This window comes from Mus musculus, chromosome 18 (genome assembly GCF_000001635.26).
Source record: "Mus musculus strain C57BL/6J chromosome 18, GRCm38.p6 C57BL/6J".
NCBI lineage: Eukaryota > Metazoa > Chordata > Mammalia > Rodentia > Muridae > Mus > Mus musculus.
Genome location: NC_000084.6, coordinates 52,580,062 through 52,650,000, shown reverse-complemented (window position 1 = coordinate 52,650,000; position 69,939 = coordinate 52,580,062). Strand labels below are relative to the sequence as shown.

Below are 69,939 nucleotides of genomic sequence, written 5' to 3'. Positions count from 1 at the left end.
GTATCCTTTAGATGTCAGATTGCAAGTAGATGGACCATAGTCCTTTCAGCTAGTAGTATGCTGTAGTTCAGCAGTTCTTGACATGGGGATCAAGTAACCCTTTTACAGGAGCATAAGACCATCAGAAAACACAGATATTTACATATGATTCATAACTGTAGCAAAATTACAGTTATGAAGTAGCAACAAACATAATTTTATGGTTGAAGGTTACCATAACATGGGTAACTATATTAATGGGTCACAGCATTAGGAAGGTTGGGAACCAATTCTTTAGTTGGTCAATCTGTTGTTCCCGAAAGTTCAAAAATTATTATTTTAAGGTCTTACTCTCTAGGATACAACAGACATTTACTTTTAGTGTTCACTGTACAGCCTGATCTATCCCCGAAAGCAGTTGAAGTGTGACTTTAAGCAGCTTATTCTTCTAATCCTTTAACCATCACAGTAAAAAGGAATTTGCCTCATATTTAATTTCTACAACATGATTTATTGCATTAACACATCAGTGGCTAAGAAAGCTTTGTTATTTGACCAGGGAACTGGCTTTTTAACTGCCATCTCCTAAAAGTAGCAATCCAAAAGGATGAATCTCTGGTGGTGAAATTAGAAAACCAAAACAGAAACAAAGAAGAGGCCCCTAAAATTACCTATAAATACAACAGTGACATGGATGTTGTGGGGATGGTCACATGCTTCCTTACTGAATTTATTGCCTGCTCTACAGGAAGAAACTTGTGCCTGGTTGAGTACATCTGCCAAGAATTCATGGCTGAGGAACTCAAGGGTCCCAGAGGTAAATTCATTATTATTATTTTGCTAAATAGATTTACTATCAAACTGCGCTCTAAATACATATCTCTTTGTACATAAATTTTATGTAACAATATAATCAGTAGGCTGCCTATAGTGAATGCTACATAAAACTTGATCTCAATGGCAACAGCGTCATTTCCGTTTGTTGACATTATTATTCATAACAGTAGCAAAATTAGATTTATGATGTAGCAACAAAATAATGTTATGCTTGGGGTCATCACAACACGGGAAATTATATTAAAGAGTCAGCACATTAGGAAGTTTGAGAACCCGTGCTTTAGTTTGAAGCACAGGGAGGTTTGAAGCTATCCTCAGGAATAAGACGCTACTACATGAAGGGGTGAATTCAGTGACAAAAAACCATGACTTTGTTGTGCATCTGGGATCCGAAACCAAATCCACCATCTGTGGTCAACGAGGAACCATGTGCTGCCTCTGAGACAGGCATTGGCTTTGAGAGAAACCAGCAAAGCCCCCATTTATGCTTCTGCTCTGTTCTCAGGACTGCCTTAAAAGTCACAGTGCTTACAACACTGTGAGTTCTTATCCCCTTGGGCTGTGAGCTGTGGGCTGTGAGCTGTGGGCTGTGAGCTGTGGGCTGTGAGCTGTGGGCTGTGAGCTGTGGGCTGTGAGCTGTGGGCTGTGGGGTGTGTGTGTGGGGTGTGTGTGTGTGTGGGGTGTGTGTGTGGGGTGTGTGTGTGTGTGGGGGGGGTGTGTGTGTGCCCCAGGGAAGCACTTTCCTAGCCAGTTGCTTTTTAAGGAACAGCGGCTGTCTTGATATTAGACTTTCCCTTTAAATGAATTTGCTTCTTTACAAAATGCAGCCTTGTCTGAGGCATGAGGTTTCGCCCTTAAGATATTTTCTTCCTTCTCTTATTGTGGTGCAGGAAACTTTGCCCCCTGTTACTGAAAGCTCGCAGGCCAATGAATCTCAGGGATTCACCTATTTGAATCTCCCCCACATTGGGATTATAAACCCTCCCTACCACAGATGGTGTGGGTTGTTGTTTTTTGTTTGTTTGTTTGTTTGTTTGTTTTAATGCATTTTGGAGATGGAAAGGTCCTCAAGTTTGCAAGGCAAGTGCTTTGCCACCTGAGCCATTTCCCAGGCAAAGAACAGTCTCTTGCTTAAACAATTTTTCCATTTGATCTTATTTGAGGTTAAAAATAAAACTGACCTTACCATTGATACCTTGGAGGATATTGATTTTTTGGATTAATTCTTGCCCTAAAGATGACTTTCTTAGAATAATATTGATACAGGATATCTTGGTGTTTTGTTTCGGAGCTCATCAGTTGGATGGCAGGCCTCACTCTCATGGTTAGGTGGCTTCTAGGTGACAGAGTAAAACCAAACAAGGAGGAAGCACTGAGGGGAACCCACAGGCAAGATGGCAACTATCCAGTGACCATAGAGAGGGCAAGCAAGGAATAGATAGTGTGGCACCTGGATTTAGGGCAGAAAGTTGTTTTCCATGACTCATTTTTCTATGGTTTAGATGCAAAAGACCCCAGCTCAGGGAGTGTGCTTAGAAGTAAATTTCCATGTAAACAAACCAAACAAACCAAAGCCCACCATGTCAGATAGGCCAGAAATAATTCTAATTTTAAGAGGCAAGGTATTTTTTTTTTTTGCTTGTTTTTTGTTTTATAAATTTTCCCATCATGGTGGTGACTTGCCCTTGTTGCCTATAGTGCCCCTATCTTCCTTCATCTTGAAGTTGGGAACAATGCCTTTATGCTTTGTTCTCTGATTAAAGCTAGCCTGGGATGTGAATGTTCCTCCAAGACTTTAAGGATGGGGTCATGGTATTAGAGGCAGGTAACTGGACAAAAATATGAGAAACTTATTGAATTCCTATATTGGGCATTTGTCGAGTTATATTTCGTATGTAAGACAATATGGTTCTGGGGAATGCCATAAAAAGACACTGGAAGTGAGGAGGAGAAGAGCTATGTAGATAAATAGCAATTGAGAGAAGAGAGCTTAGGTAAGATTCTCTTGATGCTCTCTGCCCAATCACACGGCAGAATTTGTGCCTCATGTGGCTCAGGGACATGCTTGCTTATCCAGACTCTGCCAGCATATGTTCAACTACATTTGATGTGGTTCCAAAACTCATGGAGAAAAATTTAGTGCTGATGCTGGAATTTGGATTGGTAGCAATCATGTTCCAAACCATAAGCATTAGTGTATATTACTAGGAAATATAGATGCATGCATTTGGGGCTGGAAGCAAGTATTGAAAAGTGTTATGAAGACATGTTAAGATAGGTTAACATTTTTGTCAGATTTTATTTATTGGGTGTGTGTGCATGTACAGAAGTTAACTGGTAGGGCTTGGTTCCCTCTTTTTACCATGCGGGTCTCAGAGATAGAAGTCACTGTCAGGCTTGGCAGCAAGCAACTTTACCCAGTGATCCATATTGACAGCCCAAGATAGACCAACTTTTAAATAATGTAGCTATAGTTTTATTGAGTTTATGACTGAATAATATTTGGTGTATAAGCATCTGGTCCTATGCTCTCACAGGAGTAACACATAATTAACATTTATCTGTCTAAAGAAGCAGCAAGCAAAATACAGGTATCCTGGTGCAAATCCTTGAAGGAATAACAGCTTGTATCAGAGTCTTGCTACTTCTGATGCAATCTGAGGCAGACCTCTTACGTTTAAGTTGCATGTGACTACTATTTGTATAGGTGTTATCCTTTAAATTTTTTTATAAAGAACATATATAGTAAATTTTCCGTTAAAACTCTAAAGCTCTTCCCAGTACACACACTTCACACATTCCATATCTGTCCACAGGTCCACCTGGCTTGGCTTTTAGAGCCAATACTGTTAAAAAACAAAAGAGCCAGGATTGTTACCTTATTGTTGTTCTTTTTACACCTGAGAGCCACAGGATCCTAGGATGCTGCCCTGATATTCGGGCATGGCTGGCCCCAAGGAAAGATGATCAAGTGTCATGTGGAGTTGGTCATTAAGTAGCCCAGCTGGCAGCATCATCAAAAGGCACTTTATGAGGTAAGGTTGGCTTTCATGACATCAGCACTGAGGAGCAGGTGAGCTAGGGCCACTGAAGATGACTAAGTGCGAGAACCACAGGCCACTTAATGTGTGACCTATCATCTCCAAAAGGAGTCCCATGTCACTCTTGGATTTATAGAGAATAGAGGCAAGCAGTTCTAAGAGCCTTAGTCTTGATTTCAGGAACTCAGTTTAACAGAGGGCACAAAGGGAACAAACACTAAGAACACTCTCAGAGTTAGCCTTTCTCCTCATTCTCATGAGCTGAATGCATGGTAGACTTGCCTGATAGTGAATTTAGAAAATATAAACAGATTGCAGCCCCTCCATCTTCCCACTGCTAGTGGATACACTTGTTTTGTTTTGTTTTTTGTTTGTTTTTTGTTTTTTTCTGCATTCAGCATCCTCCCAGAATAAAGACACACACATCCTACAATTAGCCCTTTCTGTGCACCGGCGATCCTAAGTCCTGGTGCCTGCTTCTCTTGCGGGGTCTTACCTCTTCTGGTCACCTCAATTCGCTCCTCCTCTCCACTGAATTATTTTAGTCATTCAATGTAATTTCAATGCTTCTATTGTTTAAAGAGACCCCTACTTCTAAGTTATTCACTTATTTTCTTTTACACTGGAGAGCTAAATTTCTCAAAACATACCCACATGCTACAGCTCCAACCAAATGCATGTGTTCCTTCCAACATTCATAGGTAAATCTACATGTCCAAAAGAAAAGTTATTTTCAGTTCTGGCTCTACTTCCTCTCTGAGCATTCCTCCTGCTGTTCTTCTTGCTCTGACAATTTCACAGCTACCACCTTCCAGAGCAGTCTCCTCTCTCTCTCTCTCTCTCTCTCTCTCTCTCTCTCTCTCTCTCTCTCTCTCTCTCCAGGCTCTTCCAGTCAATCATATTTTTGGATATTCACTCTTCAACCCCTTCAGGGGTCAGCTTCAGTCTTCCTTTTTCATTTTTAAGATTTATTTTATTTGCATTGTAGTTTTGTTTGTACCTATATCTGTGTGTACTTGGTGCCCAAGAGGTCAACAGAGGGGCATCAGATCCCCTGGAATTGGAGTTAGAGATGGTTGTAAGCTACCATGTGAATCTTAGACTCTGAATTCTGTTCCTGCAAAAGAATAGTAAGTACTCAACTGCTGAGCCAGTCTAGCCCCTAGTCTGGTTTTGTAATCCTACACTCGTTCAGATTTCGGTAATTACTAATAACCAACAAATGGACATCCCAGCCGTGTCCTCTCTTCTTAGTCCCAAACTCATACATCTCAGCTCAGATTACTTAAATATCCTGGTAACATTTTAATTTCTGGAATGAAACTACTCCCTATGGCATCCATTTCCCTCTTAGAAACCTGGTGTTCCCACTAAAATATGGGAGTCCTCGTTGGTCTCCTTGCTTACCCTTCCACATCTCCATGCTGACAAAGTATGCCCCTCCCCCCCCCCCCCCACACACACACTTCATCTCCAAGTCTGCTACCGATCACTAGATTCATGGTACAGCTAAGCAACTAGTGTACTGCTCTGTGGAGGGCACCTTGAGAGATCACCACTGGCCCAGTGCCACCCCTACAGCTGCTTCTTGTGCAACATCATCCCCCATGAGGTGCCAGACACATGTGGGCGCTTTAGTTCCACTGTAAGGTCAGACCACAGTCTCCCCCTACAGCCACACCTTCATTCCAACCTGCTCCTTAGAGGCTTTCACGGGCCATGGGTCTTAGATGAAGAATCTCCCTTGAGGTTTTCTCTAACGAAGGTTCTGAATGTTGCCTCCCATCACAACACACCGTGCTATCAAAATTTAATACTATCTGATAATTTTTTTTGACTTTTGCTATCATTTCCTCCTAAGACTAAGAGCCGGGTCTATAGTTTTTGTTTGTGTGTTTGTTTGTTCATTTGTTTGTTGTTTTGTTATAAGTGTATATTTGTGTTTAGGCCAACTCCCAATGATGAGTTCTTGTAAGTCTGCTAACTTGTTTCCTCTTTGTATTGCCTAATGACTAGGCTTCCCACGGTAACAATAATCCCCCCTTTCCATGCTGGGAATTGCAAACACAGGTACATTAATAACTCCTGAGGTTCTAACATGCCTCGGACCCTTGATATGCTCATTTAGATGTAGAGCTAGCCCTAGCACCGACTTTAGAACCTGCTACCTAACTCTAGGCAACTCTTTCTTAACCTCAAACTTCCTACCAGACAATCAGAGAAAATTTAGAGCAGATTACACGCACAAAGTGCTGATGGGCAAAAACAATGCTGAGTGATGTTGTTCCTTCTAAAGCCGTGCTGAATCTTAATCCTCAGTGGAGCACATATGGAGGCTCAGGATGTGGGCGGTGACCTTTGTGAATGAAATTAACACCTTTATCAATGGGATCAAGCTTGAAGCTAATGCTTCTCCCGTTGTGAAAACAAGCATCAGCTAGAACAGCATCTAGCTCCCATCTTGGATGTAGAACATTCCTCCCAGACAGCAGTGCTGCTGGTAATTTGATCTTGTGCTGCCATAAAGTTTTGTGAGACTCAAAACTTTATTCTTCACAAATTACCCTGTCTCAGGCATTTTTCATAGTAGAATGGATGAATACATAAAGATATTCAATAAAAAGTTCATAATTTCCTCTCATGTCCCTAGACTCCATGTTCTTTCTATTTAACAGAAATCCATGCACAAATATGAAAGTGGGGTCCATATCTGCTCTACCTTTCTTGTTGAGACAGTCCCATTAGATATTTTGCCTTCAAGAAATGAGATTCACCCCCCAGAAACAGCACCTCTAGCTTCAAATCTAATATAACTATAGCCCCGAATAACTGGAGTTCATGGCTGTACTGTACAGGAATCGTCTTAGATTTTGGATGTTAAAATAAAGGGGTGGAGCTGGAGGAGCTGGAGAGATGGCTCAGTGGTTAAGAGCATTTGTTGTTCTTGCAGAGGACCCAGGTTCAATTCCCAGCATCTGCATGGTGGCTCACAACCATCCATCACTCCAGTTCGCAGGAATTTGGTATTCCTCTGAGGACACCGGACATGCATGCACTACACACACATACATTAGAGAAAACCATTCACACATAAAAAAAGAAAAGAAAAGAGGTGTAGGGGCTGCAGAAGTTTCTCAGCAGTTAACAGCACTCAAGGACCTAAGTTCAGTTCCCGGCACCCAGATAAGATAGCTGGCAACCACCTGGAAATTCAGCTGCAGGGCGTTTGGAAACTTTTGCTCTCCTAGGGCACCTTCAATCAGGTACACATGCCTACACATAGCCACACACCTTTCCACATACACATAATTAAAAATAAAGAATAAAACAAATCTTTTTTTTTTTTTTTTTTTTTTTTTTGAGAAAGGCAGTTCCATGTTTGACAATGGAGAAGGCATTAAAAAGAAACAGCAGCAGATGGCAGCAGCAGATGCTAGTGATGTGCTCAGCCGCAACCTGAGCCCCGGAGATGCCAAAAGTACTCAGATTCAAGTCCAGAGAGACAGTCTTCTGTACAAAAGATAGCGTCCTTTAATAATAAATAATTTCGGCTTCGCAACGTAAGGCAGGATTTTTACAAACACTTCATATGTTACCAGCAGAATCCTAAGACAGCCGATCCCTAGCCTTACTTAGAGAAGGTCATTAGGCAAAGAGTGAATTTGGGTTTATAATTACGTGCTCAACTATCATCCTGTGCTTCAAGGAACTGGAAGAGGTCTCACGCTAAAGACCGTAACAATCAGCTTCCAAAAAAAAAAAAAGAGCCAACTTGTTAACATTTATTCCTTTTGTTTTAAAATAAGGAATAATAATGGCTTCTATCATATTCTTCAGCCATGAGAATATATATATACCATGGAGAAATACTTGCAAAACGAGTGTTCTATTAACCTAACACAATAGTAAGGTTGAAAACAATAATCTGTATTTTTCCACACCGTCCATCAAAATGTCATATGACATTTTTAACTAGGTGTAGCTCACCCAAGCCTTTCTTCTTTCAGAGGAAGAGAATGTCACAATCCTGATCACAAGGACAGAGGACCAGACAATGGTGGTGGCCCCAGGACAACAGACTTTTGCATAATTCTACACTAAGGTTTTTATTCCCCTTAAACACTGCTAGAGCACTTCACAAAAGATCACAAAGAGTGGATCTGGCTCTGTATTTCAGATTATACATAGCAGCAGAGTTTGAGTTCATATAAGGATAAAGTGAGGTGCCCACTTAGATCTCACAGGCATTTATTTTTGTTCTCTTTGATTGACTGCAGCATAAGAGAACCTTCAATTGTAGGACCATCCTCAGCAGCACTGTAGCTGGCCATCAAACCTCATTGTCACCCAGTGAGAGAGAGCACACTGTTTCCCCAATCGTCCCCGTTATTGTGGACATATTTTTTTTTCCTCTCTGGAATTTGGGTTGAGCCCCTTGAGAATATCAGGCAAGATAGCTGATGTTAATCCAAGATCAGATCAAGAATTCCAAAGTAAAACTGCTCTAATTGACAGGAGAAAGAGATGAAGCCGGCATCCAAATTGTAAAAAGCAATGCACTTCAGTCAGCCAAAAGTCAGCTGTCACAGGCAGATTCAACTCCAGAATCTAATGATGTATAGGTCAGCGCTCTTTATGAAAAACAGATGACTCATTGTATGAAATGGCAAGTGGTGTGAGGGAGCTAAAATTTCAACAGACGGGATCCAGAAAGCAAAGTGTACTCGCCAGAAAAGGCGTTCTGAATGCACCTTAAAAGCAATGTCTGAGGGTACAGATAAGATCCATCACTTCCAAAATATCTTATGCTTTAGGGAAACCTAAAACTCGCTCCATTTTAATTAACCCAAGCTTGATTTAAATTTGAATATGACCTTGTGCTTAGATGACCTGTCAGTGTATTCACTGGGACCGGTATGGTTCCCATATATGTCAGGAAACAGGTAACAATGAGGGGGGGTGTCACTTTGCTACTGACACATGGCAGGCAATGCCTTTGAGGGTTCGGGTGCACACTGGCAACATCCAGTCTTCTAGGGGCCTCCCTAGAGGCTCACAGACACGCAGGCATCATGGAGATACCACCCCTGCTGACACCTTCTCTCCAAACAACTGGGTGGGTGGAGGAGGGAGGTGGCTTTTTCGTGACACCACAGGCCAAGTCAGTCGGTCGGTCTCTTTCAGCAGTTGTGACTGAGAGAACATGCCGTGCCTACCTGGTTGGCTTCAGTCTTGGAGCACAAAGTATGTGTTCCAACAATAAGCACAAGAGTCCTGACTGTACTCCTCGCTAGTTTTAGATCTGTAATGAGAATGTTTAAAGTAAAGGCATGCAACCAAGAACCGGGGCTGTGCGTTCGAATGCTGGGATGGTAGCTGACTGGTGGCCCTAAGACACAAATCCTTTTACTCTCTGTTTCCAGACCCCAAATTTCATGGAAGAAAAGCAACAAGCAGAGGATGGGAAAAACCAGATCAGGCTTCTGAGACCATCTCAGAGCCCATGCCACACTTAAGCATTTGGATTTCCATAGGGCAAAGAATCTAGCCATTTTGATTTTTTTTTGTGTGTTTTGTCTTCAATATTCACTGGAAAAACTGTTCCACATGTTGGTCTGTCTTGTCTGCTCTAGGATGGCTGTCGTGGGATCTTCAAAACTAATAAGTCAATAATTTTTAGTCATGGAAACTAGGAACTCAGACTAGACAGTTCTCAGAGTAATAAAAAGTAAAAGCAAGAGAAATTAGATCATAATAAAAGATGTGCCCTTATCGCTCCAGTTTAATAAGGGTCAAAATTATCTTTGTTTCCTTAAACTCCTCAATTTGTAAGCAGTATCTGGCTAAAGACTGTTGTCAGGAGGCCATGAGTAGGGGTTTTGAGAATTCAAACAGCCATGAGGAAAGACCACCTCCTGATTAAAATGTCCTGATTTTAGGGCAGGATATTCATTGGCCACCTTGATAACTATCCCCACCCAGTCCTCCTAATGGTGAGACTCCGAAGTAAAAGGCTAATAGCTTTAACTTTATAGGCTGGTGATACCTGGGCTTATTGTTTAGAATAACTGAGGTTGGGGGACAACATCTTGTGAATGGTCTCCATAGTGGGTACAGAACAACACAGGGCTGAGGACTTCCCAGAACCATGCATACATGTGTAGTTGCTTCAGTATCCATGAAAGGGTTACCCCCCCCCCCCACACACACACACACACTCTCTCTCTCTCTCTCTCTCTCTCACACACACACACACTTATAATCATGTATGCCTTCAACAAAATTGCACTGCATCTGCAGAGCACACAAACTTAGCAAGTATTCCAGTGTTTAATTACTGCTAAAGTCATTCCGGGTTTTTGACACAGATTCTATTTTAGTAAGATAAACTCAGCATAACCCAACATTGCCAAAACCGAATTCCTAAGGTAGATGACTAAAATAAACCAGCAATAAACATTGGCTGTTGGGTTGGGAATCATATCTCTGTAATGTAGACACAGCATTAATGACTCATTTTAAGTAACAGTCTCTCCCAGGGATTACTGGGACGAGGGATCAGAGAAAACAGTCCATTTCTTTTAGGCTGTAGGACTGAAGAGGATTATGAACAAGCCAGACAAGGATTCTGTTAGGTCTACTTTGCAAAAATAGACACACACTCAGCCCCTGGAGTCCAAAAGGAGAGCCACTTGGACAGGCTGCTTTGAGACACAAGTAAGGCTTTGGTAGAAACCATCGTTGGGGCTGAGGTGGCTGACTCTAGGAATAGTTCTCTCATCCTTTTGAAGATGTAGTGTGTCCCCAGTCCACCTACTTCATCTTAAATGACACCAGTTACCTTGTCCCCATTGGGTGCTTCCATGTTCCTCTGTTGCTTGGAATTAGTGGGTGGATTTGGACCGCCTTTCCTTTCTATGTTCGAATTTGAAGTTTTTGGTCCACTAGGTTGAGATTTACAACTTCTCTGGTGTACAGGTAGGCGGTCCACAGCAAAAGTCCGGCCACAATTTGGGCAAGGCACAAGTGCGGCTTGACTCGCCCCCTCTTGGCTGGACTGTCCAGCTGGAAGGGGTTGAGGCTTCTGGGGCTGTGGCCGACGCAGCTCTCTAGGGAGTTGGTCATTCTCAATTTTCCACTTTTCCAAGCATTTGGGCTCATGGATAGGAAGGGACAGCGTGCCAAATTCCCTACCACAAATGTAACAGATGAGAGTCCTTGGTCGGGCTGGGATGCCGCTAGAAGCTTTCTTGAGACCAGTAGGAACATTAGAACTACCCATGCTTGGTGGTCCAGGGTTCTCACCCTTTGGCTTGCAGCTTCTCTGGTGAACCAGGAGACGGTCTGGCAAGAACGTGCGGCCGCAGTTTTCACAGGGCAGCAGCTGAGCCTGAGCACTCTGAAATGCTTCCTCATTGGCTGCCTGAAGGCTGTGGGAGTCAGTGCCACCGATGGGCTGCGGTTTGGAGGGTTCTGGCCTCCTCAGGTGCTTGGGTAGTTTGCTGTTCTCAGTGCGCCACTTCTCCAAGCACTGGGGCTCATGAATGGCAAGTGACTGGGACCCGAATTCTCGGCCACAAATATAGCATATCCGGAACCCTGGCCTGCGGGATGGGATCACAGGGGGTCTAGGCTGGGTTTCTGACATAATTCGACTTGAGCGTTTTGATAGAATCACTGTTCCCGGACGCCTTTTCTGAGTGTTGGCCTTTATGTTTTTGGTTAGACCGCCACACTGTGTTTCCTGCAGAAGGGTTGAATGGAGGTCACTCGGCAGGGTAGCCTGCTGGATAAGGAAGGTGGGCTCTTTGGAGAGGTGGATAGTTCCTTGTGATTGGCTGGAAATCCTTTCATTTCCGCTTTCCATGAACAGAGGAGGCTTTGTCTAGTACTTGCTGGAGTTTCAGACCACACTGGTTCTCGGCTGTTGCTTAGACTGGAGGCTAGTGACGCTGACCTGTCCTGGGCTTCCACATGTTGCCAGTACTTGGATCAATGACTCAGAGCGTCATTGGAGGGCAGCAGTCCGGAATGTGGGAAAGCCCCCATTAAACCTTAGATGTCTCCAAGATCTGTAAGGAACAGGAGATATAAATCAAGACGTTACTACACACAGACACACACACACACACACACACACACACACACACACACACACACACATCCCTTAGATCATAAACTGATAAAAGACAGCATTTTTGTTTTAAATGGCTATGTGGTCTGTTTGGCTAGCTTAGTAACCACCCATGCATTAGAGGTACTCAAGAAACATCAACACAAATGTGAATAGTTCATTTACAAATTGCAGTGTACTGAAATTAACAGAGCAGAATTATTCAAAAGGAAGGCTGAAGATGATATCCCATTGACACGGATGACACAAACTAACAGTCTGAGTTCAGGAAGTGGACTGTCCACAGAAGAGAAAGACGAAGAGAAACACAAAACTACAAACAAAAATTAAAGAGATCAACAGAGCTGGTCGAAAACCTTCATGATCCCACAAACGCCTCCTTCAGGGATTCTTAACTCTTCAGTGACATAGACTCCTTTGGTAATTGTGAAAACATCGGGTTTCTCGGGATGTTCAAAAGTAGGTTTTTTAACATTATTTAAAGGTGAAACACATTTTGTTGAAGTGTGTTAAGTATTTGAGGTGATGCTGTGTATTAAGGAATGGAGTGTCATAGACTTGTTGAGTACACTGAAGAGCCTGGATGAGATAACTGTGCATCTTTCTTGTGACTGCGCTGCTCATGCTTTTTTTTTTTCTTTCCATTTTTTATTAGGTATTTAGCTCATTTACTTTTTGGTTTTTCGAGACAGGGTTTCTCTGTATAGCCCTGGCTGTCCTGGAACTCACTTTGTAGACCAGGCTGGCCTCGAACTCAGAAATCCGCCTGCCTCTGCCTCCTGAGTGCTGGGACTAAAGGCGTGCGCCACCACGCCCGGCTTCAGGCATTGCTTGATGTATATTTTGCCAACCAGTTTTGGTAAAGAAAGAAAGAAAAAAAATATGGTCCCTGGTTTTCTGAAACAAACTAGAAGAAAAAGCTAATAGGATAATGAGACCTCACTACGGGTGGAAGCATAGGTGTTTTCATCTTGGGAGAAATCATGAGTGAATTTTATTGTGGGTTGACAAGCTAATTCTATCAGAAATCTTGGATCCTTGTTCATTTTCTGGGTCACTGGGTCAGGGCTGGAGCCCGAAAGCATCCATTTAGGTTGCGGGGTCTGCACCAGACCTGAGGTTCAGCATACATCAGCAAACATATGAGCTTAGAGTGCTAATATGAAAACCCCAGGTATAAGGTTTATAAGGGACAAAAAGAACTGTGAGATCTGAGCCCAGTGTCTGTATTTCTGGTGCCAAGAAAAGCCTGAACCTTTGTCGTTTGGAGATCAACTCAGGTCTGGCACAGAGAAGAAAGTGATTCTTCATCCTGACAGCTCCTAAGGCAGTGATGCTAACACGTGGCAACCAAAGAATGCGTTGGCCCAAACCCAGTGGCCTGCAGACAAAATGAAACTCAGAGAAACAGATCGCTTTCTCAGTATCCTTAGGAAAGATAGTGGACTCGGGAGCACGCAGAGCACAGGATAAGGGGGTTAGGGAATACACAAAGCACACTTATCAGTGTTGAGTAAAAGATACTCAGAGCCAATGTTATTCTGACCTAGTTATCCTTTTTCCCTGAAACCCGGAAGTTACAGATACTGAAAGTAGTGAAAGAGATTAGAAAACTCAATATAGTAAAACAGGCTCCCGTGCCTTAACCTGCTTCTCCATCTGTCTCTGTCTTTGTTTTTCTATCCCTCTTCCTCTCTATATATATGTATGCGTGCGTGTGTGCGCGCACACACACACGTACACACCCGTACACGTGCACACACACAAGCACACATGCACCCACACACACATGCACACACACATACACACAAGCACACATGCACACACACACACACAGAGCCAGTCCTCAGTGTGAGACTGAGAAAGCCCTATGACCTTCACCAACACCTCCTCTATCCCCGACCTTCTCATGACATAAGAGACTAATATTTAGTGAATGGCAACCATGGGCCCAACTGTGCTCTAGTTTTCATGTCTATGATTCAGTTAATTCAGAGACAGTGATGAGGCAGATATCATTACTCAATTTTATACACCAACCTCGACTCAGAAAAGGCAAGTTGGTTGGCCCAAGACAATTTCTAAATGACAGAACAGGGGGTTCAATTCCAGTTCCTGCTGGCTGGCGCCAGGGTACAGCTCTTTCCATTATCCATTCCACCTGAATTCCACGGAGCTCCTCTCCTTTAGTTTCCATCCCCATTTTAATGTACTATTCATATGCCTCCTGGGCAGGCGCCTAAGTTCTCTCCAATCTCTATGCTCGAAGAGGGAGATGGGAGGAGGATCGCAGATGGAAAAAACAGAACCGGGAGAGGAGCTCTCCCGAAGACAAGGATGTTCTGTATGAGACAGGGTCATTTTATTTTGCAGTAAATATGGTTTGCTAGACGTTTCTTCTAGTTGGAGTGTGGCGCATCCTTTCTCTGAACCTACCATCCTCTTCAGGATCACCTATCCAGCCATCGAAACATGGGCAGGGTGTGGGGTAGAGGTGTGTGAGAAAGTGACCGATTTAGTTGTCTTTTTTTAATTAGTTATTTTCTTCATTTACATTTCAAATGCTATCCCCAAAGCCCCCTATATCCTCTCCCCACCCTGCTCCCCAACCCACCCACTCCCACTTCCTGGCCCTGGCATTCCTCTGTACTGGGGCATATGATCTTCACAAGGCTAAGGGCCTCTCCTCCCATTGATGGCCGACTAGGCCAGACACAAGATGATCATGACACTATTCAATGAGGCCAACTGGTGTTTCACTGGCAGCTGTTCTCCACTGTCTTAACTGCACGAGAATACACCTTCACTCTGAAGACTGCCTCTGTAGCAAGCACAATGAAGCCTCTTAAGGTTCCCACTCCAATCATCAACTCTGTCCCTCTCCTGCAGGCATTTCTCATAGCAAGTGAAAAGCAAATGAGGAGGTACCTAGAAGCTGATCTATGGGGAAGGCGAGGAGCAGTGTATAATGTCTCTGCTGCTGACAGAGAAACCCTGTCTTGAAAAACAAACAAACAAACAAAAAAGCGATGCCTGAGCAGCGCAGTCACAAGAAAGATGCACAGTTATCTCATGCAGGCTCTTCAGTGCACGATACTCAAGAAGTCTATGACACTCCATTCCCTAATACAGAGCATCACCTCAAATACTGACCACAGCAAGGCAATGTGCCAGGGTAAGGATTATTGGTTGTTTACACTGTAAGTTGCTTATGAAAGCAAAAGTACTAGAAACACTCAATACATATATTTAATTCATGTAAAGAAATTGGCCTGTCACCCAGACACATCGTAAAACAACATTGCTCGTACATAAAGAGAAGCGATTTGAGAAGCCAGCCAGCCAGCTTTAGCCCAGGCATTTTAACCATATTTGCACATTGAACATTTCAGGAATGCCTTGGAGGGCTCATGTTTTATCAGGATCATGCCCCTTTCCATTCCCTTTAGGGTTCATGAGAAGGGAGAAGGAAACACAAATTTGAACATAAGAGTTGTGAGATTCCAGAGCCCATTTTTTTGCTTTACTCGGTGTTCTTTAAAAGGAAGGCCATCGAATGCAATCAAATGTGTGACCAAGTCTTTTAAAACTATTTTAATCCTTTAAAATAAATATAATAAACACACAAGATGGCCACTTTCTATAAGTACAGAACCCAAATTCTCCAAATGGGACAAAAATATAAGAAGTAGTTGAGGCTCATCCTGAATGGGCCCATTCAAAGGCCAAGAAGGTTTGATTGATTGTTCTGTCTTTTATGCTGTTTGGCAGCCTCCATTCTCTCTAGGCATCTTGTGTGAGTACAGCTTCCTAATGTATGCTCTGGTCTTCCTTACCTGAGAAACAAATATAGTCACTTATAGGGAGGCTTGTAGCAGGTATTATCCCTCCCAGAGTCTGGTGGGGGTTACTTACCAAAAGCCATTCTGCTCAACTCCCCTGGTTAATGCTGTCCTAACTTTTAGCTAGGCAGGTTTTTCAGCTAAAAGTCTATGAGTTCCTTTGTAGTTAGTGAACATATTGATGGGACTTGAGAAAGTTTCTTTTTTCTTTTGAGACAAGGTCTTAGCATGTGTCCCAGACTTGCTCCCACTTGACAAGTGCTACATTTATTGACACTGATGCTTAGAACATACATATAACGTCTGAAACCGTAGGAGTCATCTTGGAATAGTTTATATCCAAGTAACACTTGATGTGAGCCAGCATAGGCGTGAGTGAACTTGAGGCTCAGTTAAGTGTAAACCCCATTACATGAACCCGAGTACCGTTCTTAGACTTTATTCACACGAGACAAATGTCTATCTATATATTTTAGAGTTTTATTCATGAAAAATCTAAAAGTAATTAAGGGTTTTTAAAATGATTTAATAATGGTCATCGCTACAGCACAAAATAAATTCTTACTGCATAAATGACTGTTTTGTTGTATAAAACACTGGGAAAGACCACAGCTCTCCCCATGGACAGCATCTGCCATCAGTAGGAACTTCCTCCTGGAAGATCTGAGTCTTATCTCTCCAGGTCCCTCTTTTTTTTTTTGGTGTTGTTGTATTTTTGTTTTCTGAGACAGGGTTTCTCTATATAGATCTAGCTGTCCTGGAACTCACTTTGTAGACCAGGCTGGCCTCGAACTCAGAATTCCATCTGCCTCTGCCTCCCGAGTGCTGGGATTAAAGGCTAGTGCCAACACGCCCTCACCTTCCAGTCTTGGAAGTGGAGCTGTAACATCTCTTACGCTGGCCATTTTTTACTGCTAGTTTCATAAGTATCAGCTTTGTTCCTAATCAACAGCACCTTAAATTCCTTTTGTTCAAATAACATATATAGTTTATTTCCTGAGGGATGCAGACAGATTCAGAATAAGTAATTTTAAAAAATCTGTTCGATTTGAGGGACACATTATTTTTACGGCTGCAAAGTACAAATTCGAAGGAACTCTTTCCTAACATGACAGAGATTCAGGTGCTTGCCTCAACCATAAAACTTCCACTGAAAATGTGGTTGTGTGGCTTTAACAAAATGGTATTATGAGCTATAAAATGTCACTACTGTACTTGTTAATAATTGAATTAAATCATGAGGAGATACTTGTCATCTTAAGCTAGGTTATAGTTTGTTGAGTTTTGTATGCCTCTCTTTCTCTACTGATAACCCAGTCTCTCTCTCTCATACTATGGAGAGATATCAGCCCATCCCACTCAGAGACCAATGAATACCAGAAGAGCTGATGGAAGCTGGGTGGCTCACACTCTTCTAGAAAGAACTAGGGAAATGAGTGTTTGTGGTCCTCAGTAAATCTGAGGTAAACTGACAGAAGGTTCTATGAGAACAGCTGGGACCTGGAGGCTGTATGGCTTTAAAAACTCCAAGAATGGTATTGGAGACATAAAGATAGAGATGCTATTAAAACAAACAAGAAGAAGAAGAAGAAGAAGAAGAAGAAGAAACCATGTAGCTAGAGGTGTGGCTTTGAGGGACTGTGAGCATTTCTGATCTGGATCTTAATTGCTAATTTAAAAAAAATCCCCTTCCTCATTTTTTCTTCACTAAGAAAGATACTGAACCCCAAAGTTCTTTTACTTTCATGCATTCTAACTGCCTTCTGTGGACACAACAGTCTGTGGTGTTAAGAAAGCACTGGGAAAGGAGAGCAATGGACATTCTATGCTTCTAAGTAGAGCCTTCTGCATGGGCATTTATGTTGTTAAGACTCATAATATCATCCTATGTAAGCTAGGATTAGATCCAACCTGTACTTTTCACTCTATATTGAGTATCCAAATCACAGGATGTAAAATCACAAATGCCACACAGGTATGGCCACAGAACTGTCACACTGATACGTGGTGAGGTAGAGAAGTAACTAAGCAAACCACCAGTATGATTATGCAAGAGCCCTGTAATGTGCAGAAGAAACAACGTGTGATGAAAGAGAGAGAAAAAAGAAGAAAAGAATGGAGTGGGAGGATTCAGGAGAACAAGGACTGTTCACAGGAGAATCACTGTCCCCATTTAATTTATCTTGTAATAAAACACTGACCCAAAGCCCTTGGAGAGGAAAGTTGTTACTTGGCTTACAAGTTACAGTCTATCATCATCAAGGGAAGTAAAGGCAGGAACTCAAGGCAGGAAGCTGGATGCAGGAAGCTGGAGGCAAGAACTGAAACAGACCTTTGGAGAAAAAGCTGCTTTGGGCTTCCTCCCCATGGCTTGCTCAGCTTGTTTTCTTATACAACCCAAGACCTCCATGTCCAGGGATGGTGCCTCTCACCCTGAGCTGGACCCTTCCACTTCAATTTGTCAACCAAGAAAATGTTTCACAGGACAGTCTGATAGAGGAATTTTTCAAATTGAGGTTTCCTTTTCCCAGATAACTGTAGCTTGTGTCAAATTAACAATAGCAATAATAGCCAAAAACTAACCAGCGGTTCACATACTGTGTTTTTTCATATTCCAGATGATTTTATTCCAAGTACTGGGGCCAGAGGCCAATTGTGCCCCATATGTATACATTCATTGTAGTCGTCAAAGTGCTAAAAATGAATTGCCACTACATTTAAAATTTGAGATATCACATGAATGGTTGCTTGTATTTACTTGACATGTAAGATCTAGCCTTAAGAACCTACATTCCTGTCCCATAACCAATATGAGTCAAAGCACAGTGAAAGCCATAGGTCAGATGGGCAATATGGATTCTTCCAAAGTTTCTCAACCAGTTCACATCACTGATTTATAGGTCAGGCTTACCCCTAGGGCTATTTGGAGTCTGTAAGATTGCTTGTGAACCTCATTTGAAACTGACCCTTTTCCACAGTTTTCTTCTTAACTGGATATTTGAAAAATGCTTCAAAGATTTATAAATCCCAACTCTTCAGAAACTGAGGACCCAGTTGAAGATATATTATCTTTCCTGGAAGATATGACTGCTAAAGCCACAGCATACTCATGGGTGAAAACTTAATAGAAAATCTTGCAAATGAAAGTAGGCTAAAGAGGAAATTAATGGTTTAAGGAGTGAGGGAAGTGCCAAGGAGAAAGGAGTGGCAGTGATGTAAGGAGGAATAAGTTATTGGAGGATCAGTGGTGCCACATGAAATCTCAATCAGAAAGGACAAAGGACCCTGGATTTAGAAAACCCATAAGGATAACAGAAGGGGGGACAATGGCAAGAAAAAAAAAGTGTTTCTTGGGATAATCTGAATATTTTGAAGTCATTTGCATATGTATTATCAATCCATATCATTCGAGCTATTTTATATAAGCCAATGGATATTGCTTTACCACTTAATGTCTTTCCATATGTGGGATGTTAGATGTTTGCTTGCTTGTTTTTTCTAAAGAACTAGACAGTGAAAGACTCAAATAATCTACTAACAATAAAAGCAGTCGTTGGGTTTTCAGGACTTGATCTGGAAATCTCTCATTGGAGAAGATGGAAGAATTTGGTCTACTTTTTCCTCTGTTTCCAGCTTGCCAAGCTGTTTTGTCAAGAAGTAAGTATAAATTAGATTGAAATGAAAATGTGGGAGAACAGAGCTGTAACTCCTTCTCAACCTAGAATGAGATCTCTTTACTCTATCAAGAAGATAAAGTTGATTACTACCAAAAATGAGGAAACCGGATACTCAGCTTTTAGTATTCAAACTTTAAAAGAATTTCAAATCAATGCATGGTTTACCAGTCCCATCCTATGAGATGCCCAACAGAGTTTGACTGTTGTAATTCTCTTGACTCATTATCAATGTTCCTATTTTAGCATAGACTGCCAAGCCAAGGATGACAGCATTCGAAGTGTTGTCACTGCTGTAGTGTGTCCAGGTGGGAACAAACACAATCCATAGGACTAACCTTGGCTGGCATCAGTTGGCAAGAGACAGATGGCTGTCACTGTGTCCTTGAGGCACCTTTCTAGCCATACCCTCCACTGACCTAATAACAGACTCAGCACTGTGCCTTAGCTCTATTCTACCCCCCAGGAGGTCAGAGTCTCCCAGAGCCTGGCTAACTCTTAAACTTATCATTAAGACCATTCATTTTAAACATCAACACTGTTAATAATGCTCTCTTTACCCAAAGCTGTATCTGAAGCAAGTCCTTGGCCAGAAAGTCAAAAGCAGACCAGGACCCACGGACACGCTGGATTTCTACTGTGCCGGTCAATGAATGAGGCTTTATTTCCTGATTTCCTCACTGACAAGCAGTGAGTCTGGAGACTTCATAGTTTACTTATGCTCACACGATAAAATGCTGTTTCTCACTGTGGGCTTTTATTGCTGTGGACCTATGACCATCCTATGCAGATATGTTACCCAAAAGCTATTGTCATTTTGCTTGATGTCACCAAATGATGGAAACTCTTTCCCAGCCGATATGGTTAGAACTCATTGATGATTCAGAATTCTCTGTAATACATCCTTTCCCTTCTCAGGAAAACTTAAAGATACCCTTTGCTGGTGAAAACCACTAGACTTCATCTCCTGCGTTCTGTGAGAAACTTACTCCTTTCTCTGTGTCCCATGAGCCCAAGCAAAGCATGAAATGTGGTGAGAGCTCTTTATTTTAAAACCTCATCACTTATAGCTTAGATATCTTGTCGTTTACAGCATACTGAAAGCTTCCTGCCACTCCAAGTCAAATTCCTATCAAATGCCATGGATGTCAGAGTATCTGCTTGTTTACTTGTAGTGGAGAAAAAAGAAGATCTATGTATACATTTTCAGGTACACAGAAGATGGCAAAGGCCAAGTATTTGCCCCATTTTATTTGTGTTTTCAACTGCCCCACCTCCCATCACCTTTTGTATCCTATGTCACCCACATCATTTTCAGTACCATTTCTCTTTACATCTAGGACAAGCCAATGCAATAAGGGCAGATTCAGGAAATGAATATAGAATGGGGCATGCCATGGTCGACTCTATAGATGTCCTAATTTGGCTGGAATGGCAACAATGTTAACAAGTTCCCATGTAGAATATGCCATTTAAATATTAACTCTATTATAGTTTACAGAAAGCAGATCATTGTATATTACAATGTTATGGGCTCTTTCTGGTCACAAACATGAAGTCTTGCCTGTTCCTAAGCATCAGAGAAAGAAGGAATTTGAAACACGCAAAGAGCTAAACAAATACTTGCTGACTTCAAGGACAGAGGGAGAACTGAACAAGCCAAGATACGTGGGTTGCCCTGGAATCTGGAGAGAGTTGGAAAAAGATTCTCTCTAAGGGGTTTTGAAAGGAATGTGATCTTTTTAACATCTCAGCTTAGTGACCTCTGACATAGAACTCTCCCATAATGAAGTTGTGATTTCTTTTTTTAAGCCATTAATTTTATGGCAACTTACAACACATAATAAGAAATGAAATCATCTTGAGAAGAGGAACTCAGCTTTGTGAATGAAGCAGCCTTTTGCAAAGGGGTTCTTCTGCCAGCTCTGTCCATGCTTTGCTCTGGAATTTTAAGTCATGGCACAGTAACAACTCAGTGCCTTGGTGAGATGCCCCAGTAGATTGTCTTGAAATGAGCTGTAATGAAATTCACTCTATGAGGTAACCCAATCACAAAAGAACACACATGATATGCACTCACTGATAAGTGGATATTAGCCCAGAAACTTAGAATACCCAATATACAATTTGCAAAACACATGAAACTCAAGAGAAGGAAGACCAAGGTGTGGACACTTTGTTTCTTCTTAGAATGGAGAACAAAATACCCATGGAAGGAGTTACAGAGACAAAGTTCAGAGCTGAGACAGAAGGAAGGATGATTCAGAGACTGCCCCACCCAGGGAATCCATTTCATACTCAGTCACCAAACCCAGACACTATTGCATATGCCAGAAAGATTTTGCTGACAGGACCCTGATATAGCTAGCTGTCTCTTGTGAGGCTATGCCAGTGCCTGGCAAATACAGAAGTGGATGCTCACCTATTGGATGGAACACAGGGCCCCGAATGAAGGAGCTAGAGAAAGTACCCAAGGAGCTAAAGGGGTCTGCCACCCTCTAGGAGGAACAACAATATGAACTAACCAGTACCCACCAGAGCTCATGTCTCTAGCTGCATATGTAGCAGAAGATGGCCTAGTTGGCCATCAATGGGAGGAGAGGCCCTTGGTCTTGCAGAAATTCTATGCCCCAGTATAGAGGAATTCCAGGACCAGGAAGTAGGAGTGGTTAGGTTGGGGAGCAGGGTGGGGGGAGGGTATAGGAGACTTTCAGGGTAGCATTTGAAATGTAAATGAAGAAAATATCTAATAAAAATTAAAAATTTTAAAAATTAAAAAAAAAAAAGAAATTCACTCTATAATGGCAGAGGAACACACACACAACAGTGCCCAGTGAGTCCTAGTGTCACTCACTAAGTGGGTGAGAACGCCCAACCACAGTGCCTGGCAACGTTTAATTTTGTTTTATGCCACCTGTGGTCGGAACGAATTTCCTGGCTCGTCCACATTATCCTCTTCCTTCTTTGACTATGCTAATTGTTTCGTGTTGCTAATTTACATCAGAGAGAATCATCATTAAGTATCACCTTCAGAAACTTGACTTAAACGCACATTGCTTTTGCCCAGTCCCTGGCATTTCTTATTAATGCAGGTGTGTCATGTGCCATGCTTCATGGAGATCCTTTCTTCCTGCAACCATGCTGTCCATGCTGCAAGCAGCTTTCTCTAGTGACTGGAAGGAGGTGAGTGGACCTTGTGGAGAAAGAGGAGTCTCTATAAGACTTGATTCTGCTAATGCATTCCTGTTTTGTCAAATCACTCATTCTGTGTGTGGAGTTCTGGCATAATGGAGACCTCCCGATTTTCTGTCCCCCTGTGTATGCTTCCTGTTTAACTTCTTACATGACCCCCAGCCCCGGCATCAGCCATTCTTGGCCATCACTGTTACCAAACTCGATGAGTGCACTGCATAAATGTGAGGAAACCACAGATGAAACTGTAGTGTGCTGTACAAAATGTATAGGAACATTGGAGACTGCTGCTTGTGATACCCGGAGAAAAATGTTCTCCGTTTTACTATGTGAGAGATTATTTTGTTCTTAAGTGGATCATATTTGAGGCTTCTCCCAAGCTAGAAAAGGCTCACACAGAGGAGGAGGATTGCTGTTAACGTGATGTGCCCGCCCTAAGGGTGGGAGGATCTTGCTGTTTTCCTGCTGTGTACCGTCCCCCCCAGGAACAACGATACGGACAGTTACTCAGTGGCAGAGCTTGGTGCTTAAAGCCTGGGTGAATGATGGTTTGTCTCTGTTTCTCATCATGCCTGCAGATCCCAGTTGTGGCCATATGGTTTGCTGGGTGCCAAGTTTCCCCTCTGTGTGGGACAGAAGTGACTGCTCTCATACACTGAGGGAGTTCCCATTGGCCACGGTTCATGTTATCCTTTTCTCATAGTGTAGTCCTTCAAAATGCATCTTCTTGTCCAGATACTAAAAACTGCATTAATTTTTAGGTATTATGATGGCATTATAGTTATGTTTTAATTTTAATTTTTATTAAGGTAATAATAGATTCAATATAGTCAACAGAAATAACTGGGAGATCCCTTGTGTATTTGTTCTCTTTCCTCCTGTTTGTAAAACTAAAGTATAATGTGTGACTAGAGTGACAGTTATGAATAAAATCCAGGATACTCATTTCAGTTGTTTGTGTGAATTTAGCTTTATATAACTTTGCTGCATGTATAAGTATCCACAGACAAGGTACCAAATGGCTCCAATACTATAAAGATCCTGTTTTCCTATTTTTAGCATTTTCTACCTTCTTTCCATTATTTCTCTCACATCCTCATCCCTACCCTCACTAACCACAAATCTGCCTTTCATTCTGAAAATGTTATAATTTTGAAATATTATGTAAATGAATGTAGACAGTATATAGACTTTTTCACTGAGCATAACTTCATGACGTTGTATAGTTCAACAATCTACTGCTTTTCATTGTTCCGTAATGTAGGATTTTATGTACATGTCATACTTTGCTTCACTGCTGAAGTACAGTTTAGACAGTTACAGTTTTGTTACTATGATCTTTCTTATGACAAAACACGTTGAATAGCTTTCTGAAGGATGCAGAGAAGTCAGGTAGGCGTGGAAGGAAAGATAATTTTAGTCAGTGGAGCAGCAGCATTTATAAAGATACAAGTACCCAAAGCATGACACTCTTACAAAATGACAGGGCCTGGCTTACAGGGAGGATCCGGTTTCTGTATGATATGTATAAGGTTTTGTCAGAGAGGAGCTTAAGTGTGTGTATGCACGTGGGAAGATAGGGTCATTCGTACATGAATGTTTGAGTATAGAATTAAGTGTGAGTGGGTGAGTGTGTGGGTGGATACAATTTATGGGACTACATACATGAAAGTATGACAGTGAGCATGCATATGCACAGATGAGTGAGTGTGTGTGTGTGTGTGTGTGTGTGTGTGTGTGTGTGTGTGTGTGTGTGTGTGAAGGTACAAAAGTGTAGAGAGAAGTGAGCATTTAGGTGCTGGGAATTGTTTGATGGGATGTGTGCATGGATGTAGGTGGAAACACATATCTATATCCATAAAGGAATGTGAGTGAGTATGTTGATGGGTATGTGTGGATGAGTTCCAGTGGGAGAGACATACAGATAGACAGACAGACAGATGGGGCTCAGGGAGGGGGAAGGCTGCTGGGAGGCTGAGAACTGTAGATGAAATGAAAAGGAAAGTGATGAAAAATTAAGTGAACAAACTAGGATATATTGAAACAAATGATGAGCTGCCTTACAGTTAGTATCAGGAATTTTAATTCCGCTGTAGGAAACAGGAACATTCCACAGATTTGCTTATAATAATTCTTGCCACACTTAATTGGCAAAAGAACATGGATTATGAAATCTAAACACCTTTAGCTTCTAACTCTTAGAAACAAGGTAAAGCAAGTTTTCAGTTTCTTAAAATGATGTATTGTAGCAGGAACAGTGAAATGCTGGGGGCCACGCAGCAGCAAAAGCAGCTCCTGCAGGAGGAACTAACTGAAGACTGCTTGAGAGACCAAGGACAGACTTGCAGACAATGTCAGCCAATCAGAAACTGCTGTTTAGAAGAGATGCTTTCTTGGGACGAATGGGGCGAAGGGTGGAGGGTATTAAAGGAGCTTGCAGCCCCTTTTCTCACCTGCTCATGGAGTCTGTGTCATTGACTCTGTGCCATCTCACCTCCAACGCCCAAGGACAGGTAGGGTCAGGTGGCAAGTACTCCAGGGCACAGGCAGCAATATAGTACAGCTTCCTTTAAAAGAAAACTTTTAGCAGGAAACGAGATTGGTGTAATTTACAAAAATACAACTTATACCCAACTAGTAAGACTTCTATGCTCCTTCCAACACAGAGATCATGAGTAATACTCATTTCAGTTGCTCCACCAATGCCCCACCTTACGTCACTGATAGCTGACATATGCCTAAATATTTTTGCTCAAAAACGTTGACAAACACCTCTGAACTAGTCTGTGTAGTTTTTTTACTTAATCACACTGAGCTTAAGTCACGAGAGAAATTCATCTTCAACAATATATTTTGTTAGGGAAACAAGATGGTTTCCTATTCGCTTTTCTGTTGTGTATCTTTCTGTATCACTCTCCACTTTAGTTTTTGAGCCAAGGCCCCTCATTGAGCCTGGAGCTTTCTGTGTCTGATAAACCACTGACCTGTCAGTCTGTCTCTTCTCCAACCCAAATGCTGGATTTAGAGGCAAGAACCTCCACAGATTTCTCAATGGATCCTGGAGGTTCACTCTGGCCCCGTGCTTGTACAGCACACATTTTGCCCACTGACTCATCTCTCCAGGATCTTGGTTCTTAATTGAATTATCACCATTAGTAGGGGGAAAGCCATAGAGTGAAGCAAATTGCTTAAATATATTGGTACGGTCTAATTTTCTAAGGAAAAGCAGAAAAAGTCATTAGCCAAAGTGCTGGGACTGCTTCTCTAGTGTCCAAAGATTCTAGTGTTGTCTCTTTATTTGTTTTGCTTTATTACCTCTGCATAAACTTGGACTTTGGTTCATAGCATAGTTCTCAAAGTCCTATCAGCTGGAATTTTGAGTGAAGTTCTTAACATCTCTGGACCTGTTTCTTCCTGTTTTGTGGATATAAAAGTCACCTGGCAGGGTTGTTATGAAGAGTAAACATAAGATGTTTAGTGCTGGCAGATACCAGGTATGAGATATATAATATATATATATATATAAAATGATTGTTATTATAGTGCTTTCAAATGCCATCTTCAGACATGATCATATCTTTGTACATAATGCAGCAGACCAGAAAATATAATTAGTGACATTTCTGAAATTATTCTCCTTTTTATTAAAATACCCCAACAAGTTCCCAAGTTTTCATTTCCCAGCTAACTCAAACCACATTTTATTTAGATTCAATTGAAAGACATTTCAGCCACAGTCCTGGAAATACTGAGAACTCTAGGGAAACATAAGTGTGTTTTCTAACCTCATCCAAACTGTATGGAACATTGTAATCCTGCTTGACAGCACTGCTCCCTTTACTAAGGATACTTGCTCCATCTCCCAGTTAGCTGCCCCTAGCTAACCATGTTCCCTGGCACTGCCGCTGACTCGCACAGTGCTGGCTCGTAGCACTCGGCTGTGCAATGGCCTTTTCCAAACCCTTCTTACAAGATGGCTCAGAGTGGTCTTCAGGATTCTTAAGTGGTTCAAGCAAGTGACTTTAACAAATATGGAGTGGAAAACCCAATGTGGGCAAAGCATGATTAAAAGTTTGCCTGGCAACAATGAGACTTGCTTTTTAGCCTTCTGAAAGCGATGAGCAATGGCTACGGAATTATTTTGGATTCTAGACCCAAGAACAGAGTCTCCTATGCTCAAGCTAAGAATTCACCATCAACAAGGCCACCCTCATTAAGTGACAAGCATGGAAAAATCTATTCTCGGCTGCAATACACATGAAGCACAGCATACTCCATTGTACATACGTCCTTTGGACATATAGCATATAGTTGTATATATAGGACATATAGCAGAAGTTTGTGTGTGTGTATGTGTGTATCTCCATCCTTTGGACATATAGAGAAGTGCTGGGTCATATGGTAGTTTTATTTTTATTTCCACGGGAATATCCATACATTTTTCCATAATAGTGATGTGAATTTATATTCTCACTAACAGTGTGCCCCTGAAAGTCCACCTTTGACCCGACCTTTTCCAGTTCCTCTTTTTAAAAAATAATTCTAATTCATATGAGGTGGCTTTGACTTGCACTTCCTTGATGATTAGTGATGTTTAACATTTTTTTTTTAATTTATTTACTTAAACTTATCAGCCATTTGAGTAGAATGGTGGTTACCAGCAGCTGGAGCCTGGGTGTAAAGGGAAGATAATGGTTAAAAGATCCAGGTTGGGTTGTGAACAATAAAGGCAGACACTTGATGTCTAGACTGCACACAGTTCACCAGGCCCTTGTGTGCTCTGTGGGCTTTATAGACTCAAGGTATATTCAATCACTGTCTCTCCCATTGTCTACTTTAGCTTTCTTTTAAAGGTTGTACACTGCTTCTGATTTCCTTGTTCACAGCTCTATGGTCCTTGTTTCTAATTCTGTGTATGGTTGGAGTGCATACGTGTATGTGGGTTTGTATGTGTGTGGGTACACACATGTACATGCATGGGGGGGGTGTTAGATAATATTGGGTGTCTTCCTTGACCACTCTCCATTTTATTTCCTGAGCCTGGAACTTGCTGATTCAGCTAGTCTAGGCTAGCCAACTTACCTCAGGGTGCCGTGTCCTTACCTTTGGAGAGCAAGGACTGCCAGGGCTACCACCGTCTCCTACTGTTTTTGCTTTCATACATGGTTTCTGGGGATCTGAACTCTAGTCCTCTACTAGTGTGGCAAGTACTTTCTCCACTGAGGCATCTTTCTTGCCCCAAACTCTGGAAGCTTTAAAGTTCATATCATATGGGGGAAATTGCAGAGTCTGGGAAAATGTCTCAAGCCATTATGGAGTCAGTATTTGAGAAGGGACTCAAATTTGGAGGTTTACCCTGCAAATGCCCTGTGAAAGATGGCACAATTTTAGGCTGCAAATCTTGATTCTTTTTTACTTAACTGTGAAGTTCTGGATCCAAAATTAATAATAAAATTAATTTGGTCTAACTAGAGGTAATGAATTTTGAGTGTATCACAATAACACCTATGTTATTTAGGCAAAGGATGGATAGCATCCTCTTAAGTCACTTTAATTGAAAACAGCACTTGCTGTTTACCATAAGTTTCTCCCAGAAGACTCTGTAGAAAACTTTATTTGGGAATTTCTTATCACCCATTCATGCCCCAATAGTTAGGATAATTGAATTCCACTTGAGGTTGTGTTTTACATAGGAAAGGCTGACTGATGAGGGGAATGTGGTTTTAATCTTGGTTTGTTCCATGTCATGTGTTTCATATATAAGATGGCTAGCTTGGAAATAAACAGATAATGCAATTCCAAGATTTATCTGATTTTAACATTGCACAATCACCTAGTATTTTTTGAGAGGGAAAAATGCCATGAACCAAGTCAAATATTATATTAACTTTTTATTACATGTTTATGAGTGCACTTTGACTATATTGTATTTATATGCTTTAATGAATATATATGGCCAGTAATGAGCTAGCTAGAGGATTATTACTCATATTTATCATCATTTCATTTTGTTCTCTGCTTTTAATTGCCCCTCTCTGAGTACAGACCTCCTCAGCTGCTAACATACAACACACACACACATGTACCGCCCCCCATTTCCATATGCTTGTTGGCAATGTATTAATAATAACCCTAATGTTTGCCAAGCAATTATTTAATCCAGGATGGCTTCTTATCAAACCTGGGTTGTAACTTGGGTCACGTGGTACTGACAAGGCTGGCAATGGCTGAAACCTGAAGTACGGTTTTTCCAAATTGTTTACCTCTTCGGTCTCCAGATTGTTGTCTCTCTTGTTTGTTTGACTGATTGCTTCTTTTGTTGTTGCTGTTCATATCATAAGCTGCTCTTTTGACAAGTATTTAAACTTGGGATAAGATGCTCTCCGTTGCCCTAACTGCCCATCTAGAGCCCCAATCTGACCACAGTTTGCATGTGGGATCCATGCCAATGCAACCGGCACAAGAAGAAGGGCAAAAAGCAACAACACATTAAAACCAGCAGCAGTTTTTCTTCCCCGTGGAGCCCTCTGCTAAATTCACAGAAAAGAGAGTAACTCTTTTTGTGTGGTCCATTTTTTTTTTTCCTGCTTATGAGTTTGGGTGTGTCTCCTTTTTCAGAGGACTTCACTTCTGTGCTCCTTTGACCCACCTGATGTTGGATACCTTGTGATACCGCATTAACACACACAGGGTGTGTCTACATCTAACTCTTGGATGTCCAGCTATTCCTTTTGAATGCTTGCCTGTGCTCAGAACACCACGGCCAGGCGGGTTGCCTAATCATTCACATCCCATGTCCACCGTGGCATAGAAGGACCACATTCGACCTTGACTCTCCAAGTCATTTATTTTCCCAGCAACTACATTTATCTCTGCAAATTACAACCAGAAGCCAGTGCCAGGACCCAGACCAGATGCTTACAGACGCCCCACCATCCTCAAAACAGAGCTCAAACTCTTGACCATTGAGGTCCTCTGTAATCTAGGATTACTCTCTCCCGGGTCCCTATCTTGCTTCCCTTTTCCCTTCCTCTGTAAGTGTTACACTCATTCCACCTCAAGTTTCTTAAACAATCCAGAGTCTTGTTTTTTTCCCTCAGTAGACAGGGTGGAGGCTTCTCGTGTGTCCTTCCTCTTGCCTAAAACCTTCCTCTAGTTCTTTGACTGGCTTTCTGACTTCTCTCTTCCTGTCTCTCTGCAAACGTTATCAACCCAGAGAGGCCTTTCCTGGTTGATCCTCTTTTTGTAACTGCTGTCACTTTCATTGAAACACACAACCATGTGTGCACATACCCACATGCACATACGCACGTACATACGTGTTCTGCAGTCACGGCCAACAGTTCTGTTCAGTGACATCACAGCTTGTTTTCTGAACTGCATTTACAACATGTGGTTTTGTTTTGGTTTTTGCTTTGCACGTGTGGTATCCATTTCCTTCATATGGACACGAATTCCTAGGCACTGGGGACTTATTTGCTCTCTACAGTTGGACTGACAGCCCATGGCCAATTGCCAGACCTATGGTAGGTGCTAACAAAACACAGCTTATGTTGAAAGAAATTAGCTTTGTTTTGCATTACATTTTCAACAGAACTCAAGATTATTATTTAAATTAAAAAAAGAGAATGGAAAAGGACTTTTAGTGAAGATTTTGGTTTTTTTTTTTTTTTTAAGTCTTAGGAATACTTCAATATACAAATCTTGTTAATTCCTCTTCATAAAGGGATTACTATTCTATTTAGCCTGAGATATGTAACTATAATTACTGCAGGACAAATAAGACCCCAGGCAAAGACTATGCATTGAACCAGTGTACCTAAGAAAGTAATGATACTGATATTTGCAAAAATGTCATAGACAAAACAAAAAAGGATGGAAACATAAAAGTATAATAAACTGTACTTCTGCATTAGAAGCCATTGATTTTCAAAATTAAGATAATTAAAAGACCCCATTGGACTTGCAAACTTTATATGCCCCAGTACAGGGGAATGCCAGGACCAAAAAGGGGGAGTGGGTGGGTAGGGGAGTAGGGGGGGGTATGGGGGACTTTTGGTATAGCATTGGAAATGTAAATGAGCTAAATACCTAATAAAAAATGGAAAAAACCGTAAAAAAGTTATTTTTAAAAGAAAAAAAAAGATAATTAAAAGACAAGTGACAGGGTGGGAAATGTACTTAAGATTTATAGCTATAAAGAATTTGTTGTGTATATCTGTATGTGTGCGCATAAAACAAGACAATCCAAATTTTAATATTACTAATGACAAAAGTTATCTACTCATAGAACTTGGGAAATAATATACAATGTTACTGGTTGTTTGGCATCAGAAAAAAAGGCTAACATTTTTCTGTAGCTGGAGAGATGGCTCAGTGGTTAAGAGCACTGGCTACTCTTGCAGAGGGTTTAGGTTCAATTCCTAGTACCCACACAATGGCTAACAACTGCTTGTAGCACTAGTCTCAGAATCGAACAACCTCTTCTGGCCTCTTTGGTCACAAGGTACGCAGACATACATGCAGACAAGACCTCTATGACCATAAAAAAATCTTTTAAATGAAAAATATGTAAACAAAACCCACAGAGATTGTAGACATGCATACTGCAATGCCTGAAGCTAAAAGGATTGTCAATCCAATTGTTAATAAGGATGTGGGAAATCTTCCCGGTAGGAATGTGAAGTGCTACAACCACACTGAAGAACTGTTTGGCACTTAGCAATATGCATAGGCTACACATTGTATAAAATATAAAATTATATATCTACAGAAGCTCACATATAGATAAATGCCCATGGGAGCCTTACTCATACTAATGAAAACTGAAAACACATTTCCACCTCAGCAGGTAAAATATAAAAATTATGGTGTCTTCTTACATAGAGGGTTGACTCGTAATACAAAAAGCCTACCAAGATACAATATGAATCCTCTCAAAACACACGATGCTGAAAATGTCAGATACAAAAGAATATGTGCTTAATTACTGCACATATGTGACAAGTGACATGCTAGAGTAGGCAGTGCTATTCTGTGGTAACAGCACTCATTGGTCCTTCTGTGATGTGAAGATGAGCATAGTTTGATGCAACCACAAAGATGCTGGCCACGCTGACATCTTTGGTGACATTATCTGTCCAGCTTATCAGTGTGGCTACTCAAAAGGAGGGTGTCTAGTGTGTGACTTATGGCTCATTAAAGGTAAGGAAAAACTTCTAAGTAGGTCATAGTGTGAATAAATTAAAAACAGACTTGTGAGGAAGTGCCTGCCCCACTTCATTAGTCAATAACAAATTCAAGTTATTACTCTGCTAAGATAGCATTATTATACTCAAGAAAAGTTAAATATTCTCCTTACCGTGCTTATCAGTTTCACTCCTAAGTGTGAACCAAAGATAAATAAAGACATAGGCACCAGAAGGCTTGGGCACATTTTGAGAGTCCACATGGAAGGGATCAGGGCAGCAGTTGTCTCCCTGCACCTGGCATATTCCTCTAAGCTCAGTGACCTCCATGTTCAACTTGTTGCAACACACGGGGATTTCTTTCTTTTCAAAACTGAACAATGTTCTATTCCACTCATCTGTTGATGGACTTTTAGATGTCCTATCTTGGTGCTTGAATGATGCTGCACTACAAATGGGGTAGAGCATACTGATTTCATTTCCTTTGGACATACATATAGAAGAAATGAGATTTCTGGCTCATATGGTAGATTTATTTTTATTTCCACAGGAATATCCATACGCTCGTCCATAATAGTGGTATGAATTTACATTCTCACTAACAGTGTATCCCTGAGAGTCCTCCTTTCACACCACCTTTGCCAGTTCCTCTTTAAAAAAATTTTTTTTTGGTAAATGCCATTCTAATTCATGTGAGGTGGCTTTTGACTAGAGATGAATTTGACCTGCATTTCCTTGATGAATAGTGATATGTAATATTTTATTTCTTTAAACTTATCAGTCATTTGAGTAGAACGGAGGTTGGCATCAGCTTGAGCCTGGGTGTGAAGGGAAGATAATGGTTAAAGGGTCCAAGTTGTTGAGTTTAATTACTGGGGACCAAACACAAACCCCAGTGATGGAAGACATGAGGATGCAGTATATTTCTGCAATTTATCAAGCTAGAGAATCACAAGCATTCATTCCACCGACAAAGAACAAAGCAAATAAGGCCACCGTGGGAAGTAATGGGCACTTCAGTTTAGCTCACTCTGACAATCAGTTCCTGCCACTTACTTCACGAGAACCCCTCACGACAGTCCCTAAATGCATGGATATTTTGTCAGATGTATCTCAATACAGCTGGAAGACTTAAAGAATGAAATTGGTGGAAAGAAGGGACTTGTGTAGGAGTGTTTACAGCTGCTTGGTTACAGCAGGTCCAAACTGGAAAGAAATCAAATACCAATGAATGGATCAGCTAAACAAATGTGGAACAATCAGAGTTATGCTCATCCATCAAAGAACTGAGCAGAGGCACCCAGAGGAGCACGGAACAGCCAAGAAACGTGTCTCCACATCCACAGGAGGTAGAAACAGGGACACACTTTGCATGACTGGAGTCATCCTGAGTTCATGAGGGGGGGGGGGGCATATCAGTCTCTGGTGACCGAAGCCAGCACAGTGGAGAGAAGGCAAACCGGAAGTCAAAAGAACAGTTTCTGGGGTGACGCAAATGCCCCTGCCTCGGTTGAGAGGATTTCTATGTGGCTATCGTCTGTTAAATTATTTAAGAATTTGAAACTTAGTGCTAAAGTTTGGTTGTATTTCACTCAGGTGACTTTTTTAAACCTTTAATTCAACTGAGTAACTGGAGCCTTTAACACCGCTTCTTTTGTGGATAAACTGGCCAATACATTTAATACAGTGGTAGGGTTAAAACAGACTTCCCTTGGAAGGAAATTCTTTAGGTTGTGTCTTTCAGTGAAATTTGATTCTCTTTTTAGCCATTACAGCATTTAAGTAACAGTTCATGCCTTGTTGTCGACACTATCCAAGGAAGGAAGTAAAATGTTATTTTGGAAAATATCGTTACAATCATTAAGACTAACTTCTAATTGAATTTCTTTTCTCTCACAGAGACATCATTGCCGCCCCCAGGAATGGAGGGTGTGGAGGAGATCTAGGTAACAACTGACGGCTGACTGAAAGTCAAGCTTCAGAGTGAGGCGCTGTGACACAAGAGAGAACACAGTCCCCCAGACATACCTTAGATTTGTCCTCTTCTGGATGCTTGGCCTTTGCTGTGGCGTTCCAGCTCCCTGTGAGGAGCCACAGAGGATGGCGCAGGAGCTGGGAACTCTAAGGTTCACATTTCTCCTGCGGGGACTTGGAGTTAGCAGGTATAGCTGCCGTGTAAAAGGAACCCCAGCTTCTGTTGCCTGGATATATCTTGGCAACCCGTCAACAGAAGGGACAAGGACTGGCTCTCTAGCAACTGCACAGTAACCTTCAAAACAAGGGGCAAAGGAAGCAGAAGTAGACTGGAAGGTGGATGGGACCTGAGCTTTCTCTGGGAACCAGACCAAAGTTCTGAACACCCAGGAAGCAGAGGCAGACGAGATTATCTCGTTCTGCAGGTGGAAACACAACTTACTCTTTTTGGAAGCAAAGGCCTCCCAGCATTTAATTGTTAGATTCCCGATCCTTTTATCTAGGGACAGAGGGAGAGGGTTTCCTATATAAAATAGTCCCCACTCCCAAACGCAATATTCTGCCTGTTTCTCTGTTTTAATCTCAAGTACAAGGAACTGCAGGATGTTGAAGTGATGCCTAACTAATTTTTCTAGCACTTCCTAGAGAATATTTTTAAAGCACTTTAAAAACTGAGTTCAACATTTAAAAACATATATGAGCTAATGATCTAAATTTGTTTCATATATGAAAGTGCTTATATATATTAAGGTGACTGTGGCACCATTCTGTAGTGGAATGCTCTGCCTACATGAAAGCTTGAGCGTCAAAACAGCTTGTAATCATGAGGCATGTATACCTCCACTGCCAAGGACAGTCCTCTAACATGATGGCAAGATCTCAATAAGCGCTACACATGCCTGTTGTATGTGTGCACAAGCAGGTGCATGCATGTGTGTATTTAAGACATATCAAGGTGATAGATAATTCCTGTTGCCCTTTATGGCAAGATTGGGGATATACTATTAGTGTTTCTTAGGGTTACGGTTGAGGAAATAAACATTATATTATGCTGTTTACTACCGCCTAGATAACTGGGGTATGCATGTGCCTTAATTTACTTTTAGTTACTAGAATAAAATTCTGACCAAAACTAATTTGGGAAGAAAGGGACTGAAGTCCACAATGAAGGGAGGCCTGGACATAATCTTGAGGCAGGAACCTGGCGGCGGCAGCTGAAGCAGGGACATTTGGAGGAATGCTGCTTATGTAAACAGCCTCTTCTATAACCCAGGTCCACCGGCCTAACAATGGGATCACTCACAGTGGGCTGGGCCCTCTCCATCAGTTAGCAATTAGGAAAATGCCTAACAGAAATGGCCAGGGCTGGTCTGGTGGAGGCACTTCTACTGAGGATCCTTCTTCCTAGGTGTGTTAAGTTAGCAAGAACTAACTTCCCAGCAGACCAAGTAATCCACAGGACTGTTAATTCTTTTGGGGGGGGGGGGTTACATGTAAAGATCACTTCGGAGCATGAAGTCCTTCATATGAATGGTGTGAAAATGAGTGGCAATATCTTCCACAGATATTTAAAAATTATGTCACCACTATAGTATTTCTAGTTTGGATACTTTCCTTCTAATTGCTAAGTGTTTGCTTAGGCCTTAAAGACATAAGAGCAGCTAAGGTGGCAGTGACTCGCTGTTGAAGCAAGAACACATAGCCTTTACATTTGGCTTTTGGCCAATTTGCCGGTCTCTAGCTAACATGTTCCTCACATTACAATGCACTATGTATGTTGCCCTATTGTGAGCTAAAAGCTATCTCTAAAGAAATTGCATAATAAATAAGTGCTCACGTTTCTAAATACACACAAGTACTCAGTTCAATAGCTGGCTGTTTGGCCCAGATGACAGGATGACAGGAAAGGGGAAGTTAAGGCACCAGAACTGAAATAGGTCAATTCTGTATCTGGGTTGGATTGGACAGACAACTCACTCTCAGGGAATCAGGAACGACAGTCTGCAGCAGCTGTTAGCTGGGTGCTAAGGGTATAGGCTTACGCGTTCCCTCTCTTCAGAGTGTGGTTATCAAGTTTCCAGTGTGTGTGTGTGTGTGTGTGTGTGTGTGTGTGTGTGTGTAAGCTGCTTTTAACTTGCTTGGAGAGGTGCCTTGAAATTCTTGGGCTTGCCAACTCTGCCTAAATTGAACGCTGTGGTACTGAAGATTATTTCATCTTGGCAAAACAGGCCTCCCTACATTATTCCTGCTGCCCGCCTCTTTCCCTCTCTTTTTTTCTCTTTGGCTTTTTTTTTTTTTTTTAAGGGACTAAACTGCTTGTGGGGGTGGGGGAGGGTTAGTGAGCTCAGACACAGCTTGGACAGCAAGCAGCTCTTACAACACAGGACGGTTTGATTATTTAAGTGTAAATGAAGCAGAAACATATGGATTCTATTTCACATAAATCACAGACAGTTCTGAGGAAAAAAAAAGCGAGGGAGAATGTGCTCGCACGATGTGTTCTGTTTGGGTGAACCCAAGACATCTGAAGAATACTTGGAGGCTGATGAATCCAAAATATTTACGTATCCCTATTTATAACACTAGGGGGGTGGGGCTGTGATTTACAGCGATGGATAAACTGCTCACACGTGTTGATTGGGCAACCAGCTAGAGCTTCAACATAAAGCTGCTATGTCTGCCCCAGCCCCAAACATTTGACCCAAGTGCTGCTCAATGCCAATGGAGAAAGCTGAACTGCCTTGCTGTTACTTGACAATATCACCCAAAAGCCTAGCTGCTCACCACAGTCTATGTGATGCCTGAGCACGCTTATGTCCATGTGGGTGATGCCAGCCTCCACTCATAATCCAGATCTGACCCCTTATGGCAATGACCCTGCCTGCCCCCAAGGAATTCTGGCTCACTTCCCCCTCATAAACCACAGCTGGTGTGCTTTCCCAAGGTTTTTTCATTAAAAGAATAAATCATGATGATTTTTATAGAGCTGGAGAGATGCTTTCTTCTCCTTGTAGGTATTTTTGACAATCTTCAAGTCTTCTCACTGATGAAAGCCTGGATTTTACCCCCAAAGCTACTGATACATTTATTTAAATTTGGCAGGAGCTTTATTCTGTGTGCAAGGATCCTCCCCACCCCATGGATGCATCAATATGTAGACAGGATGTTTCTGAGGTCTGTTGAAGTAAGTTCTGCTGGGTGTCTCTCTCTAGGCCACCCAATTATGTTCTCCACCTTCCTCCCTTTCCCCCTCCTCCTTTCCCTCCACTTCTTCCTCTCTTCCTTCTCTTCCTCCTCCTCCTCCTTTTCTTCCTCCTCCACTTCCTCCTTTCCCATTCCCCCTCTCTCCATTCTCTTTCCCCTCTCCTCCTCTTCCTTTTCCTTCGCTCCCTTCTTTCTCTTCTTCTGAACTATGGCCTTGCTATGCAACCCAGGCTGGCCTTGCATTCAGTTTGTAGCTTAGGCTGGCCTCCAACTCATGGCAATTCTTCAATTTTAGCATAGCATTTGCTTCATTTTTTATTATCTAACTCATAAATAGTGAGTGCCAGTCACCAACAACTCTCACAGCCTGACTGTAGCATACTTCTTTAATAGATAAAGACACTGGGGCTCCAGGGCATTAAGGAGCTTGACGATGAATGCAAGTTTAATTGAAAGGAAATCCAGTGGTATATTTTACTCCCACCTAATGATTTGATTTCCACTCTGCCTTTTGGAAGATCTTGTTGTCAGATTGCCATTTGAAAAGTCTGACCTAAAAAGAAGAAGAAGAAGAAGAAAAAAGATGTTTCAAAACAAAGAAAAAATTTTACAAACTATATTGAATTTGAAATATCTAAATTTAAAGTGTTGGAAATAAATGTCCTATGATAGATTTGAAAGGGGAAGAGGTCCACTTTAAATATAAGCCTCTAGAAGAAGGAGGATGGGGAGGAGAAGGAGGAGGAGGAGGAGGAGGAGGAGGAGGAGGAGGAGGAGGAGAAAGAAGAAAAAGCATTTATTCAGTCTTATCCAGTAGCTCAGGCCTCCAGGAGCAGTCCTTACCCTGGAGCAGAGCCTTGTAATTGTGCTTTCCACAGCACCCCACCCTTGTCAAGAATTCTCCTAATCATATTTCAGCATTACAGATATACCTCATGCCTGCTTACGAACTGTGGCTCTTTCCTGGACCACCAGCTGATGAGAGAGCCTTCCCCCATCCCAAGACAGTATCTGCTGCTTCTACAGAACATCCATGCCAGATGACATACAGGCAATGCACAGATGGCGGTGACCTCAACCTCAGGAGCAAGGTGATGTATGGAAGAGTGATCAAGAGACAGCAGAAACTAAGACAGTACAGAATGTTTTCCCTTATGTTCAATAGAAGAAGTAGATCTATTTGAAAAGGAGAAACAAATGTACTGTTTTCTATACTTTTGTCTGGTTTTATAGAGAGATAGAACTCAAGCTATAAAGGCCACCCGAGTAGTCCCTAGTCTGTACAGCATGCTGTCTTTGGTCAAAAAGAAATCATTGATCTGGCTTTTTTTTTTTTTAAATCTATGAGACATATAAAGAGAGGACTTCAAGTTACTTGTTTAGGTAACTGAGACCTAAGTTCATAGTCTAGCAACAATGGAAAAAGCTATCAAAGGATTCTCTTGCTTTATGTTTGGCACAATAATGACACTGCTAAGGCAGAGAGAAAGATTTTGTTTATGCTTTTCTTTTAAAGATCCAGCACGTTACTAAGAGTATGTGATTATTCTTTAAATGCTGCTTTCTGGGCACTGGTGGCTCATCGCTTTAATTCCAGCACTTGGAAGGCAGAGGCAGATGGATGTCTATGAGTTGGAGGCCAGCTTGGTTTACAGAGTGAATTCCCAGGACATCCAAGGCTACACAGAGAAACTGTGTCTCAAAAAAATGAATGAATGAATGAACAAATGAATAAATAAAAGTGTGCTTTTCATTGATTTAGTTATTTCACACCTCTTTATATACCACCACATGTACAGATGTAACTTTCATTATTGTCTCCCATTACTGTAGGCTTAGCTATTTTTTAAAAAATATCTAACCCACTTTTAATAAGGGTTTTTAAATGCTTGGACCCTCCTTTTAGCCCACCATCCAATGGTAGGAGAGAAAAGATGGTAAATAGGACAAGAAGATGTTGACCTGTTTAGAAGTATTTCCTTGAGGCAATTCTAACCTCTGTTTGTCAGGATACCAGCAGTCCAGTTTAGTAGTGTCAGGATACCAAACACCAATCAGCAGCAGTGGCACAGTCCAGCAGAAACCACCAGGCCTCTGCAGAATCGGCATGAGTCAGCTGGAGCAACCAGGACCAGCCTTGATGACAAGAGAAGTTCTCTGCCATGTCTCTCTCATTGAAGCGAAAGATGTGAGACCAATGAAGCGTTACAAAGCTAGCTGTGCAAGTTGTCTTAGTTAGGGTTTCTATTTCTGCACAAATATCATAACCAAGAAGCAAGTTGGGGAGGAAAGGGTTTATTCAGCTTACACTTCCATACTGCTGTTCATCACCAAAGGAAGTCAGGACTGGAACTCAAGCAGGTCAGGAAGCAGGAGCTGATGCAGAGGCCATGGAGGGATGTTACTTACTGGTTTGCTTCCCCTGGCTTGCTCAGGTTGCTTTCTTATAGAACCCAAGACTACCAGTCCAGAGATGGTCCCACCCACAAGGGGTCTCTCCCCCTTGATCACTAATTGAGAAAATGCCCCACAGCTGGATCTCATGGAGGCATTTCCCCAACTTAAGCTCCTTATTCTGTAATAACTCTGGCTTGTGTCAAGTTGACACAAAACTAGCCAGTACAATTGACCCCTTGTCAACTGGACACACAAACACATCACTAGTAAGCCTCAATCCTTAGTTTCTTATTCATCTCCAAGATCTAAACAACTTTAAAAGTCCCACAGTCTTTACATATTAAAAGTTCAATCCTTTTAAAACATCTAATATCTTTTAAAATCCAAAGTCATTTTACAATTAAAAGTCTCTTAACTGTGGGATCCACTAAAATATTTTCTTCCTTCAAGAGGGAAAAATATCAGGGCACAGTCACAGTCAAAAACAAAAATTAAACTCCAATGTCTGGGACCCAACTCACAATCTTCTGGGCTCCTCTAAGGCTTGGGTCACTTCTCCATCCTTGTCTTTTGTAGCACACAGCTTTTCCTCTAGGCTCCAGATGACTGTACTCCACTGCTGCTGCTGTTCTTGGTGATCATTCATGGTTCAGGCATCTCCAAAATACTGCATGACCCCTTCAGTCCTGGGCCATCAATTGCAACTGAGGATGCACCCTCACCAATGACCTTCCATGGTCTCTCACAGTGTCGAACCTCAGCTGCTCTGCATGACCCCTTCATGCCTTCAAAACCAGTACCACCTGGGTGACTCTTATACATTACCAAGTCCTGCTGCTGCACGAAGTACAACTTTGGCTATCTCTGGAACACAGCTTCTTTGTGCTCTCAGAAAACACTTTCCAGAAGATGTCACCTCAATGATGCTGGTCTCTTCTTAATCACAGCTAATTTCCTAGCTCCAGCTAACCAGCATCAATAGTCCCAGTTTTCACTTTAGTAGTTCTAATATCTTGTTAATCACAGCTGATTCTTCAGCCCCAGCTAACCAAAACCACAGAATCTTCACAATCAAAATAGCAACAGCTCTGATAAGAGTCTTTAATCTTCCCTCTGAAATTTCACAAGCCAGGCCTCCATCTTCTGCACTGTTCTCAACATTATCTTCCAAGCTCCTACACAACATCCCACAGAGCTCTTAACACCGAATGGATCTTCTAGCCCAAAGTCCAAAGTCCTTCCACAGCCCTCCCCAAAACATGGTCAGGTTGTCACAGGAATACCCCACTATGCTGGTACCAATTTGTCTTAGTCAGGGTTTCTATTCCTGCACAAACATCATGACCACGAAGCAAGTTGGGGAGGAAAGGGTTTATTCAGCTTACACTTCCATACTGCTATTCATCACCAAAGGAAGTCAGGAAACCTGAAACTCAAGCAGGTTAGGAAGCAGGAGCTGATGCAGAGGCCATGGAGGAATGTTACTTACTGGTTTGCTTCCCCTGGCTTGCTCAGGTTGCTTTCTTCTAGAACCCAAGACTACCAGCCCAGAGATGGTCCCACCCACAAGGGGCCTCTCCCCCTTGATCACTAATTGAGAAAATGCCCCACAGCTGGATCTCATGGAGGCATTTCACCAATTGAAGCTCCTTATTCTGTAATGACTCCAGCCTGTGTCAAGTTGACACAAAACTAGGCAGTACATAAGCGTACCATCACTGTCCACTGAGTCCTATTTTTTTCCATATTTTTAATTGGGTATTTATTTCAATTACATTTCCAATGCTATCCCAAAAGTCCCCTACATGCTCCCCCACCCACTCCCCTACCCACCCACTCCCACTTCTTGGCCCAGGCATTCCCCTATACTGAGGCATATAAAGTTTGCATGACCAATGGGCCTCTCTTTCCACTGATGGCCGACTAGGCCATCTTCTGATTCATATGCAACTAGAGACACAAGCTCCATGGGGGAGTATTGGTTAGTTTATATTGTTGTTCCACCTATAGAATTGCAGATCCCTTCAGCTCCTTGAGTACTTTCCCTAGCTCCTCCATTGGAGGCCCTGTGATCCATCCAATAGCTGACTGTGAGCATCCACTTCTGTGTTTGCCAGGTCCCGGCATAGTCTCACAAGAGACAGCCATATCCGGGTCCTTTTAGCAAAATCTTGCTAGTGTATGCAATGGTGTCAGCATTTGGAAGCTGATTATGGGATGGATCCCCGGATATGGCAGTTTCTAGATGGTCCATCTTTTCATCTCAGCTCCAAACTTTGTAACTCCTTCCATGGGTGTTTTGTTCCCAATTCTAAGAAGGGGCAAAGTGTCCACACTTTGGTCTTCATTCTTCTTGAGTTTCATGCATTTAGCAAATTGTATCTTATATCTTGGGTATTCTAAATTTCTGGGCTAATATCTACTTATCAGTGAGTACATATTGTGTGAGTTCCTTTGTGATTGGGTTACCTCACTCAGGATGATGCCCTCCAGGTCCAACCATTTGCCTAGGAATTTCATAAATTCATTCTTTTTAATAGCTGAGTACTCCATTGTGTAAATGTACCACATTTTCTGTATCCATTCCTCTGTTGAGGGGCATATGGGTTCTTTCCAGCTTCTGGCTATTATAAATAAGGCTGCTATGAACATAGTGGAGCATGTATCCTTCTTACTAGTTTGGACATCTTCTGGATATATGCCCAGGAGAGGTATTGCGGGATCCTCCGGTAGTACTATGTCCAGTTTTCTGAGGAACCACCAGCCTGATTTCCAGAGTGGTTGTACAAGCTTGCAATCCCACCAACAATGGAGGAGTGTTCCTCTTTCTCCACATCCTCGCCAGCATCTGCTGTCACCTGAATTTTTGATCTTAGCCATTCTGACTGGTGTGAGGTGGAATCTCAGGGTTGTTTTGATTTGCATTTCCCTGATGATTAAGGATGTTGAACATTTTTTCAGGTGCTTCTCAGCCATTCAGTATTCCTCAGGTATTCTTTTTTTAGCTCTGAGCCCCATTTTTTAATGGGGTTATTTGATTTTCTGGAGTCCACCTTCTTGAGTTCTTTATATATATTGGATATTAGTCCCCTATCTGATTTAGGGTAGGTAAAAATCCTTTCCCAATCTGTTGGTGGCCTTTTTGTCTTATTGACGGTGTCTTTTGCCTTGCAGAAGCTTTGCAATTTTACTAGGTCCAATTTGTCAATTCTCGATCTTACAGCACAAGCCACTGCTGTTCTATTCAGGAATTTTCCCCCTGTACCCATATCTTCAAGGGTTTGCACTGCTTTCCCCTCAATAAGTTTCAGTGTCTCTGGTTTTATGTGGAGTTCCTTAATCCACTTAGATTTGACCTTAGTACAAGGAGATAGGAATGGATCAATTCGCATTCTTCTACATGATAATTGCCAGTTGTGCCAGCACCATTTGTTGAAGATGCTGTCTTTTTTCCACTGGATGGTTTTTGATCCCTTGTCAAAGATCAAGTGACCATAGGTGTGTGGGTTCATTTCTAGGTCTTCAATTCTATTCCATTGGTCTACTTGTCCTTCGCTATACCAGTACCATGCAGTTTTTATCACAATTGCTCTGTAGTACAGCTTTAGGTCAGGCAGGGTGATTCCACCAGAGGTTCTTTTATCCTTGAGAAGACTTTTTGCTATCCTAGGTTTTTTGTTATTCCAGATGAATTTGCAGATTGCCCTTTCTAATTCGTTGAAGAATTGAGTTGGAATTTTGATGGGGATTGCATTGAATCTGTAGATTGCTTTTGGCAAGATAGCCATTTTTACTATATTGATCCTGCCAATCCATGAGCATGGGAGATCTTTCCATCTTCTGAGATCTTCTTTAATTTCTTTCTTCAGAGACTTGAAGTTCTTATCATACAGATCTTTCACTTTCTTAGTTAGGGTCACGCCAAGGTATTTTATATTGTTTGTGACTATTGAGAAGGGTGTGTTTCCCTAATTTCTTCCTCAGCCTGTTTATCCTTTGTGTACAGGAAGGCCATTGAGTTGTTTGAGTTAATTTTATATCCAGCTACTTCAATGAAGCTGTTTATCAGGTTTAGGAGTTCTCTGGTGGAATTTTTAGGGTCACTATACTATCATATCATCTGCAAAAAGTGATATTTTGACTTCTTCCTTTCCAATTTGTATCCCCTTGATCTCCTTTTGTTGTCGAATTGCTGTGGCTAGGACTTCAAGTACAATGTTGAATAGTAGGTAGGGAGAAAGTGGGCAGCCTTGTCTTGTCCCTGATTTTAGTGGATTGCTTCCAGCTTCTCACCATTTACTTTGATGTTGGCTACTGGTTTGCTGTAGATTGCTTTTATCATGTTTAGGTATGGGCCTTGAATTCCTGATCTTTCCAAGACTTTTATCATGACTTTTATCATCTTTTTGTGGTTTAGGTATCAGAGTAATTGTGGCTTCATAGAATGAGTTGGGTAGAGTACCTTCTGCTTCTATTTTGTGGAATAGTTTGTGAAGAACTGGGATTAGATATTTGAAGGTCCAATAGAACTCTGCACTAAACCCATCTGGTCCTGGGCTTTTTTTGGTTGGGAGACTATTAATAACTATTTATACTCACTCCAAACATCATGTGTCCTCCCATGGGTCTTGTCTCAGCAAAACACCATGTCTCTACAAACATCCCGTGAGTCTGCATCACTTGACATATGCAGAACTTTTAGTTCCAGTTATTCTTTTACCCACTTTCCAGCCCACTGAACTAATTCTTTCCAACGAGTTGTCTTCTTTCTTTCGTGTCTGTTTATGAGTGTGTGTCCAATAATTGCATTTAATTATGATCACTCCCATGAACATGGTGGGTTACTTAAGCAAGAGAAATTAACCACTAAAACTGGCTATACCACTCAGGAATGACTTCCCTTCTCTCAACAGCCATCACCTGCCTACACTTCCTCAGGGAAGGGTGCAGTGTCATGAGCCCCTCCCATGTGTGATTGAAGATTGATGGGTTCAGTCTGGTACAAGTAACTGCTGGGAGTTCATGGGTGCATGTCATGTCTACAAGAAAGCACTGCATCCCATCTTCCTATTCTTGTGCATAATCTGCCCCCTCTTCTGTGATGCTCCCTGGTCCTTGGACAGGGGGATATACATGTCCTGCTTAGAGATAAGCACACAACTCAGCATTTTGATCTGTTATAAGTTGCAAGACATAGACAAATCACGGTGAAACTAAGCTTCCTACCTGCTGGCTAGCTTTTCATAGTACCTAAAGCTGCTCTGCAGGGCTATATAACTAAAAGTGGCCAGCCGCCACAGGCAGCAATTTCTCTAACCAATGTTGAGAACAGCACTAGCCTATGGGTATAATCATAAACATTTTAAAAGCATTTTGATGCCATGCACATTTAGCAGAGCAACAGTAGCAAATTCTATGAACTCCCTAGCCACAGGCTTTTAGCCAGTTTTTCCATACCCAACATTAATTCCCTCATATGGAAGGGACCTCAAATCCAGTAAGGATGTGTGTGGTTGCCTCCATAACAGTCATGTCATTATGGCACCAGGGCATATCTTTCCTATTGGCTAGTACTGAAGCTCAATTTCACATCTGGAAGAGACCATTAATGGCTTTTCTTTCCAGTAGGCTGCAGAGCACCTTTAGGCACTACGAAAGCTAGCAAGCAGGAAGGAGGCTTACTGCTCAGTTTCAACTTGATTTTTCTACATCTTGTAACAAAAGTGTGTGGTCTCTTCAGCAACAGGGTCTGATCTAGTTCTAATGACAATAGCCTGTATTGTTTTAGGAACTTCGGAGGTTCCCTGACCAATGACTCAAAAGAAGGTAACCCATACTAGACTTTTTCATTTAAATGTTCACCCATGCAGGATACTTCTCTTCACAGTGCAGTTTTCCCACTTTTTCCCTTCCCTTCTTTCTCTTGCTCTGGCCCTGCTCGCTCTGCCCACCCCACCCCCTCTCACTCTGGGCCCCACTCGAAGTTTTCCCCATTATTAAAAATATAGATCTTAGTTAATTCTCATATACTTTATTTGATTATATTAACCCCCACCCCCAAGTTCCCCAAAATGCCCCTGTTCCATACCCAGGCAACTTTATATCCCATTATTCTTAATATACTTTTTAAATCCACTTACACAAAGTAGATTTGTGTGTGGCATTTTAGATACCCTTAGTTTGGGTTGAACTCCTTAGCTAGTCTTCTCTTCCTCCACCAACACCTTCCAATGCCCACTTAAGCTTTCCTCTCACCTTATATAGCAAGATTGGCTCTTTCTTTCTATTGGCAAAGGGATATTTCTTCAGTATTATGCTTAGTATCTGGCAATAATGATGTGCTTTGTATACATCATGTTATAAAACGTATTGTTTCAAGGAACAACCGTTCTAGGTTTTCAATGTTTGCCTTAAGTCTGAGCAGTTCTGGCTTTCCTGTCCTAGCGATTATCTGCTTAGCCTCCCCCGCCTCCCAGCTCTTTTCCAACTCCCCTAAATCACACTTGTACAAAATGGATACTTACTTTTGTCCCTCAACCAAATACACACTTTCTAGGACTATATTTTAAAGGTAATAATGATCAGTTGAAGATGACAGAAGATATAAAATGTTAAGGCTGAGTCAGTACTTAAACTTTCTTGTGGAATTTAAAAATAATTTGCCTCTCGTCAGCCACTGGGCATGTCTGAAACATTATGGCATATGAACAATGAAGGTCCAGTATATACTTATTCATAAGTTTACTGCCTAGACGTTTCAAAGCTGGTTTAAATTGGTGCTCTTGGTTGATGACAGCGTAACATCTTGACTTCTCAGTGGTACGGACAGTTCAGCTCCCCCCTCCCTTTTTTTCTTTTCTACCTAAGTGCAGTAGTGAGAAGAGAGAAAGGGTACAATTGGCTTCAATCTGTGACTGACTGTGGAAAATCAGTCGAGATAACTCATTACCTGCAGGCCAGCCCAATATTTCAGTGTCTTAACTGAAGAGCATGTGTAATTAGAAAATTCTATCTCGTGCTCATTTTCCCATCACTCTCAGAGAATGGGATGGTTCATCTCTCCTGTACGTTTTCAACATTTATCCCCTCTCTGAGGCACTTTTCACTTCTCTCATTCTGCAGCTGCCTCCTCTTTTACCAAATTTGCGTGTCTTCTCTTAAAAAACAAAATTCCTACTGAGATGAATTTCTGCTTTCAGTGGACTGCTGGTGTGTTTAAGCACTGACTATTACATAATTCTGTTCACTCATTGTCTATCGTTCAACACATGAATGACCTTAGAGCATATCTAGGATTATGGTTTTTTAATGCTTACACAATATTAATTATACTTTATTTGGAAGTTCAGAGATATTTGCCTTGGTGTATTTGGGTTCTTTTTTGGTGTATTTCTTATTAAACTTTTTATTATTAAACAATAATACACATGATTGTTCTGCAATGTGTATTCATTCTGCAGCGGACAGTTGGATTGTCCTCTGAAGAAAGATTGGTGTAAGCCACCATGTCCTGCTCCTTTTATATATCCCCTCATATCTCTCTCTCTCTCTCTCTCTCTCTCTCTCTCTCTCTCTCTCTGTATATTTTTCATTCCTTTCTCACACTGAAATATTCTATTAAAACCTCATCAATAATTTCATGAGTCAATCAGTCCATTCCTGAGCTTTCCCTATTCCTGCTTCACAGCAAGTTTAAGACTTCACTTTATTGCCCTTTTGCCTACAAAGAAATGTTCTCTTTCATTCCAGTGTATGGGGCTGGGATGAGTCAAAATTCCTCACATTCAAGTCAACACTTGATAAATGTGATCCATCTGAGAAGTAAGATGCCTGAATCCTAATTTGCAGTCATAGATCCTGGTGTCATCGTTTAAGAGAAAGAGAAGAAAGTGACAGTGGTTTAAGAGGTCCTGCAGCAGGCAGTATGTGACCAGGATCTCCACTTGACAGTAGTTTTCTGTTTTCTCTTTCCACGTCCTGATTTCCCAAATGTCTGTGATAAAATGCCAAGTCAGTTTCAGTAATCACATAGGAAAGATTTAGGGAAGGGAAAGTTTGTATTAGCAAGAATAAGCTTGGTCACCATATAGATGCCACGTTGGACTCTAATGCCTTAAGTTAACTCATGCAGAGAGATTTAGTGTCTTCCCTTGCCTCTAGCCAACTGCCTAATGCAGCTTAAAAAGATGTGGCTTAAAGAGATGAGGATACCAGAAAAAGCCAGTGTTATCCAAACACCCAACATAGTTCTCTGTGAGCGAAGATGAAAATGTTATGGGAAAATCATCCTCCATCCGTTATGTTCGAGTACTGGTGAGTCTTCTACCTCTGGGTACATTTGACAACATCTAGACCTACAGACATTTTATATTGTTACTTATCACATGGGGAGTGTTGCTCGTGGCTAGATACCAGAGACGCTGCCAAACCTCTTAAAAAGTACACTTCAGTCCAGAACAAAAAGATTTATCTAGTCTAAAATGGCAATAGCGCCAATGTAGAGCTTTGTGCTCTGAACAGTCTGTGGAGTGGGCTGTAAACAAATGATTTGTATCTAAAATATAGTGATCCAACAGGCTCTTTCCAAGCACAGAGCATTTAAGTAAGAGCTTCTATTATGTATGAGGCAGCAGGCACAAGGAGTCTGCATTACACAGCTCACTCTTATTTCTATCTCCTTGGTGAGGACAGTTCAACCTATGAATGGTGGTCCTGACAGGCTCGTTTCCTGGTCCATCTTCTCTTTAACATCATCTGCTTCACGCTTATGAGCTGAGAGTGAAATCACTTTTGCAACAGACAGGCCTATTAGAGAAAGTATAGGATGGATAACAGAAGCCTCTTGTTCCCACTGCAGCTGTAATGGAATTCTATGAATAGGCAACTGTGAAGGTGGGGGTTGTCTGATGTGTAAGCAACTTAGACTCGGAGATGTGAGACCAGAGCCAATTTTCAGAAAAGAGGGATGATAAGGTCAGCTGGGTCCATTAGGGCCACCACACCCAAGTTGATCAGCATCCAGTTAAAGCAACACATAGCAGGGACTCTTACACGGTTCTGATCCTACCCAGGTGAGCCCGGCCTCCACCACAGTCTGTCCTACCATATGACCTATTTATTGTACTTTCTGGGCCTTAAACTACCCACCTCCCCTGTCTTCTATAGCTTCTCCCTCACCAAACTTCTCTCCCTCTGCTCTTTCTCTTTTCTGTCCCTGTGGGATTTTTAGCTTTTTGACCAGAGGTATGGCTGATACCTCACGTTGTTATCATTGATATATTATCTCTCTCCAACACCAGACTTCAAAAAAAAGATGTATTTCTGTAGCTACAGAGTTACTGTTTAAAGAAATAATTAGCTGTTTTGCATTTTCTGTGCCTTATTTGAGGGAAAAAAAGGCAATAAAATTGAAAAAATTAGAAGGGAGAAAATTATCTATCTAGTTGAAAACAGAACCAGCAAAAATATAGCTTGTTACTATTTATTCTGGAATGGATTATCTATCTGTATCTGTGTACTCACCCAGCCAGACATACACACATTCACATGTCAAAGTTTAAAATAAAAACTAAAAGTTCCCCCTCACTTTTTTTCATTAGTTCTTACCCCAATTCCAGTAGCAACTCCTATTACGAGTTCTTATATGGCATTCCAGAAAAATGTATGAAGTTATGGATGGAAATCCATGTATAGCTATTGTCTCATATCCTGCAAGTCAGGACCCTGCCCATCCCCCAACTTGTGGATCCCACACACAGCTTCTATTGCTCAAGACCAGACCCGACAAAACACATGACACATTTGTGCTGTTGAAGGAACATTCGGTGACTCAGATAGACACAAATTGTTCCATGTACCTTTCATCCCCATTACCAGGTACCTGTGCCAGGATGAAGTGGTGACATTCTGATTTAGCTCTAGGCTTAGGACACAATGAGAGTTTTAAATACAAAACACACACACACACACACACACACACACACACACACACACAAAACAGGAACTATATTGAACTAAGGTTAATAGTCTCTTAATCAAATGTACCTCCTGCTTTTCTGTAAATATTTTTCTTTAGTCCAATGAACACTATCTAAAATACACAAATGGGGCTCCTTCCAAATCACCAATTAATGACTACATCTTTATATTCAAGGTCAAACTCCCCAAATCTGTGAAATCTCCAGGTAGTATCTAAGAGGAAAGTGCCAAGGGCTCTCATTGTATCTAATGGCCAGATTAGTCTGAGCTTAATCAAGTTGTAGGTATGAAGCACAAATTGTTTCACTGTGGTTTTGCCATTTACAAGAACCAGTATTCAAATAAACCAGCCATCCATTTCTCTTGGCTTTTAAAGGGGCCTTTAAATAGTGACTCTAGCCCTCCTAAGGTTTTGTCCAGGTTGGGAAAGTAGGCAATTTTTCACAAGTTTGCTTTGGCACGAAGGGCATGAGCTTTTATTGAAGGTCACAGTTGTTTTAGTGGGTATCACAGTCTGCCAGCAAATCTCAGCAGGGGCCTCCCAACCAATCCCATGAGAACTATGTGCACCCAAAACATGACTAGCAGTGTAAAGAGTCTCTTGTCCTCTGGCTTCCCTGCAAACAACTCATGCTATCTATGTGTTCAGCATAGGAGAACATGCTGTGTGTGTAAGCAACATTTCTGAAGTCAAGCATGTGCTATTGAAGACTCTTCTGATTTTCCCCCTCTAGATATGACGGTGTCTCCTGGGCTCCCATCCAGTGAGGAAGTTAACAATTGATTTCCTGTCACATCGGTAAGGCTACAGTGAGGGAAGTTTATTGAAAAGCAGGTATTTGCCAGAGATGAAACAAAATGGAGACCAAGTTTGATTTTTAAAATGCCCATGACTAGTCAGTAGGACTGACTAATTCCTAGGAGTAGTCAAAGTAAATGTGCAGATGTACTCACAAGCCATCAGGTATTTTCCCCTTACTTCATTAGTTTTCATCCCCTTACTGTTGTGTTTTATTACTCCATATGATTGGAAAACTTGTCACAATTTGACTTTATGACACTCTCCAGGCTTAGTTCATTAATGGCTGAACTGTGAAACAGTGAGATTCTCATTTTAAAAGGTAGCCTCAACTCCTCTGAGACAGTTATTTCATATTTTAAAATAAACTTCTTAGTGAACTTTTGTTGTAAATCCTTAGAACTAATGCATAGCAAGAGGGGGAAAATGTACATGAGAATGAGTTTATTAAGTGTTCCGGTGGAGAAAACAAATATCATACCAGTCAGAACTCAAAAGAAACCTGTTATTTTACAATCTTCACCTTCTCCTCATTTTCTGCCAGCGTCCATGTTTTTCCTTTGAATTCCCCTGGGTCAGACAGCACTCTTAAGCCCCAATATTATAAAAATGAGGAATCTTTCCAAAACCACAAGGGTAAAGTCTCAAACTTCTCTTGAAAATATTGCTCCTGAAGCCAGGCTTCGAGTCACAGCAGGCAAGATTCAAGTGCAGAGAGCGTGACGTGTGATACCACTCAGCCCATGGAAAAATACCACATCACACTGTGGAAACAACTTACCTAACTCCATGTTGTGTGTTCTTTCCGGTTTCCACTCAAGAGGCCAAGAAAGATTACTTTCCCATCTTCTGTTCCACCCCAGAATAGGCCTGTTTCCAGTGTCTAACTAAAATACACAGCAAAACATAAATATAGTGAGCCTTTCCCAAGTATTTCCAAGTACAGGAATTACCTGGGAGTTTTGTTAAGATGCAAAATGTGAATAATCAATTTGGAGTCAGGACCAGGACAATGCATTATAGTAAATTTAGGGTGATAGTGGATTCTGAAGTCTGTGAGATCACAGCTTGAGTAATAAAGTATTAAGACTCCTGGTAAACTTGTTCTTCCTTTGTGAGTTTCTATAGCAACACGGAGGATAAAAGTGCCTGCCATCCTCTCCTCCAGCTTCTGAGTCTAGATCAGGGTTGAAGAAGAACTTGAGCATGAGACTGTCAGTGTATCAGACATGATAAGCAGGAGCAATAGTAGCACCAAGAACAGAAGGTGTCTAGGCCTTGGCTGGTGCCACCACCATGTCACTGAAGTCAGAATCAGGGAAACTCCCATTTGCACACTTCCTGTTTTGTTTTGTTTTGTTTTGTTTTGTTTTGTTTTGTTTTGTTTTGTTCTTAATGGAACCACTTCATTCCAATTCTTGTTTTGTTAGAATATTTAACATTATTATGGTTTAAATTATCAATTGTCATATTACTAATAATTCTTATATATTACAAGAACTAAAGTAGGTCAGAACAAATTTAAGTTTGTAATCAGTGAGCCAGATAACAAATGTTATAGACATCTCTTACTGGACCTGAGGAATGGCAATCTGTATTTGTGGGCCCCATAAGATCACAAAATATTCATTCATACAATCCTTGAAAAATTTCTTAAGAACATGTCAATCTGGTTTTTAAGCATTAGCACAAAAATGTAGAAAGGAAGAATGGAGAGATAGGAAAGATTTCAATGAGTTTCTTGTGTTTTCTTATTCTCATAAGGTATTCTGGGGTATGAAAGAACAAGTGACTTCCCATGGATGAATGTATAAAGTTAGCCAGTGAAATTTATTGATACACAAAGGCATCTTTTGATATGTGATTTTGAAGACATAGATACAGATTTCTGCGATATAGCGAATAACTCATATTGGGCTTAAGTATAACATGTCTTTTTCTAATACAGAACAAATACCAGGGAATATAACTCGGTCAACAATACATTTAAAAAATCTCTTTATGTTATCCCGAATGTATTTTACCTACAACGAATATACAGTTCTGCCCAAATTTTTGGTAGTGTTAGTTCTCCAATCTCAATTTTCTCAGTTTCATGAGGTAGGTTTCAATCTTATTATCTGCAAAAACAAGTAACAGTCGGTTAAATTAGAAACATATCTAAACTCAGTTAATAGCCTGAGTGTAGCCAGTTCAGGAAACAAATGTATCTCATAGTCTTACATATGCAAGCATTGTATCTTCTACTTGATTGCTCCTCCATTATGTGGCTTCCTCCTCAGATCACCACAGATATTCAAGTTCCCACCATTCTGTTCTGAGCATTCAAAAAGAAAAAGGAAGAGATGAGGATAAAGGAAAATAGAGAGCACACATGAGCTCCATTCTATCCGATAGTCAGCTGCCTCTGGAAGGTTGCACAATCATGATTTTAAAAAAGAAATTTAATTGTCACTTTTAGCAACAATTGCAGATGTTTTATTAACACTGGGATATAATTCTTCCTCTTTTTAATGATGCTAATTCCCCAATAGAATGTAGCTTTATAAAGAAATTGTTAGTTCAGTACCTTCTTACATCCTGGTCCACAAAATTCTGGTTGGTCAAATTCTAATAATAATAACCTAATGATAGTAATCACAAAGACTTCAGAACTCTTTTTAAAAGCATTTTGTAGAGGAGTACCCAGCAAGGGCCTGACTAATGATCATCCCTAAATGACACATCTAGTGAAATGTTATTCTTAGACCTTTCATTTGTGTGCAAGAAGCCTGAGGAACCATTTCATAGGTAGGTGATATGAAGAGAAGAAGGGGTCTTCTGATTGTGTTAATTTGCCACACTGGGATCAAGACAAAGTAAAGATTATTGAGCATATGCCCATTTCTGTCAATCACTCTAACCTAGCCACCATGACGTCATTTGGGGGGGGTGGAATGGGAGAGACAATGAACATAAAAAGAATTAAAACAAAATGAAAGAAGTCTGTGAAATTATTTGTACTAAATTCTTCCACAGTGACATACACAGATAATTTTACTAAAGGTGTCAGTACAAATTTTGGTCTAAATACCATTGTCCTTGGTTTATGGTATTGCTATTTTGTCTTAGGAATAGCATGTATGTACGATGGCGTGGACAACTCTGGGCTATATTACTGAAAGAGCATCTGCTTTGTTCATTATCACGGCAATAGTGATTTGGAGGGAAAAAAAAAAAAACAGATTTGGCTGCAAAAGACAGTGCGAGTTTCCTGGGAACTCTCGGGACTACTTTGGCAGAAGTTGAAGGTTTCTGGTTTGTCTACAAAGCAGATGGAGTGTATCCAGATGAACGCTTATTTGTGATCGTCCGTTTTTCTTCTGGCTGCGGCTGCTAGAAGACTTTATTTTTATTCAGTCAGTAGTCCAGATGGTGCTGTATTTCCCGGTAGATGTGGAATGGGTATGGGTCAAACCAAGTCCATCTCATTGCATTCTCAGGTACCTAGTGCTTCACACTTTCCTTCTTGTCTTGTCCAAAACAAGCCACGAATTAAGGAAGGAGTGGAAAGAGAGTAAGCATGACATGCTCAATGGAAGGAAAAGCAGAATCGTTCTTGCGAGACAGCAGCTACAAAAGTGGATTAAGCAACGATACATGCCACATGATGAGCCTGAAAATACAAATTAACATGATTTCTTGAATCAAATAGAAGTTAAGGTTTTCGTCTCATTTGATGCTGGCAGCTCCACTGACTGCTGTCTTCCCTGTCAAGAGCAGTTCTTCATGATCTCCTCAGATATAGAGTGGGCCTGTTAAAACATGGCTAATAGCCAAAAGAAACAAAAAACAAACAAAAAAAACCCATAAGGGAAATTATGTTAGCTTACATAACAACAATATAAAATATTCGATGTTCAACAAAACTATTTTCTCAAAGGTGTATTCTGTTTTCCTCTAGAATGACTACTTATTGGCAGAAAAATCCCTGAACATAATGTTTTAAGCCACTCATTAGCTTTTTAAGGCTATATATTCAATAAGAATATGTATTTAATTTTTATCTGTTCTGATTTCTTTTTACATGCTTTTTATGTTAACATTTTTTTCAGACAATATTTTAATTCTTATTACCTTCTCCAACCCCATCTAGATCCATCCCACATTGCTATCCACCCAGCGTCATGTTCTTTCTCTCTCAAAAACAAAACAAAAAAATGAAAATCAAAACAAACAAATAAGACAAAAAATACCACAAACTCTAGCCTTTAACTTTCATGAGCAATTTCCTTTCTACCCCATGCTTCCATCTTCTCATTCTTCATAGGCCCAGCATGCATGCCTTACTTAGTCTTTGCTTTCTAAGTAGTAGCCTTAGTAGGGTCTATTTTCATGTCAGACTTTCTCATCCAAGGAACTCTAATGAGATCCATTATTTAAGGACACATATTATATAGCTTATGAACAATTGTAAAGAAGAAGAATATGTAGTATTCAAAAAAGAGAAGTATTTAGTATACTATCCGTCTCACTGATAAATTCTCAGATTGCCAAGGGTTTTCAATATCCTAAGCCAAAGGAGCAACGATGAAAACTTTACACTTCAAAAAAGAATTCTGTGAGATCTCTTTGCAGAGATCTCTTGAATATTTTCCTAAAATTATTGTGTATGGCATGAAAAGTAGTTACAAACATAAATATCTTCTTTGCAAATCCCTGGCTACTAAAATAGCCTAATTTTTATTATCTAATTCTGGAAATATGTAGTTGAACAAGTCACTAACATACTGTTGTCTATTGAAGTGAGATGACTTTTGTTGGAAAGGAAATGTATATAATAAACTTGATCATCTATTAGCCAACCAAGGACTATTGATTATGGTTAGTTAATATGACTATTATTATGGTTAGTGGTGAATTTTTTCAGGTGAAAATAAAGAACTGTAATTTAAAAATGATTGATTATTAAGTTTTTAAAGTAAACATAGCAATATGAACATGAGAGCAACTAGAAACAAAACTAGCATCTAATAAAACAGATATAACTGTCTTATTGATGAAGTATGCGACCAAGTAGATGGTCATGTCACAAACATGCATTTAGTAACATACCTTCAAAGTATAAAATGTCAAATGACATTAAAACTACAAAAAATATTTCTATTATTATATTGCATGAGATTTAAAAAAGCTCTCTCAAGTCTAGGTTTCAAATAAGTAAAAAAGATAAATAAAAGGGATTTTAATGAGGGACTATATAAATCTAAACATATAATGGTACATGCACCATCAACAGAGAATATAACCAATGGTTACCTCAAAAGCTGATCAATGTCTCAAGGCATAAAACACAGAAGCACATTCTTGAACAAGCCTGAATAATACATAAGGGCAATGTATTGAACCTTTACTGTTTAGATGGTGTCATGTGAGCAAAAATCTAAATGTCAGTACTGATAAAACTAGGGAAATGGGCAAGGCAGAAAACTCTAGGTCAGAATATAAGTTTGCAGCGCCATTCCACAACACAAAAGAATTTGATTATCCATCGAAAACTGTTAACTGTACAAACATACTGAGTCAACAATTGTTGCACCTCTTTAAATCCTTCTTATTAAAACAAAGTACACATAACTAGAAAACAACCACACATAGTGTAGAATTCTACATTAATTAGAACAGCAAAAGCAAGAATGCAAATATCCATCCATGAGAAAAAATGGTTTCATCATTTGCCATTTATCTTCTTTTTTGTAGAACATGATTTTAATATTTTCAACTGTCAATATTCAACAAACAGAATAATTATTTTAAGAAATATTTTATTGTTATGCCTCCCTTTTCTTTTGTGATTTTATTAATTTGGATACTATCTCTGAGCCCTCTGGTTAGTCTGGCTAAGGGTTTATCTATCTTGTTTATTTTCTCAAAAAACCAGCTTCAGGTTTTGTTGATTCTTCGTATAGTTCTTTTTATTTCTACTTGGTTGATTTCAGGCCTGAGTTGGATTATTTCCTGCTGTCTACTCCTCTTGGGTCTATTTGCTTCTTTTTATTCTAGAGCTTTCAGGTGTGCTGTCCAGCTGTTAATGTAAGCCCTCTCCAGTTTATTTTTGGAGGCATTTAGAGCTATGAGTTTTCCCCTTGCCACTGCTTTCATTGTGTCCCATAAGTTCCCATATGATGCTTTTTCATTTTCATTAAATTCTAAAAAGCCTTTAATTTCTTTATTTCTTCCTTGACCAAGTTATCATTGAGTAGAGCGTTGTTCAGCTTCCATGTGTATGTGGATTTTCTGTTATTTTTGTTGGTATTTAAGATCAGTCTTAGACTATGGTGATCTGATAGGGTGCATTGGATTATTTCAGTCTTCTCGTATCTGTTGTGACCTCTTTTGTGACCAGTTTTGGAGAAGGTATTGTGAGGTGCTGAGACAAAGGTATACTCTTTTGCTTTAGGATATTCTAGGTCTATTTGGTTCATAACTTCTGTTAGTTTCACTGAGCCTGTTTAGTTTCTGTTTCCATGATCTGTCCATTGCTGAGAATGGGGTTGAAGTCTCCCATTATTATTGTTTAGGGTGTGATGTGTGCTTTGAGCTTTAGTAAAGTTTCTTTTATGAATGTGGGTGGCCTTGCATTTGGAGCGTACATACAGAGTTCATCTTGGTAGACTTTCCTTTGACCAATATGAAGTGTCCTTTCTTATCTTTTTTTTGATAACTTTTGGTTGAAAGTTGATTTTATTCGATATTAGAATGACAACTCCAGCTTGTTTCTTGGGACCATTTGCTTGGAAAATTGTTTTCCAAACTTTTCCTCTGAGGAAGTGTTTGTCTTTGTCACTGCGGTACATTTCCTGTATGCAGCAAAATGCTGGGTCCTGTTTACATATCCAGTCTGTTACTCTATGTCTTTTTGGGGGAATTGAGTCCGTTGATGTTAAGAGATATTAAGGAAAAGTGATTGTTACTTCTTGTTAATTTTGATGTTAGGGGTGTAAGTATGTTTGTGTGGCTATCTTCTGGGTTTGTTTAAATATTATTTTCTTGCTTTTTCTAGGGTGTAGTTTCCCTCCTTATGTTGATGTTTTATCCTTTGTATGGCTGGACTTATGGAAAGATATTGTGTAAATTTGGTTTTGTCATGGAATATCTTGGTTTCTCCATCTATAGTAACTGAGAGTTTTGCTGGGTATAGTAGTCTGGGTTAGCATTTGTGTTCTCTTAGCGTCTGTATGACATCTACCCAGGATCTTCTAGCTTTCATGGTCTCTGGTAATAAGTCTGGTGTAATTCTAATAGGTCTGCCTTTATATGTTACTTGACCTTTTTCCCTTACTGCCTTTAATATTCTATCTCTATTTAGCACATTTGTTGTTCTGGTTATTATGTATCAGAAAGCCTTCCTCCACATGAAGATAAAATGGGAAGATAGCACTTTGGAAGGGTTTTACCAGAACCAAACCAAAAAGATGAAAACAGAAGACAGAAACTACTTAGGAAGTTTAGAGACAGGGACCTTGATTTTTATCCTTGACCAAAAGCCAGAGATGTCCTGAGAGGCAAGAAATGCCAGGAGTGGGTTCTGAACCCTGCTCTGGTTTCTTATCTTTTTTCTCCTCGTACACAGCATGAATGAGCCCGGCTGCCTGTAAAGTTGCATGGGAAAATCTAACCAAGACTAAGCGGCTTCTTGGGCACCTTGTGGACAGGGTGGGCTGATTGCATGGCCCATGGCATGACCAGTCCAACACCCATATCTCAACTCATAAATGCGTCAGTGATCCCAAGATGGGGTCCATCTATGGCTGTGCTTAGTTTATCTATAAGGATAAAACAGTTCTTGGCATACCAGAGCTCTACTTGCTTGCTTTGTCTTAAATTCTCATCTAAAAACCTATAAACTCCTTTTCTAAAACTACCCTTCCCCATGGTCCATTAAAATCCTTCTTCAAATTTGTGAAATGAGAACCTCAAGCCATTGTATCAATGGAAGTTTGGTATGAGCATGAGATTCTGTAGCCTAACTCCTTAACTAAGTCCACCTAAGATGAAGCAGCCCCGTCCTTTTCTGTTGATATGACAAAATACCAAGACCAAGGCTGGACTTGTGGTTTCCAGGAGATAAGATCCTGTAACTGTAGGGAAGCAAGGAGACAAGCAGCAGGCAAGGCAGCTGGAACAGAGCACCCAGAACTCATGTCCTTTGCCACAAGCACAAAGCAGAGAGAGGATTGAAGATGTCACAAAGCTCTGAAGCCTCAGAATCTGCCCTCAGCTAAGTACTTCCATCAGCAACGTGCAGCTCAGACCACTCGGAACAGCACTACCAGCTGGGGACCAAGTGTTCCAATATGTGAGCCCGTGGGGGATATTCTTAGTCAAACCACCATAGCTGCTCTTCCCAATCTCAGATTGGTTCTCTAACTTGGAAAATGGCAGTTACAAGGAAGGAACATTGTGTAAACTCTGTCCCAGTGTATGATAAATCTTTTTAGCAAAACGTTGATTCTGATTCTAAAGGGTGACCCTAAAATGAGTGGATTTCATTACTTTGAAAGTATGATTTCATTAAAGTCATGTATTGGGGTTTTTTTTTTGTATTTTTGTTCATATGACTGTGCAACTTTCAAAATTAAGTATGTAATAAATATATTTGTGACTTTACAAGCTAATTACTACACGTTATGGATGACCAAATCAGAGCTTACTGAAGCATTTTAATTGAGAGCTTGCAAGTTAAAGGTGCTAAGGGCAGAAACCAGCATCAGCTGAGATCCTACCTAGTATAAAGGACAAAAATGAAATGAATTGCCAGCCAGTCCAATAAAGAGTGTTTCTTTTATAGAACTCTCTTTGCCCAATAGAATTCAGAGAGCAGCATTGCCTCACAAGCAGAGGAAGACACAAATGGAAGCTAATGTGCTGAACCCAGCTAGGAATGCTTATGTGTATCAACACGTGAATCTGAGAGTTCCATTTTCATGAAGAATACTGAAAGGAGTGGAGTCACAGAAGAAATGTCAACGGAGAGCAAGCAAACAGATATACAAAGGACTGGTTGAGAGGGGAAATATTGTGTCAGGCCCTAGCTCAAAGAAAACAGTCTTTTGGTCAAGGGAAGTGTTCGTAGCATCTATTAAATGCATTCACCACAAAAATAAAGACCAGCTGCTGAAGATTAACATTTACAATAAACATTGGAAAGAAAGGAATGTCAAACGCAAATATACATTGTGAAACAAAGCCTATGCTCTTAGGGAAAGAAGAGTTCTTCTGAGAGAATGGGATCAAGTGTTGGGGGTTGCTATCTGTACCACAGGGGGGCATAGAGAAGCACATGACCCTAGTAACATAGGTATATTCTGCCTGGGGAAAAAAAAAGCCTGCCATCCCACAGATAAAATGTCAATTTCTCCTGAATAAAACTGACTGAAGAAGGGGTAAATACCTATGATAGAATACCCTAAATTTTAATAATCAAAGTTAATTTAGACATGATTTAGAAATGTTGTACTTAGCCTGGGGGCTGCTACCTATTTGAGGGTCCCATATCAAATATCCTGTGTTAGCATTTCTTCTAGGCTCTGCCCCACAGTTACTTGACAACTGCCAGGGATGCCTGACTCACTATAAAAGGGGCTGCTTGCTCCCTCCTCACTCTCTTGCTCTTTTGCTCTCTTTCTCTCTTACCCTCTTAACTTCTTCCCACCCTGCCCCTTCTCTCCCATTTCCTTCATGACATGTGTTCACAGCTATGCTCCTCCTCCTCCTCCTCCTCCTCCTCCTCCTCCTCCTCCTCCTCCTCCTCCTCTTCTTCTTCTTCTTCTTCTTCTTCTTCTTCTCTCTCTCTCTCTCTCTCTCTCTCTCTCTCTCTCTCTCTCTCCTTCTCTCTCTGTCTCTCTGTCTCTCTGTCTCTCTCTGCCCCACCCCACTTCCTCCTGTCTCTACTCCCTTCTGAACTCCTCTTCTCATGCCCTAAATAAACTTTATTCCATACTATATGGAATATGGTACAGAATAGAGCTGTGGCTGGTACCTCAGGGGGAAGGGATACCTCAGCATGGGCCCACAGAGGCACCCCCTTTCCCTGCACCATACCGCTCCTCTAACAGACACATCCTTTTCTTTTTTATAAAACACAACATCCTGCATGTCAGGTATTTATATTATGATTCATACCATTATCAAAATTACAGTTATAAAGTAGCAAGAAAATGACTTTATGGTTTGGGAATCACCACAATATGAGGAAATGTATTACAGGTTTGCAGCATTAGGAAGGTTAAGAACCAATTGTCTTACTACTTAATTTGTCAGATGCTTAAACATAGAGCTGTGATTTGCTAATACTGGTATTTAATAATATACATGCATATGTTTAAAGAAATATGGTTGAGAAATACAAAACTGACAGCCTTAGTTTATATGATAAGACTCATGCATGTAAACACAGAGTATATAAGATATAAACAAGTAGAAAATTTTTAGATGCCAGGGGAAGAAATCTGTATTTGTGCAGTTAATAAGCACATATTAATAGGTCTGTGCATATTGCCTTTCAGTCAACACTGTTTTTGGATGCTATTCTCTCCAATATAATAAGCATTAGCCACAGCCAGCTATTGAAATATATATGTATATATACACACACACACACACATATATATATGTGCTAATTAAAACTAAGTGTCACAATTCATTCTAAATGCTCAATACATACACATGACTAGTGGCTATTGTATTATTCAGTGCATTGTAGGACTTTTCCATTTCCATGGCAAATTCTATTGGATAGAACTGGTGTGGGACAGGTTTGGGACATAGAGACAGTACAGTCATCTTGGATTTCAGGAGCAGTAAAATTTTAAAGTAGTAACAAGAACAGAACATAGAGTGTCAGGCTGCAGCATGAAGAAGAGCTGGAGTGAGGCTAGGTTGGTGCAAAAATGTTGAGAATGTTTTCAAACCCAAATATCTTATATGCAAACGGAACTGCTCTGCTCTCTCTGATCTACAACCTTGTTCATCATGTCACACAGTTTTGGTTCAGAACATCTAGGGTAGCAAATGTAATTGTCACACTCGGTGCACAGAAGGAAGAGTGGAGATTAGGATTTTAACAGAAGGTAGCAAGGAATAGAATCTGGGGGTCACTCTACCAGTCCCAATCACCCCCTTATACCCACAAGTTACCATGAAGACATTTGAGGCAGCTTTTATCTAAAGCAATAAATTGAAAATCCCCAATTTTGCCTAATTTTCTCACCATCTTTCAAGTGTCTTCATGTGTATGAAATAGCAGAACAAACAAGAAGCCAACCAACTTATATTCAGTTGTCCTGATTTCCTGAGAGACAAATATTTCCTCAGGCAAGAAGAATAAAGAGAGGACCCAGCTATACTGTCCTGTATTTATCCATCTCATAAAAGGCTTCAATTTAAGAGAGCCAGTGATAGTTTTTATGAAGTAGGAACTTCTTGAGAGAGAGATTGTGAAATGTCCCTCAGTAATATTTGGTCACTGCCAGTTCTTTGCTACCATTTCAGCCATGTAAGGCATAGCAGGGACCTTCAGGATAGAAGAGGATGTGTCAAACTTGTTGATACCGGAAAGGTCTCTAAGCTGCTGGGTGGGGACAAGAATGACCTGCCTGTTCCTTATTTTTCAAAGGCCAATAACATTCGCCATATTAAACAGGAATGTGATGTTTATTTGTGGATTTAAAAAAAAAGCCTTTGGTCAGCCTTTCAAATAATAAAAATTTCCAACGTTAATGGAATACCAAAATAACGATGGTATTTCCTCAGAGGAGTATAATGATTTCTTCAGAACAGATTCGCCGCATGGACTCTGAGCATTTTCTTCCCCTGCAGGGACATCTGAGAACAAGTTTGCCACTTGGAAAAATGAGGAGCTAATAACTACGACCAGTCATGGGAGGGCACAGGTGCTTCACCAGCCCCACAAACACATCCCAGTTCCAACAAGTGGGCTATTTCTAAGTGACCCCTTGAGACCTCCAGTCACACTGCATATTTGGCCTGGGAGAAGAGACTCATGGGCAGAGGAGCCAGCAGCAGCATCCACAGGGACTGACTTTACTGGCAGAACGCATTCCCTGAACATATTGACTCTCTAAACACAGAATGTGGGCCCACAGTTTATTAAAAGCAATTGTGTGTCTCCTGTGTCTAGCCAAACATTTGGTCTGTTACACAACTCTCCAGGACCGAGCTTCAGGCAGGCTCCCTTGAAGAAAAACCGTTGCCCACAGGCCCAATTTGTTACAAACCTCTGATATCCCACGGTGATCCTTTTCTGGTATGTTCACTGGCCACTCAATCATGCACCACCTTGTGAAACGGACTTCTGCTCTTCTCAGTGAGCGCAGATTTAAGCTTTGTTCTCCGTAATGATGTTTGTCATTTAGCTATGACCATTTTCACACTTTTTGAGGGCAAGAACTGCTATTTTCCAATTAGTTCGTTTTCAAAGCTGATTTGGAGCTTATTTAGAAGCTTTTATGTAGTTTAATAGACCTTTAAGCACAGGTGTGGGGGAGGGGTAGGAAAAGGAGCTCTGTACACACTAAAGAAGGGTGTGTTAGCTTTCTCAAGAAAGTGCCATTTAAGTGTCTTAACAACAACTAACTGTATATACATGATTTAGGTGGCTTCAAAATTCCGTCGTCCAAAGGATTTAAAATAGTAACTTTAAAAAATGCTTACACGCGATGATTTTTAACCTAAGGAAATTTCTTCAGTAAACAAGATTAGAAGAAGGTTTATGACATGCCGCAGGCTGATAAGGCAAAACGGTAGGTCAGGATAGGTCAGAAAGAAGTCAAGTCATTTCTTGGGCCATCACATTCTTCATTAGTCTGTGAGATTGTGCTAGGAAAGCAACTGTGGCTGTTTGCATGAATTTTGGTCCCAGCCAGCCAGACTCTAGGGCAGCAGATGGGGGTGGGGGAGGGGGTGGAAATTCTTTTCCTTTCCATATGTCTTTAAGTTTCCCTGTTGTTTTCTCTTGCTAGGGCCAGGATTTTAATTTCTCTAAGACTTCAATCCCTTAAGGGGTCATGACTGAAGTTCTATTTGCTGAAAAACAGGCTGAATAACATCCTGCCTATCCAGGGACAAAAGTCTCAACTTGCTTGTTCTCAGGTACCCAGGAGTAAATCAGGGCCTGGAGGAGGAAGGATCGTTATTTGGTAGACATCACTACTCCATGCATCATGCCATTGATAAAAATACAGTGGGCTGCGATACATAATCTCAAGATAAGGACCTCAGAACTGAGGAACATGATGCTTTAAACATGAGATACCTGAGAACCAGAACCATGGGGCTAAGAAGTCATTAAAGCTTAAGGTAGAATTTGACATTGACTTTATTTCATTATGTAGATCTTGAACAACTGAAAAGATACTTTTCCAAATTCTCAAGTGTACATATTTTGTATTTCATTTTAATACAGGCTCAGTTTCCTTCTTGTGATACTGTCAAATATCAATCACGACAGATTCAATTTTATAAAAGGGCTGAAGGACCCATTTGTTTCTTGTTTATATAAAATAGGCTTTATTATATTTTTACTAATGCCATACATTTGAACATGGTAATTGATAGGTTATTTCTCCACCAGTGAAATGAGACAATTCAAACCAGATTAGAATATGTGAAAGGCAGGTTTATTGGGAAGGTGTTCTTGGGCAAGTTCACTGGCCCAAGGATTGAGGCCAAGGGATTCGCCATGGGGGACATGGGGAATGGGGCGGGGGAGGGATAGGAGAAAGGGTGTGCGGGTAGAGAGAGAAGAGAAGGAGGAGTGAAGAGAGACCAAAATGTCTGGATTACATAGAGAAGAGCCTCTGGGGGAATGGCAGCCCAATGTTTGGGCTGAAGTTTAGAGTTCCTACCCACCCCCACCCCACCCCCACCCCTGTTTGCCAGGTGGGGACTGAGGGATGCTGGGAGGACCTGGAGGCCAGGTCTGCTTTGATATGTAAAGATGCACCTCAGTTGCTTGTCCCAGGGTCTGAAACCAAACAGTAATGTATACATACATAAAGTACTATGAAGGCTATTGAGGAAGAAGAAACATCAGTAGTGTTTCCCAGCTGTGAACTCTATGAAGTCCAACCCAACCCACCAGGCAAGATATGACCACTGCACCAGTACTGTTAGAGGCAACCACCAGCTTCTAATTGGATTGTAGGTGTGCTCCAAGGGGGAGATTTCAAGCTTGGTGCTATAAACATGGGTAAAAATTCAAGGCTGGGGAAGACCATAGGCCCTAGCATGTATACACATGCATACGCACACACATCAGCCTTACAACTGTTGTTCAGCTAAATGGACATTGCATCAAATTGCCTTCTCAGCACCTGTGTTTACAACCACAGGCAAACTCTACTCTCAGGCGTAGTTAGAAAGCCTCTCTGTTCTATAAGTGGGGGTGGATACAGAAGTTGTTGGCTGTTGGGAGTGCTGAGAAAAGGGGACACTTGGGTGCTCAGTCCTAAAGATAGTTAGTTATACTACTTCCTCAAAGGCTCAGGGCATGTTGCAGAAGTAGTGGGAAGGATTTTAAAAGCTGGAGGTGGGAGAGGGGCTGTGAGATGTCATCATCTTTGCTTACTGCCAAACTGGCAATCACGGATTCACAGCAGTCTGACTGTGTGTTCTGGGTTTCTATAAGACTAAATGTAAAAGCAGCCAGTCGTGGATTGGGTAGGGACTCATGGGGTTCTGGCCCTCAATGGTGAAATATTATCTTCCAAAGAATTTGAATGGTGAGGAGTCATGATCTTGAGTTGCATACCCACTGATGAAAGCACCAGGCTCTTCTTGGAAATTTATAGCAAAGGTACTCAGAGAGCTCTGACTACACTCAGTGGGTCACAAAGCAAAACAAGACATCAGGAGAAAGGAACTTGTTGGAAAGATAAGACATGGTGGAGGATAAAGAAAATTAAAATGGTGTGTGTGTGTGTGTGTGTGTGTGTGTGTGTGTGTGAGATCATCAAAGAGTATACTTATAATAAAAACAAACATAACTTCTAGCCTCTTATAAAATAATTTTGATAGGAATGTACTATTTGATAATAATTAATGGGGTTATTTGATTTTTTGGAGTCCATCTTCTTGAGTTCTTTATATATATTAGCTATTACTCCCCTATCTGATTTAGGATTTGTAAAGATCCTTTGCCAATCTGTTGGTGGCCTTTTTGTCTTATCGACAGTGTCTTTTATTTTTAAGGTATATGCATATACATATACACATACACATATACATCATATACATATACCGTATATACATAGCCTGCCGGTGACTTAATAAGATATTGCTAATCATTTAATTAATTAATTTATTTATTTGTTAATATTTTTATTAGGTATTTTCCTCATTTACATTTCCAATGCTATCCCAAAAGTCCCCCATACCCTCCCCCTCCCACTCCCCTACCCATTCACTCCCACTTTTTGGTCCTGGCATTCCCCTGTACTGGGGCATATAAAGTTTGCAAGTCCAATGGGCCTCTCTTTCCAGTGATGGCCGACTAGGCCATCTTTTGATACATATGCAGCTAGAGTCAAGAGCTCCGGGGTACTGGTTAGTTCATAATGTTCTTCCACCTATAGGGTTGCAGATCCACTTAGCTCCTTGGGTACTTTCTCTAGCTCCTCCATTGGGGGCCCTGTGATCTATCCAATAGCTGACTGTGAGCATCCACTTCTGTGTTTGCTAGGCCCCGGCATAGTCTCGCAAGAGAGAGCTATATCTAGGTCCTTTCAGCAAAATCTTGCTAGTCTGTGCAATGGTGTCAGCGTTTGGAAGCTGGCTAATCATTTTATATATAAAACAAATATTCATAGTATGAAGTGTTCTGCTCTTTTTTTATTAGATATTTTCTTTATATACATTTCAAATGCTATCCTGAAAGTTCCCTATACCCTCCCCCGCCCTGCTCCCCTACCCACCCACTCCCACTTCTTGGCCCTGGCATTCCCCTGTACTGGGGCATATAAAGTTTGCAATACCAAGGGGCCTCTCTTCCCAGTGATGGCCAACTAGGCCATCTTCTGCTACATATGCATCTAGAGACAGGAGCTCTGGGGGTATTGTTAGTTCATATTGTTGTTCCACCTATAGGGTTGCAGACCCCTTCAGCTCCTTGGGTGCTTTCTCTAGCTTCTCCATTGGAGGCCCTATGTTCCATCTTATAGATTACTGTGAACATCCACTTGCCTTACAGAAACTTTGTAATTTTATGAGGTCTCATTTGTCAATTCTCAATCTTACAGCACAAGCCATTGCTGTTCTATTCAGGAAAATTTCCCCTGTGCCCATATCTTCGAGATTTTCCCCCCACTTCCTCCTCTATAAGTGTCAGTATCTCTGGTTTTATGTGGAGTTCCTTGATCCACTTAGATTTGACCTTAGTACAAGGAGATAAGAATGGATCAATTTGAATTCTTCTACATGATAGCCGCCAATTATGCCAGCACCATTTGTTGAAAATGCTGTCTTTTTTCCACTGGATGGTTTTAGCTCTCTTGTTAAAGATCAAGTGACCATAGGTGTGTGGGTTCATTTCTGAGTCTTCAATTCTATTCCATTGGTCTACTTGTCTGTCGCTATACCACTACCATGCAGTTTTTTATCACAATTGCTCTGTAGTAAAGCTTTAGGTCAGGCATGATGATTCCACCAGAGGTTCTTTTATCCTTGAGAAGAGTTTTTGCTGTCTAGGTTTTTTGTTATTCCAGATGGATTTGCAAATTGCCCTTTCTAATTTGTTGAAGAATTGAGTTGGAATTTTGATGGGGATTGCATTGAATCTGTAGATTGCTTTCAGCAAGATAGCTATGTATACTATATTGATCCTGCCAATCTAAGAACATGAGAGGCCCTTCCAACTTCTGAGATCTTCTTTGATTTCTTTCTTCAGAGACTTGAAATTCTTATCATACAGATCTTTCATTTCCTTAGTTAGAGTCACACCAAGGTATTATATATTAATTGTGATTATTATGAAGGGTGTTGTTTCCCTATTTTCCTTCTCATCCTGTTTATCCTTTGTGTAGAGAAAGGCCACTGATTTGTTTGAGTTAATTTTATATCCAGCTACTGCACTGAAGCTGTTTATCAGGTTTAGGAGTTCTCTGGTGGAATTTTTAGGGTCACTTATATATACTATCATATCATCTGCAAAAAGTGATATTTTGACTTCTTCCTTTCCAATTTGTATCGCTTGATCTCCTGTTGTTATCGAATTGCTCTGGCTAGGACTTCAAGTACTATATTGAAGAGTTAGGGAGAAAGTGGGCAGCCTTGTCTAGTCCCTGATTTTAGTGGGATTGCTTCCAGCTTCTATCCATTTACTTTGATTTTGGCTACTGGTTTACCATAGATTGTGTTTATTATGTTTAGGTATGGGCCTTGAATTCCTGATCTTTCCATGACTTTTATCATGAAGGGGTGTTGGATTTTGTCAAATGCTTTCTCAGAATCTAACAAAATGATCATGTGATTTTTGTCTTTGAATTTGTTTATGTAGTAGATTACGTTGATGGATTTCCGTATATTAAACCATCCCTGCATCCCTGGAATAAAGCCTACTTGGTCATGATGGATGATCGTTTTGATGTGTTCTTGCATTACGTTAGCGAGAATTTTATTGAGTATTTTTGCATCGATATTCATAAGGGAAATTAGACTGAAGTTCTCTATCTTAGTTGGGTCTTTATGTGGTTTAGATATCAGAATAATTGTGGCTTCATAGAATGAACTCTGTAGAGTACCTTCTGTTTCTATTTTGTGGAATAGTTTGAGAAGAACTGGAATTAGGTCTTCTTTGAAGGTCTAATAGAACTCTGCACTAAACCCATCTGGTCCTGGGCTTTTTTTGGTTGGGAGACGATTAATGACTGCTTCTATTGCTTTAGGGGATATAGAATTGTTTAGGTCATTAATCTGTTCCTGATTTAACTTTGGTACCTGGTATCTGACTAGAAAAATTTCCATTTAATCCAGGTTTTCCAGTTTTGTTGAGTATAACCTTTGGTAGAAGGATCTGATGGTGTTTTGGATTTCCTCAGGATCTGTTGTTATGTCTCACTTTTCATTTCTGATTTTGTTAATTAGGATGCTGTCCCTGTGCCCTCTAGTGAGTCTGGCTAAGGGTTTATCTATCTTGTTGATTTTCTCAAAGAACCAGCTCCTCGTTTGGTTAATTCTTTGAATAGTTCTTCTTGTTTCCACTTGGTTGATTTCGCCCCTGAGTTTGATTATTTCCTGCTGTCTACTCCTCTTGGGTGAATTTGTTTCCTTTGGTTCTAGAGCTTTTAGGTGTGTTGTCAAGCTGCTAATGTGTGCTCTCTCTAGTTTCTTTTTGGATGCACTCAGAGCTATGAGTTTTCCTCTAATGCTTTCATTGTGTCTCATAAGTTTGGGTATGTTGTGGCTTCATTTTCATTAAACTCTAAAAAGTCTTCAATTTCTTTATTTCTTCCTTGTCCAAAGTATCATTGAGGAGAGTGTTGTTCAGGTTCCATGTGAATGTTGGCTTTGTATTATTTATGTTGTTATTGAAGATCAGCCTTAGTCCATGGTGATCTCATAGGATGCATGGGACAATTTCAATATTTTTGTATCTGTTGAGGCCTGCTTTGTGGAGAAGGTACCATGAGGTGCTGAGAAGAAGGTATACCCTTTTGTTTTAGGATAAAATGTTCTGTAGATATCTGTTAAATCCATTTGTTTCATAACTTCTGTTAGTTTCACTGTGTCCCTGTTTAGTTTCTGTTTCCAGGACCTGTCCATTGAGGAGAGTGGAGTGTTGAAGTCTCCCACTATTATTGTGTGAGGTGCAATGTGTGCTTTGAGCGTTACTAAAGTTTCTTTAGTGAATGTGGCTGCCCTTGCATTTGGAGCAAAGATATTCAGAATTGAGAGTTCCTCTTGGAAGATTTTACCTTTGATGAGTATAAAATGTCCCTCCTTCTCTTTTTTGATAACTTTGGGTTGGAAGTTGATTTTATTCGATATTAGAATGGCTACTCCAGCTTGTTTCTTCAGACCATTTGCTTAGAAAATTGTTTTCCAGCCTTTCACTCTAAGGTAGTGTCAGTCTTTTTCCCTGAGATGGGTTTCCTATAAGCAGCAAAATGTTGGGTCCTGTTTGTGTAGCCATTCTGTTAGTCTATGTCCTTTTATTGGGGAATTGGGTTCATTGATATTAAGAGATATTAAGGAAAAGTAATTGATGCTTCCTATTATTTTTGTTTTTAGAGTTGGCATTCTGTTCTTGTGGCTGTCTTCTTTTAGGTTTGTTGAAGGATTACTTTCTTGCTTTTTCTAGAGCGTATTTTCTGTCCTTGTACTGGTGTTTTCCTGTTATTATCCTTGGAGGGGTTGGATTTGTAGAAAGATATTGTGTGAATTTGGTTTTGTCATGGAATATTTTGGTTTCTCCATCTATGGTAATTGTGAGTTTTGCTGGGTATAGTAGCCTGGGCTGGCATTTGTGTTCTCTTAGTGTCTGTATAACATCTATCCAGGATCTTCTGGCTTTCATGGTTTCTGGAGAGAAATCTAGAGTAATTCTAATACACCTGCCTTTATATGTTACTTGACTTTTTTCCCTTACTGCTTTTAATATTCTGTCTTTATTTAGTGCATTTGTTGTTCTGATTATTATGTGT

At 40.8% G+C, this 69,939-nt stretch overlaps 2 protein-coding genes across 10 annotated transcripts in view; both read right to left on the bottom strand.

Annotated features, from left to right (window-relative positions):
- 1700034E13Rik (RIKEN cDNA 1700034E13 gene) overlaps positions 1 to 3,781 on the bottom strand; it is a 17,512-nt gene extending 13,731 nt beyond the window's left edge. The window contains exon 1 of the mRNA NM_030097.1: positions 3,695 to 3,781. The gene's annotated coding sequence lies outside the window, so the exon portion shown is untranslated. The remainder of the gene's footprint in view (positions 1 to 3,694) is intronic.
- A 6,387-nt stretch (positions 3,782 to 10,168) lies between these two features.
- On the bottom strand, positions 10,169 to 34,095 carry Zfp474 (zinc finger protein 474). 9 transcript variants are annotated; one of them, XM_030250572.1, is made up of 6 exons: positions 33,916 to 34,095; positions 26,015 to 26,137; positions 25,153 to 25,279; positions 22,535 to 22,700; positions 21,343 to 21,523; positions 10,169 to 11,929 (listed from the first exon to the last, which is right to left on the bottom strand). In XM_030250572.1, exon 6 carries the CDS (start codon positions 11,722 to 11,724, stop codon positions 10,681 to 10,683), a length of 1,044 nt encoding a protein of 347 aa, XP_030106432.1. In that variant the 5' UTR covers positions 11,725 to 11,929; positions 21,343 to 21,523; positions 22,535 to 22,700; positions 25,153 to 25,279; positions 26,015 to 26,137; positions 33,916 to 34,095; the 3' UTR covers positions 10,169 to 10,680. The 9 variants fall into 9 exon arrangements, with proteins under 9 accessions (XP_030106432.1, XP_030106431.1, XP_030106433.1 ...); XM_030250571.1 differs by having other exon boundaries at positions 22,560 to 22,700; XM_030250573.1 differs by lacking the exon at positions 21,343 to 21,523 and having other exon boundaries at positions 22,560 to 22,700.
- Between the last annotated feature and the right edge of the window lie 35,844 nt (positions 34,096 to 69,939).

Coding starts and splice junctions, on each gene's coding strand:
- Zfp474 (XM_030250572.1), bottom strand. CDS start 11,724: ATGGAAAGCGGAAATGAAAGGATTTCCAGCCAATCACAAGGAACTATC.